This window comes from Gigantopelta aegis, chromosome 7, assembly GCF_016097555.1.
Source record: "Gigantopelta aegis isolate Gae_Host chromosome 7, Gae_host_genome, whole genome shotgun sequence".
Taxonomy (NCBI): Eukaryota; Metazoa; Mollusca; class Gastropoda; order Neomphalida; family Peltospiridae; genus Gigantopelta; species Gigantopelta aegis.
In genome coordinates, this window is record NC_054705.1 from 35,512,838 (window position 1) to 35,567,837 (window position 55,000).

General features: G+C 40.4%; 1 protein-coding gene across 1 annotated transcript; it reads left to right on the forward strand.

Annotated features, from left to right (window-relative positions):
- The first annotated feature begins 35,735 nt into the window (after positions 1 to 35,735).
- LOC121377498 lies at positions 35,736 to 50,182 on the forward strand. Its single transcript, XM_041505509.1, has 3 exons — positions 35,736 to 35,832; positions 48,424 to 49,036; positions 49,502 to 50,182. The coding sequence occupies exons 2-3, from the start codon at positions 48,434 to 48,436 to the stop codon at positions 50,042 to 50,044; spliced, it is 1,146 nt and encodes a 381-aa protein (XP_041361443.1). The 5' UTR covers positions 35,736 to 35,832; positions 48,424 to 48,433; the 3' UTR covers positions 50,045 to 50,182.
- Positions 50,183 to 55,000: the final 4,818 nt, after the last annotated feature.

Genomic DNA, 55,000 nt, shown 5'->3' on the forward strand with positions numbered 1-55,000 from the left:
TCAATACTGTGTTAAAGGCGCAGGTCATAGTTTCAGCCCGTGAAATTGGACACTAAATTTAATTAAAGGGACAGACCCTAGTTTTTTTAAATACTGCAGCATATTTTTCACTATTAGAGCCGTTTATGATCACTGAAATCAAACATTACTTATAGTTTATTGTCTAGATTATCCATTTCCGTACAACCGAAGTGTTTCTGGTCATCCTGGTGTTTAGTCTATGTTTTAAGGGTATTTCAACGTCACTCTGTTGTATCCAAATTTGTTACATGTTTGTAAATTAACCAAACTTAGTATTCATGTTTACGCTTTGAAACTAGGATCTGGGTGACAAATATTCCTTAGTGTTTAAAAACTAGGGTTTGTCCCTTTAATCCACAAACATGCAACACGCATTTGGATAAGGTTATAACAGAGAGAAGCTAAAATATGTGATGTTTAAACAGGGAAATACCGTTTAAAATAACTAGAGCTTTTGTTGATAACCATTATTTCTAAGACGAACGTGCGTTTTTAGAATGTTGAAAAATGCATGTTGGGGGCGTATTGCAAAAGTCTCGATGACCAGAACCACTTCAGGTGTACGTAAATCAATATTCTAAATTAAAAACTGCTTAATAGTGAAAAATACGTCGTAGTGTTTAAAAACTAGGGTCTGTCACTTTAACGGAATTTGTTCATTTTCATTGTATTTTAATTTTAATTTTTTTAAAACTTTTATCCAATTAAAGAGACTTGTCTGAATTTGCTGCTATTGTCACGTTTAATATTCTATTCGTTTACATGTACTTGGATGCCTGTATATCTGTAATAAATATCTGTATTATTATACAATATATTGAAATGTGTGTTTGTATGCGTTTTATGTGTGTGTGTGTGTGTGTGTGTGTGTGTGTGTGTGTGTGTGTGTGTGTGTGTGTATGTATTGTTATTAACGTATTTACTGTCAACCATCTTGTCACGTATTTTGAAGGGGATGGTGCCCAAACTTGAATCAAGTGAATACTTTCTTGTATATAGGTCTAGTCTCGGAACTTTTTGATACCACCTCGTATTTCACTAAATGTTGTATAATAATGACTATGATTACATATTAAATATATAATTTTGTTGTGCATAACATGATGTATACTAAATATGTTTCTGATAGTCCTGATGTTTGAACTTGGTCAAACTTCATTTTATTTTCTAATATATATATATATATATATATATATATATAATATATATATATATATATACGAAATTATTGGGAGACGAAATTAATTTGGGATTCTTACAAATATTACGACGATCAGAAACCCACTGCATATACAGACACTGATATTCCAAACAAGAAAATATATTTAATATGTAATACCAGTCGTTAGGAAAGAAAAAACATGTTATTGTGAAACATGTCCCAAGCAGTTTTTGCTTACAGTCAAATTCTGAAAGTATTTCTGATAATATGGAGAATTCTTGATTTTCAGAAGTGATAAAATTAAATATAAATCTTATCTTTGTTTAACGACACTAACTAGAGAAAATTGATTAATTAATCATCGGCTATTGGATGTCAAAACATTTGGTAATTCTGACACGTAGTCCTGAATGGATCCACCGAGCTGGTTCGATCCTGCGACGCAAGCACCTCAAGCGAGCACTCAACCGACTGAGCTAAATCCCGCCCCTACACATCTAACAGAGAAGCAAACTGAGAACAGTCTTTCTGGGATTCAAGCACGCTGTCCTTGGCACACGCATCAGGCTTATGGTCTGTTAAGAGAGAAGTCGGGTGTAGTGTCCTTGAACTTTCCGCTGAGGAGCCCGCGGTACCGCGACTCGAATCTCGAACCTACCAGCCTCCAATCCGATTATTCAATCACTATATACCACTGAGGCCACTTGTAATGGAACATCGTGAATTCTTGGTACATGTAATGTTTGTTTATTTAACGACGCCACTAGAGCACATTGATTTTTTATCTTATCATCGGCTATTGGACGTTTAACATATGGTCATTCTGACACTGTTTTTTAGAGGAAACCCGCTGTCGCCACATACGCTACTCTTTTACGACAGGCAGCAAGGGATCTTTTAGTTTCGCTTTCCACAGGCAGGATAGTACAAACCATTGCCTTTGTTGAACCAGTTATGGATCACTGGTCGGTGCAAGTGGTTTACACCTACCCATGCCTCAACTGGGTTCCGAACCCAGTACCTACCAGCCTGTAGACCGATGGCCTAACCACGATGCCACCGAGGCCGGTATTGGTACATGTCATGGCTTTCTTGATTAGATGCTTTCATACAGCAGAATGATGATGCTTACAGCTACAACCTGCGTATTTGTATATTATTACATTTCTCGCTCCAGCCAGTGCACCACGATTGGTACACCAAAGGCCGTGGTATGTGCTATCCTCTCTATGGAATGGTGTATATAAAAGATCCCTTGCTGTTAATCGAAATGAGTAGCCCATGAAGTGGCGACAGCGGGTTTCCTCCCTCAATATATGTGTGGTCCTTAGCCATATGTCTGACGACATATAACCGTAAATGCAATGTGCTGAGTGCGTCGTTAAAGAAAACAGTTCTTTTAATCTAATTAAAATTAGCTCCACTATTACATGTGGATCTAACACCAGCCAATTGGAGCTCATGTCCACCAATCAAAACCTACCGGCCTCGGTGGCGCAGTGGTTAAGCCATCGGACTACAGGCTGGTAGGTACAGGGTTCGCAGCCCGGTACCGGCTCCAACCCAGAGCGAGTTCTTAAGGGCTCAATGGGTAGGTGTAAGGCCACTACACCCTCTTCTCTCTCACTAACCACTAACAAACTAACAACTAACCCACTGTCCTGGAGAGGCAGCCCAGATAGCTGAGGTGTGTGCCCAGGACAGCGTGCTTGAACCTTAAATTGAATATAAGCACGAAAATAAGTTGAAATCAATCAATCAATCAAAACCTTACTTGCAGAATCCTGCCAGTGATTTAAAAATAACAACACTGCGTAGTCCCCAATGTCCAGGTAACATTTCGTCTGTAAATAATAATTTAAATATTGACCAATCACACTTCGCCTTTTATAACGTTATTTGGGAGCATACAAATTCTAAAAATATCGGGCGAGACTATTTATGTAATAGGCGAACTTGTTGGTCTATTTCAACATTATAAAACGGGCGGAAAGTGCAGTAATAAACTCTGGATTGTATACTAGTATAAAATTTTATATTGAAATTAGTTTCCGGCATACTTCGCAATTCACCCGAATCATTTCGTATTACCTCGGCATATTCCCGAATGTTTTCATATTCTTTTCAAATCACTGGCATGATTTTGCAAGTAAGGTTTTGATTGGTCGAATGAAAGGTCAACTGGACATGAGGTCCAACTGGATGCTGTTAGATCCACGGATAATAGTAATTAACCAGTGGAGCTAATTTTAATTAGATTGATATCGTTACTACACATCTGGTGGTGCAAACGCGCCTTTAGCGATAAAAAAAACAAAACACCTATCGTAATGCTTCAGACAATATAACATGTTCACATGTCGGTTAATGCTGATTCTATATGTATTCAAACAGGCGCCGGAGCAGTTAAAAGCGTTTAACTATATGCACTAGGGCTATAACGCATTTTCAATACTGTGTTAAAGGCGCAGGTCATAGTTTCAGCCCGTGAAATTGGACACTAAATTTAATTAAAGGGACAGACCCTAGTTTTTAAATACTGCAGCATATTTTTCACTATTAGAGCCGTTTATGATCACTGAAATCAAACATTACTTATAGTTTATTGTCTAGATTATCCATTTCCGTACAACCGAAGTGTTTCTGGTCATCCTGGTGTTTAGTCTATGTTTTAAGGGTATTTCAACGTCACTCTGTTGTATCCAAATTTGTTACATGTTTGTAAATTAACCAAACTTAGTATTCATGTTTACGCTTTGAAACTAGGATCTGGGTGACAAATATTCCTTAGTGTTTAAAAACTAGGGTTTGTCCCTTTAATCCACAAACATGCAACACGCATTTGGATAAGGTTATAACAGAGAGAAGCTAAAATATGTGATGTTTAAACAGGGAAATACCGTTTAAAATAACTAGAGCTTTTGTTGATAACCATTATTTCTAAGACGAACGTGCGTTTTTAGAATGTTGAAAAATGCATGTTGGGGGCGTATTGCAAAAGTCTCGATGACCAGAACCACTTCAGGTGTACGTAAATCAATATTCTAAATTAAAAACTGCTTAATAGTGAAAAATACGTCGTAGTGTTTAAAAACTAGGGTCTGTCACTTTAACGGAATTTGTTCATTTTCATTGTATTTTAATTTTAATTTTTTTTAAACTTTTATCCAATTAAAGAGACTTGTCTGAATTTGCTGCTATTGTCACGTTTAATATTCTATTCGTTTACATGTACTTGGATGCCTGTATATCTGTAATAAATATCTGTATTATTATACAATATATTGAAATGTGTGTTTGTATGCGTTTTATGTGTGTGTGTGTGTGTGTGTGTGTGTGTGTGTGTGTGTATGTATTGTTATTAACGTATTTACTGTCAACCATCTTGTCACGTATTTTGAAGGGGATGGTGCCCAAACTTGAATCAAGTGAATACTTTCTTGTATATAGGTCTAGTCTCGGAACTTTTTGATACCACCTCGTATTTCACTAAATGTTGTATAATAATGACTATGATTACATATTAAATATATAATTTTGTTGTGCATAACATGATGTATACTAAATATGTTTCTGATAGTCCTGATGTTTGAACTTGGTCAAACTTCATTTTATTTTCTAATATATATATATATATATATATATATATATATATATATATATATATATATATATATATATATATATATATATATATACGAAATTATTGGGAGACGAAATTAATTTGGGATTCTTACAAATATTACGACGATCAGAAACCCACTGCATATACAGACACTGATATTCCAAACAAGAAAATATATTTAATATGTAATACCAGTCGTTAGGAAAGAAAAAACATGTTATTGTGAAACATGTCCCAAGCAGTTTTTGCTTACAGTCAAATTCTGAAAGTATTTCTGATAATATGGAGAATTCTTGATTTTCAGAAGTGATAAAATTAAATATAAATCTTATCTTTGTTTAACGACACTAACTAGAGAAAATTGATTAATTAATCATCGGCTATTGGATGTCAAACATTTGGTAATTCTGACACGTAGTCCTGAATGGATCCACCGAGCTGGTTCGATCCTGCGACGCAAGCACCTCAAGCGAGCACTCAACCGACTGAGCTAAATCCCGCCCCTACACATCTAACAGAGAAGCAAACTGAGAACAGTCTTTCTGGGATTCAAGCACGCTGTCCTTGGCACACGCATCAGGCTTATGGTCTGTTAAGAGAGAAGTCGGTGTAGTGTCCTTGAACTTTCCGCTGAGGAGCCGGTACCGCGACTCGAATCTCGAACCTACCAGCCTCCAATCCGATTATTCAATCACTATATACCACTGAGGCCACTTGTAATGGAACATCGTGAATTCTTGGTACATGTAATGTTTGTTTTATTTAACGACGCCACTAGAGCACATTGATTTTTTATCTTATCATCGGCTATTGGACGTTTAACATATGGTCATTCTGACACTGTTTTTTAGAGGAAACCCGCTGTCGCCACATACGCTACTCTTTTACGACAGGCAGCAAGGGATCTTTTAGTTTCGCTTTCCACAGGCAGGATAGTACAAACCATTGCCTTTGTTGAACCAGTTATGGATCACTGGTCGGTGCAAGTGGTTTACACCTACCCATGCCTCAACTGGGTTCCGAACCCAGTACCTACCAGCCTGTAGACCGATGGCCTAACCACGATGCCACCGAGGCCGGTATTGGTACATGTCATGGCTTTCTTGATTAGATGCTTTCATACAGCAGAATGATGATGCTTACAGCTACAACCTGCGTATTTGTATATTATTACATTTCTCGCTCCAGCCAGTGCACCACGATTGGTACACCAAAGGCCGTGGTATGTGCTATCCTCTCTATGGAATGGTGTATATAAAAGATCCCTTGCTGTTAATCGAAATGAGTAGCCCATGAAGTGGCGACAGCGGGTTTCCTCCCTCAATATATGTGTGGTCCTTAGCCATATGTCTGACGACATATAACCGTAAATGCAATGTGCTGAGTGCGTCGTTAAAGAAAACAGTTCTTTTAATCTAATTAAAATTAGCTCCACTATTACATGTGGATCTAACACCAGCCAATTGGAGCTCATGTCCACCAATCAAAACCTACCGGCCTCGGTGGCGCAGTGGTTAAGCCATCGGACTACAGGCTGGTAGGTACAGGGTTCGCAGCCCGGTACCGGCTCCAACCCAGAGCGAGTTCTTAAGGGCTCAATGGGTAGGTGTAAGGCCACTACACCCTCTTCTCTCTCACTAACCACTAACAAACTAACAACTAACCCACTGTCCTGGAGAGGCAGCCCAGATAGCTGAGGTGTGTGCCCAGGACAGCGTGCTTGAACCTTAATTGAATATAAGCACGAAAATAAGTTGAAATCAATCAATCAATCAAAACCTTACTTGCAGAATCCTGCCAGTGATTTAAAAATAACAACACTGCGTAGTCCCCAATGTCCAGGTAACATTTCGTCTGTAAATAATAATTTAAATATTGACCAATCACACTTCGCCTTTTATAACGTTATTTGGGAGCATACAAATTCTAAAAGTATCGGGCGAGTCTATTTTAGTGGCCGCAGTACAGCGAACCATACTAATACGTACGGGATGGGTTATCAGACTTCAATTTTACATTAAAAATTATTTATTTATTTAGATAAAAAAAAAACCTAAATCAATCTTCAGTTTTACTTTACAAATTATTTATTTTATAAAATAAAACATGTTTTAAGGCATTCGTAATTCACACGAAACATGTCGTATACCCTCAGGATAATTCGGAATGTTTTCAAATTATTTTTAAATCACTGGCAGGATTCTGCAAGTAAGGTTTTGATTGGTGGACATGAGATCCAACTGGCTGGTGTTAGATCCACATGTAATAGTGGAGCTAATTTTAATTAGATTGACAGTTCTTTCTTTTGTATATTATTACATGGCGACATCGATTTCGTATCATGGACAATGACATGGTGAAATTTTAGAATATATACGATACAGTCACATACCATTTTTGACATCATTTGGCTGTACTCGTCACTCCAGGTCATTCTAAAACGCGGACACCAGTGGCGTATGTTCATTAAAGAACCTGGCAGCAAAGGTTCAAGACATTGCACACCTCTAATGAAAAATGAGAAAACCAAATTTAAATTAAGCTGTGCTAAGACTGTGTAACTTGCAGTAACGAATTGCAGTATGACTAGTGTTGTTGTTTTTGTTGATGGTGATTATGACAATGATAATGATGATGATGATGACTAGACAATGATGATGATGATGATGATGATGATTGGACAATGATAATGATGATGGCAATGGTGGTGATGACGATTATAATGTTGGGAAAGACGGTAGTTGTTGTGCTGGTGATGATGATGAAGACAACGTCGATGATAATGCTGAAGAAGAAGAAGAAGAAGAAGAAGAAGAAGAAGAAGAAGAAGAAGAAGAAGATGATGATGATGATGATAATGATGGTTATGATTGTGATAGAGATGGTAGTTGATTGGTACTGCTGTTTCTGCTGATTATAATATTGTTGATGATGATGATGATGATGATGATGATGATGATGATGGTGGTGGTGGTGGTGGTGGTGGTGGGTGGTGATGATGATGATGTTGATGATGATGATGCTGGTGATGGTATTGTTGATGATGATGATGGTGATGATGATGATGGTGGTGGTGATGATGATGATGATGGTACTGGTGATATTAATGTTGATGATGATAATAGACACTAAGTTTAGTTAATCTACAAACCTTAACACACCTGGATTAAGTTAAAACAGAGTGAAATAAAAGTCTCTGACGTCGAAACGGGGAACTACCCACTAAAATGGACGGTCTGAACAACAAAACCGTAACACGTGATCAGGGTCCCATTTTACGAAGCGATCTTAGCGCTAAGTGCATAACTACGGTACCTTTTGCACTTAGCGCTAAGATCGCGTTGTAAAACGAGGTCCAGAGCCGTAACTCTGCACAATGCAGTCCAATGGGAATTTGGCAAATAGTGGTTGATTCCATTGCCTCGTCTACAGGAGGACAACCATTATCGAGGAGATCCTTAACTGGAGACTGCATCCCTCTTTGGGTACGGGACTATTTCTCGTTCCAGCCAGTGCTCCACAACTGATGTAACAAAGGTCGTGGTATGTACTGTCCTGTCTGTGGAATGGTGCATATAAAAGATCCCTTGCTGCTAATCGAAAAGAGTAGCCCATGAAGTGGCGACAGCGGGTTTCCTCTCTCAGTATCTGTGTGGGCCTTAGCCATAAGTCCGACGCCATGTAACCGATAATTTTTTTTATTTCGCTGATAACAAATAGCTGACATATTAATCACTAATACACACACTACAGGAAGAAACCCGTCACCACCACCTAAATATTTAACCGGAACATTATTGAAAGGGGGTATAAGTTGACTTAAACATTGTAGGCTGTTTTGGAAATTTAATAACACGTGGATTAATCAAACTTCGATCTCTCATTCTAACAAAATGAAGCGCCCTAACAGACTTCGAACACAGAGCATTCAAAATTTTAAAACCTTGGACTCTAAAACCCATTTATTGTTCCACTGTAACAGATATCAGCTCTCGAAATCTCGCAGTAGTTACTGAGTGAGCAAGCTGTTGGTTCTGGTGGTAATTACAAAAGAAAGAACTGTCAGCAAGGCGGAACGACACGTGCCTATCTTGGCTATCAATTGTAACTTTAGTATTGGAGTTCAGTACGAAATAATAATAAAACTCTCTCATTCACATGAAACATATCGTATACCCTCAGGATAGTTCGGAATGTTTTCAAATTATTTTTAAATCACTGGCATGATTCTGCAAGTAAGGTTTTGATTGGTGGACATGAGCTCCAACTGGCTGCTGTTTGATCCACATGTAATAGTGGGGCTAATTTTAATTAGATTGGGTGGACATGAGCTCCAACTGGCTGCTGTTAGATCCACATTTAATAGTGGAGCTAATTTTAATTAGATTAGGTGGACATGAGCTCCAACTGGCTACTGTTAGATCCACATGTAATAGTGGAGCTAATTTTAATTAGATTGGGTGGACATGAGCTCCAACTGGCTGCTGTTAGATCCACATGTAATAGTGGAGATAATTTTAATTAGATTGGTCATATCTGACTCACCAAGTGTCTTGATATCCAATAGTCGAGGGGGTCGGACGTAACCCAGTGGTAAGGCGTTCGCATGATGCGCGGTCAGTCTAGGATCGATCCCTGTCGGTGGGCCCATTGAGCTATTTCTCGTTCTAGCCAGTGCACCACGACTGGTATATCAAATGCCGTGGAATGTGCTGTCCTGTTTGTGGGATGGTGCATATAAAAGATCCCTTGCTACTAATCGAAAAGAGTAGCCCATGAAGTGGCGACAGCGCGTTTCCTCTCTCAATATCTGTGTGGTCTTTAACCATATGTCCGACGCCATATAACCGTAAATAAAATGTGTTGAGTGCGTCGTTAAATAAAAGAATTTCCTTCCTTCCTTCTTTCAATAGTCGATGATTAATCGGTGTACTCTGGTGGTGTCGTAAAACAAAATAAAATAAACTTACGAAGAGTGAACATAGTGGATTTGAATGTGTCGTTTTTGTAACTTGATAGTATAAAAATCGTTACAACACGTCGTGTCGTGAGAACGTACCTTTACGACTCGAGTTAATCAAATTATACAATTTTCGTCAAATTAAGATAATAAGACCTTGACTTGACCTACAGTGTTTCACACGTCACGTGTCCACCGTCTGATTACTCCTTAATTAAATCAACCTTGGGGTAACCGGCCTCGGTGGTGTCGTGGTTAAGCAATCGGACATACGGCTGGTAGGTACCGGGTTCGCAGCCCGGTACCGGCTCCCACCCAGAGCGAGTTTTAACGACTCGATGGGTAGGTGTAAGACACTCTTCCCTCTCACTAACAACTAAACACTAACCCCCAGTCCTGGACAGACAGCCCAGATAGCTGAGGTGTGTGTGGGGGGGGGGAGGGGGGGGGGGCAGGAAAGCGTGCTTGAACCTTAATTGGATAAAAAAAAACACAAACATAAGTTGAAATTAAGCGAAAACCTAGGGTAAATTAAACTAAAATTTATTTACGGTGCAATACACATACAATCAATATAAATAATAAAATTGTAATGAGCCACTATACAGAAAGAAAGAAATGTTTAATTTAACGACGCACTCAACACATTTTATTTACGGTTATATGGCGTCAGACATATGGTTACGGACCACACAGATTTGGAGAGGAAACCCGCTGTCGCCACATAGGCTACTTTTTTACGACAAGCAGCAAGTGATCTTTTATTTGCGCTTCCCACAGGCAGGATAACACAAACCATGGCCTTTGTTGAACCAGTTATGGATCACTGGTCGGTGCAAGTGGTTTACACCTACCCATTGAGCCTTGCGGAGCACTCGCTCAGGATTTGGAGTCGGTATCTGGAATAAAAACACCATGCCTCGACTGGGATCTGAACCCAGTACCTACCAGCCTGTAGACCGATGGCTAACCACGACGCCACCGAGGCCGGTCCCACTATACAGAGATATCATAGACCGCTCGCTGAAATAAACGTAGTAATTGTACAACATAAAGACAAAAATCTGAAAAAGGGCAGAAATATGACTTACTTATAACTAAGTAACTACGTACAAGAGATCCTATCTACAGTATTGACCAACTTTCGGTAAACAACTCTTGAACTCGGTCTAATTTTAAGATACGGCTTTGGGAGTTCTTTATGGGCAGGGTGTTGAAGAAGTTTGTTTTGTTTAATGACACCACTAGAGCACATTGATTTATTAATCATCGGCTGATGGATGTCAAACATATGGTCATTTTGACACAGTCATAGAGAGGAAACACGCTACATTTGTCCATTAGGTCAGGTCAGGTCATAGGGTTTTACGTGCACATTCAGAACAAGCTGTTGTAGCGCACGCCTGTCGTGGGCACAAGAGCCGACCTTGGCCGGCTCCTCCGTCCATGACAGGAAAGGTGGGGGGGGTGCAAGGAGGGACCGCCTACGCTGGCAGGTGCAAGGGAGCACCAGCAGCCCGATTGAATCGGTAGCAGGCGGGAGGGGTGGTGGTGGTGCTATGGAATTTGAATGGAGCTGTTAATGCCAAAGAGAAAAGGTGCGCATTTTTGTTGAGGACATTTGGCGCAATTTTCAATGGTCGGTCGAAAGGTAAATATGCGACCTAGTATAGGTTTTGAATCGAGAATAGCTCGTTAGTGGGTCGAGAGTAGCTCGTTAATTATAGACCTTCGTGATGCTGGTTGTCTCCTTAGGTTGTCCGTAGGGTCCTTATAAGGACCTGACCTTTTCTGGTCGTGGCATGACAACCCAGAGGAGACTCGTGCAAGTGTGTAGACACTGGTAGGCAAGGCGTTTTGTTCCGGGGTGGTCGACGTGCTGATGTTGGCATGGTCCTCCGCTTCCTCCTTAGTGACACCAAGTACAAGTTTCCAGCAGCAAGTATTTGGGGGTTGGGTGGGGGAGGCTGATATTCTTTTGTTCGGCCTCCCCCGGGTGCATTGCAATTGTGTACTCGGAACCGGTATTCTTTTGTCCGGTTCCTTATTAGAATACGTGCTAGGCCATTGAATGTGGGGCGGATGCATTGTTATCATTAGTCAATGCATCCTGTGTACTGATGCGGTGAGCGTGTAGTCTGTATGTAGTCCTAGTTTGGTGTTAAGGTTGTACTTACTGTCTTACGTCCCTACTCTAGTGATTCCAACGGTCTTCACGACCACCCCTCCCCCATCCGTCCTTGTGTAGCATTTAACACAATGGCGGGGGGGGGGGGGGATTAGACTAATCTAGGTATCTAATTTAAAGGGCAAGCCCTTATAGTGTATGTACTGGTTAAAAAGCCTATTGCTTGCATAGTTATTTTATTACAAATGAACAATCTTTCCGCATTCACACAATCAAACGATACACCCAGTTTAGTTAGGTAAAATAACTTTGAGCGACACCCGCCCCCTGAATTACTTTATAAAAAAGACTAATTGCTGAATTGACTAATATCTATATGTTGGTAATCGTTGTTAGTAAAGGGTAGTTAGTTAGGCTTGATTTCTTATTGGTTTGTTTGTCTTAATTTTTGATTCCCGCCCCCCGAAAGGATGAACTGATTAGTGAGGATGACAATATACACTAGGGTTAGCGTGTGCTGCATACAGTGGTTTGGGTTAACCCTTGATTTCTTATTGGTTTATTGTCTTACTTGGTTTGTCTTCTGTTCTCTGGCGTTCGGTTGTTCTTCTGGTCTCTGGGTGGGTGACTTACCGTGGTCTGCTATTTGTTCATTAATAATAAGTGCATGGTGCGAATATATAATTTGTGCGATATATACATGTGGTTTTTCCTGGATCATGGTTGACAGGTTTGGATGAATGAGCGTGCTGTAAAAAGAGAGAGTGATAATTAGAGTATCCTGGTTGACTTGTTTGGTTATTCAATGTTATTCTTAGGATATTCGCTACCGACCCACCTTTGGCCACCTGCATTAGAGTGCATCGGGTCCGAGTTCAATATTGGTAGCAGCTCTTATGTAGGGGCTTACCAGTGGGTGGTTTTGAGTAGTTCCTATAAATTACTTTGTTAGTACTATAGTAGGTCTTATTTTACCTGTTTTACTTTTGGCCCCCAGGTTGGAAAGCATCGAGTAGAGTTCGAAATTGGTTGCAGTTCCTTCTTGGGGGCGTACTAGTGAAAGGTTATGAGTGCCTGTTGGTCTATTTATAGCTTTGGTTTGGTGGACTGGACGAATAGATATACTGCTTATGTCCATTAGTAGTGAGGGATCTTTTATATGCGCCATCCCATAGACAGGATAGCACATACCACGGCCTTTGATATACCAGTTGTGGTGCGAGAAATAGCCCAATGGGCCCACCGACGGGGATCGATCCCAGACCGACCGCGAATCAGGCGAGCGCTTTACCACTGGGCTACGTCCCGCTCTTGGGCAGGGTGTTGATGTAAACAGGTTGAAATTCGTACATATGCATTTGGTTTACGATTCAACTACGCTGCCTTGGGCATCCAATCTAAACAACAAAACCATTCACATTACACTCAACACGAAAGGAAATACAAATCAAGATTACAATTAATTTGTAATTAGAATGCTTGATTACAAACGCCCATGGGCGAGACGTAGCCCGGTGGTAGAGCGCTCGCCTGATGTGCGGTCGCTCTAGGATAGATCCCCGTCGGTAGGCCCACTGCGCTATTTCTCGTTCCAGCCAGTGCTTCATTAGTGATATATAAACGGTCGTGGTATGTGCTCTCTTGTATGTGGGATGGTGGTGCATATAAAATATTTCTTGCTACTAGTGCACCACGACTGGTATACAGAAGGCCGTGGTATGTGCTATCCTGTATGTGGGATGGTGGTGCATATAAAATATATCTTGCTACTAGTGCACCACGACTGGTATATTGAAGGCCGTGGTATGTGCTATCCTGTATGTGGGATGGTGGTGCATATAAAACATTCCTTGCTACTAGTGCACCACGACTGGTATATTGAAGGCCGTGGTATGTGCTATCCTGTCTGTGGGATGGTGGTGCATGTAAAAGATGTCTGGCATATAAAACATCCTTTGCGTGGTATATCCAGAACTGGTAGGCCGTGTGCTATCCTGTCTGTGGGATGGTGGTGCATATAAAACATTCCTTGCTACTAGTGCACCACGACTGGTATATTGAAGGCCGTGGTATGTGCTATCCTGTATGTGGGATGGTGGTGCATATAAAACATTCCCTGCTACTAATGGAACAATGTAGCTAGGTTTTCTGTGTAAGACTACGTAAAACAATCGTCTTTTGTGTTCCGGTTTGGGGTATAAGACATTTTGGTGTGTGCTTCCATCAAAAACATTTTCTAGCACGCCTGAGGTGGGCACAGCCTCTGACAATTCTGTTCATCATCACTACCACCACCACCACCATCGTCATCACTACCACCATTATATTCATCACAACCATCAACATCATCATCACCACCACCATCATCATTACTACCATCATCATCATCATCACCACTACTACCATCACCATCATCATCGTCATCACTAACAACAACATCATCATCATCATCATCATCACTACACCACTACTACCATCACTGCCACCACCACCATCATCGTCATCACTACCACACCACCAACATCACATCATCATCATCATCATCACTACTACCACCACCATTATCACCATCACTGCCACCACCACCACCATCGTCATCACTACCACCACCACCATCGTCATCACTACTACCACCACCATTATCATCATCACTGCCACCACCACCACCATCGTCATCACTACCACCACCACCACCACCATCACTACCATCACCATCGTCATCACTACCAGCACCATCATCATCACCACTACCACCACCACCACCATCATCATCACTACCACCACCCATTATCATCACCATCATCATCACTACCACCACCATCATTATCATCATCACTACCACCACCACCATTATCATCACCATCATCATCACACACCACCACCACCACCATCATCACCATCACTACCATCACCACCATTTCATCATCATCATCTCATCCTGCCACCACCACCATCATCATCATCACACTACCACCATCACCATCACTGCCACCATCACCATCATCATCACTGCCACCACCACCACCACCATCATCATCACTACCACCACCATCATCATATCACCATCGTCATCACTGCCACCACCACCACCATCGTCATCACTACCACCACCACCACCACCATCGTCATCACTACCACCACCACCATCGTCATCACTACTACCACCACCATCATCATCATCACTGCCACCACCACCACCATCGTCATCACTACCACCACCACCATTATCATCATCACTGCCACCACCACCACCATCATCATCACTACCATCACCATCATTACCACTACCATCACCATCATCATCATCACTACCACCACCACCATTATCATCATCACTACCATCACCATCATTATCATCACCATCATCACTCATCACTGCCACCACCATCATCATCATCATCACTACTACCACCATCATCATCATCACTGCCACCATCACCATCATCATCATCACTGCCACCACCACCACCATCATCATCACTACCATCACCATCATCATCACCACCACCATCACTACCACCACCACCATCATCATCCACTACTACCACCATCATCATCATCACTACCACCACCACCATTATCATCATCACTGCCACCACCACCACCATCATCATCATCACTACTACCACCATCATCATCATCACTGCCACCATCACCATCATCATCATCACTGCCACCATCACCATCATCATTATCACTGCCACCATCACCATCATCATCATCACTGCCACCATCACCATCATCATCATCACTGCCACCATCACCCATCATCATCACTACCTCACCACCACCACCATCATCATCACTGCCACCACCACCACCATCGTCATCATCATCACTGCCACCACCACCACCACCACCATCATCACCATCACTGCCACCACCATCACCATCATCACTGCCACCATCGTCATCACTCACTGCCACCACCATCACCATCGTCATCATCATCACTGCCACCACCACCACCACCATCATCACCATCACTGCCACCACCATCACCACCATCATCACCATCACTGCCACCACCATCACCACCATCATCACTACTACCACCACCATCACCAACGTCATCATTACCACCACCACCATTATCATCATCACTGCCACCACCACCACCACCATCATCACTACCATCACCATCCATCACCATCATCATCATCATCATCATCATCATCACTACCATCACCATCATCATCATCATCACTACCATCACCATCATCACTAGCACTGCCACCACCACTACCATCATCATCACTACCATCGCCACCATCATCATCATCATCATCACTACCACCATCATCATCATCACTACCATCATCATCATCACTGCCACCACCACCATGATCATCATCATCATCACTATTACCACCAGCATCATCATCACTGCCACCATCACCATCATCACTACCATCATCATCATCATCACCACCACCATCACCATCACCATCATCACTTATACCATTATCATCATCATCATCATCACTGCCACCACCACCACCATCATCATCATCACTTCTACCACCACCACCATCATTATCATCAGTAGCATCATCATTATCACTACCACACCAGCACCATCATCATTACCACCACCAACAGTATCATCATTAGCATCATCATCACTATCATCACTACCACCACCATCGTCTTCACTATCATCACCATCATCATCATCACTACCACCACCACCATCATCATCACTACCACCACCATCATCCTCATCACTGCCACCACCACCACCACCATCAGCATCACTACCACCACCACCACCATCATCATCACTACCACCACCACCACCATCATCATCACTACCTTCATCATCATGACTGCCACCACCACCACCATCATCATCATCGCTACCACAACCACCACCACCACCACCACCATCATCACTACCATCATCATCATCACTACCACCACCACCATCATCACCACCATCATCATCAGCATCATCCTGTTGTTGTTGTTTTAAACAATATTTATTTCGGGGGGTGCAGTTTTTCTTGTGGCGCTGGGATTGGTGGACAAGACACTGAACTGGATTTCGAGAGGTATTGACAGGGTTGTTTTATAATGAATTCCAATAAGAAGAAAAAAGAAAGAAGAAAAAGGAAAAAGATAAAAAAGATAAAAAGAAGTACTCGTAACGTGTGAACAGTAACGCACGTTACACCCTAATTAACACTTTAGACTATGTAACCAGTTGCCAGAAGTTGCTTAATTGAACAGATCGTTATCGATAGCCCTCCTTGTCGGATCCAGTGCATGTCCTTCTGGAGATGTTTATGACAAATGAATCGATAAATATGAGCATTTTATAATTTGGCTCAAAACTGCCACAAGCAAATACATCGCGTCAGAGCAGCTGTGTCGGAGTAAAATAGTAGTATAGGTAGCACTAAACCAATTAATTTCCGGCTGGGTCAACCTGTGATTGGTTGTAAAAAAAAAAAGTTTCATCTGGGCTAAAAATGTATGCAATTTTAATTCATCTAGTACCACTGTGTCAAGTAGCCTTTTGCTTGGAACATGTATGGGGTACATGTAAAAACAAAAGTACTCAAATTTTGTGCGAATCTAGGGGTGTTGTAAAAACATCTGGTTATACCGAAAAAGAGCCATGAAAGGTCCCATTTTCTGCAGTTAATATTTTGAGGTAGGGGTTGTAGTACTGATATTTATGGGTCATAGTTTGGTTGATATATTGCATATAGTGTTTTTAAACACAAACGTTAACATGGTCGCCTATGGGATTTTAATTGGTATAGTACAACCTATATAGACTCACAGACGATCTGGTACGTGTGGTTCAGTGTCTTTTTTTTCTGAAGAGTAAAATCAATGTCTAACATTATGTATTGCATCACAGTGGGATGAAAGAATCGTTTTAATATTTATGCCTTTAAACATGTACGAAGAAAACGCTCGTCTACAGACTTTGTGTCGAGTCTTAAAGGCATAGTGTTTGAAAAAAATATAAAAAATTCATTTGTCTTTAAAAGTGGTCGGGAGGTATCCCAGTGGTAAAGCGCTCGCTTGATGGGCGGTCGGTTTAGGATCGATCCCCGTCGGTGGACCTATTTGGCTATTTCTCGGTCTATTCAGTGCACCAAGGCCGTGGTATGTGTTATCCTGTCTGTCGGATGGTGCATATTAAAGATCCCTTGCTACTAATGGAAAAATGTAACGGGTTTCATCTCTATGTGCAGAGGCGGGGAAATGTTGGTAGGTACAGGGTTCGCAGCCCGGTACCAGCTCCCACCCAGAGCGAGTTTTAACGACTCAATGGGTAGGTGTAAGACCACTACACCCTCTTTTCTCTCACTAACTACTAAACAACTAACAACTAACAACTAACAACTAACCCACTGTCCTGGAAGCCGTAGGAAGACCGACGCGCCAGGGGCGGACCGGGGGAGGCCAAAACCGACAGTTCAACTGGCGGCGGCGGCCACTTCCGTTGTTCACCCCAAACACCGATCTACGCCAGCGGGACCAGCCGAACCAGTTCGGCCGGATTCACCATTGGACACAGGGGCGGACCTGAACCAGGCGGTGATGGAATCGCCCCCTACAACACTTACGAAGACTCCGATTCCTGCGACTCCAGCGATGCCACCACCACCCTGGAAGAGTGCCGCCGTTGAGTCCCTGGCCCATCCTGTGGCCGGTGGAAAACGGAAGGCAATCGCTTCTCCAAGCGACCAACTAGACAAGCCAGGCACTCCGTCTCAACCGCCGACTCCGGATATGGAACCAGTTCAAGATTGGTCACTTCAGGCCGGCAAGCTACCACACCGCTACTCGCAGATAGTGAAGACTAACCTCGGGGATGTTCGTCAGCTCCTCACTCAACCAAAGTACGAAGCTTACGAACCACTTCCAGCCAGCCCAACCGAAGGAGATTTCAGTGTTCACAAGGTCACGATGCGGGATTTGTCTCACTGTTTAGTCAGGGCAAAATACAGTTTAACCCCCCAAAAATTGCTACAAAAGATTTTTCAATTGATTCTGTTAGGTTTTAGTGTACTTTTTAACCTACTAAAAGTTTACCAAAACCGAAGTACCGGAAAAGTGTTTTTTTCAAGATGGCGTCCAAGATGGCCGCCAAAACCTCCGAATGACCATAAGTCTGTAACTATCAACTCAATTTTGATGATCTTGGTGTCTATCCCTAGGTTTTCGGGGGCAAGGAACACATTGAGACCATAAAGAATGACACTGGGAATCCAATATGGCGTCGAACATGGCCGCCGGCACCTCCGCATATAGCCAACTGTTCACTCAAAGTTGATGATCTTTGTGTCTATCCCCAGGTTTTCGGGGGCAAGGTTCACATTCAGACCACTTTGGATGTCACTGAGCTATTGCATCATTATGAAATTCAATTCATGACCATTAACCATATACCATCACCTATTACGCAATCATTTCTGTCCACAGAATCAGTTTTAGAGTGTTAAATTTTGAGTGTCATCCTCCTCCTCCTCCTCAATATCAATCTCTTGAGTGTTGTTGGGATTATCACAGTTTTCAGTTTGGCATGGGCCACATGCTGCAGAACAAGGAAGTCTATAACGTCTGCAGCTGCATCGGGAGGATTTGCATCCTGCTGAACAGTTACAATGAATAACTTTGAGAAGTTAGTCAGGAGCAGCGTTCTTCTCCGTCATGTCTGGAATCAACTGATGGCTTTCCTCCCTCCATCCCCAATCTGTGGGGTTCATGTCATTTGCCATGCCCATCCACACCATAATTTGGTAGTACACATGTAGGCTATGGAATGTTGTTGCAGGGGAAGTTGGGGGAAGCCTTTCAGGGGTGACAAATGCTTTAGCAGTTGCCACTTTCTTAGTGAAAATGATATGGCGCAGTGATGATAGTGTATCCTTAGACTTGCCGCCAAAGAGATCAACCATCAGTTCCTTACCCAGTTCTGATATGTCCTCCTGAGATTTATTTTGAAGAGTGAATGCACTAGCACAGGACTTCATGACAGGATAAGATTTCACTAATTTCTGGAAAGCTAACTTTTTTCCGATTCCAAACATCCTTGAAGTTGAATCACAACCCGTGTAGGCATGAATAAAGAGCAACTCATTGCAAACATCGTCTCCTAAGGTTTCTTTCAACAGGGTAATGTTATACACTTTGTTTTCTTTTGACTGCTTGTTGGCGTCAGAACGGAAATAGATGACCTCATTATCTGTTCTGGCGTAGTGTAGGAGCATTATTAGCAAATCTGTATCCTCGCCAACCAACGTTGTGGTGCAATGACGGGAGCGTTCAACAGTGGCCTTAACGATATCAACGTCCGCATCCCCTGGTGACTGAATGACATGGCATCCTCTTTTAGTCAGTGCTGTGCTGATGAGAGCAATCATATCTGCCTTGTTTTTGTCACGAGACAAGAAGTCTTCCTTTTTACCTGAAAACTCTGTTTCTGCAGTGAAACTAACAATGGGGTGCGTGTTTTTTCCCCGTCTCTGATGCGTGTTGTCCTTTATAGAGGGACCTTCATCATAGCCATCAAACACCACTGTCGCTTGTCCGTAATGTCTTAGAGTGAAGTCTGAATAAGACTCCGCTATTGCACTATATGAGTCACCTTTCTTCCATGGTAAACGATGGAGCAAAGAACCACCATCAAGCACGTAACAATCTGTTTTAGGAATAGAGTTCATCACCGCCTCACTTGATAAGTCTGTAGCATGGTCTCGAATTGCCTGAGCAAGTTGAGGTTTGTCCGCTTTTCGTAGAATGTTATCGGTCGCAAAGATGGCTGGAGGGAAGGGGCTTAGTTCATAACTCAAAACCTCATCAAGGGAAAGATCTCCTGACCTTGACACCACAAGGAAACGCTGGAAGAGAAGAGCAGGATCAATGGTGCGATCAGGAGCAATCTTCACAGCAGAGATATTCCTAAGGGTTTTAGCTCGGTCCTTCCGCTTGAATTTGTAGGTAAATGCCGACTTTCCGATCATATTTTCAATGATCTTGTTCCCAACAGATTCGAAGTCATGCACATTCACATTTGGCCCAGCCACTATCCCGTTGACGATATGTCTCAGAGTAGGATCAGAAGTGAACGGTGAGCAGGCAGCAAGCTTTAGCTGAATTTTCTCAAGATCAGATGCATCTCTTTTGATGCGCGCTTCCGATGAGTCCTTGTGTTGTGGACTTGTACTGTAGGTTAGTTCCGTGAAGCCCTGCATTGCACAGTTATATTCTGAGGTGACGGGTGCAGACAGTGTCGAAAGGTTTCTGAGGTCCTCGGTCATCCCACTGCCTCGAGTTAGACCACCAGTGCTCTTAAGAGACCTCATCAGTGTTTGTTCTATAACAAGATCACTACTAAGTCCTGCCCAGCATTGATTGCTCCGACGAACAACGTAAAAACTGTCAAGAAACCTTCTATAAACATCTGGGTGTTTATCCTCGAGGTTGCTCATTTCTTGCAGATAATAATGAGCAGATCGTAAGTAATTAAAATGGCCAGCGGCGGCAAACACAGGCAAGCAATCTGAAACAGCCTGCAAATGCATGAGCCAAGACCCAATGCGATCCGCCTTGATCAACATTATTGCCATTTACACCATACGCTGATAATTCAGCCACAACTGGCTAGTCTTTGAGTTCTGAACAAGTTCAGATTTCTTCTTCTCCATTTCTGTCTCGAGTTGGGTCAAAACCTCAGAACGAGCAGCACTTTCTAGCGTCGTCTCTCCGATAAGAAGGGAGGAGTACAACTCCTCAGCTTGATCCAACAGTGTCACAATCTCAGGATCGTCTTTGGCCATTTCTGATAAAAGCAGGCTGTGCAGGCATTTGTCAATGAGAAGATGGCCGCGTATAGCCCTCTGGACCGCTTTTCCTGACATCATATGCACAACAGCATTCTCTCCATATACAGTCTCAAGGATGTTTTTCAGACCTGTTCTCTCCATGACTGTTCCAATAGCCCCCGGCAAGTTCATGTTGGACCCCATATTGGATTTCCAGTGTCATTCTTTATGGTCTCAATGTGTTCCTTGCCCCCGAAAACCTAGGGATAGACACCAAGATCATCAAAACTGAGTTGATAGTTACAGACTTATGGTCATTCGGAGGTTTCGGTGGCCATCTTGGACGCCATCTTGAAAAAAAACACTTTTCCGGTGCTCCGATTTTGGTAAACTTTTAGTATCTTAAAAAGTACACTAAAACCTAACAGAATCAATTGAAAAACCTTTTGTAGCAATTTTTGGGGATTGAGGAAATGGACAACCTGACCCTCCATCGTGTCATCAAGACAGTCGCCGGGAAAGATTACCGTTCATTAACCAAGCGAATAGCAGCCTCCACATACCGGCAAGCCTTCCCGCATCTTGACGTGACGAACTTTATCGAGTCTCCTTGACGACATCCCCTCTAACCTCCTTTGCCTCCGTGAGTATGGACTTTACTAGACTTTAATCTTTAGGCCGCCATTTCAAAAACTTTGTTTATTTTTTTTGTAAATAGTCTATAACCTTTTATTTTCGGCAGTCCGTCTAAATTGCTCAAATCACCTTAAAACCTTTTCGACCGAGCAGTCAAAACTAATTTTGGGTTTAACTTTGTAGTCCAGACATTTTTGGATGCAGTTATCCTATGTAGACTTAGGTATTTGACAGGTTTTACCAAGGAATCGAACTTTAGCCAATGAGAACACGGCTCCCACTTGGTGTTACTTGATGTCTACTATTTGGTCCGCGCTCTCGCTGGACTTCGCTAAATGGCTATCTTCCAAATTCTGTTCACTTCAAACTCAATCCCCCCCCCCCCCCCCCCCCCTCCTGCCCCGGAATTAGTCACTGGCGAAGTCAGAGGCTAAGTCCGAGGTGGGCGTGCCTGAACCTCTGTGGATATGGGCACGTTAACAGAGTTTCCCGTTCCCGTTCCCGTAATAATAGAGTTTAATGTCTTAAATGACTCCCCATAATCTACGTTAAGGGATAATTAATCACTCCCCTAAAACAAATTCACGTTAAGATCTGTATTTCTGTGTCCTCGTAACAGTTTGCGTCCTGAACCTTTATCAAAGTAAACGTTTGCTTTTGTTTAACGAAACCACTAGACCACATTCAATAATTAATCATCGGCTATTGAATGTCAAACATTTGGTAATTCTGACATACAGTCTTAGAGAGAAAACCCACTATATTTTTTCCATTAACAGCGAGGAATCCTTCATATGCATTTTCCCATCGAGGTGGTTCGATCCTGCGACGCAAGCACCTCAAGCGAGCACTCGACCAACTGAGCCAATTTCATTCATTTCAACTTATTTGATATAATTTATAGATGAAATTCTCGCGATGGGGTATTTTATTTTAAAGAAAGAAAGAAAGAAAAATGTTTTATTTAACGACGCACTCAACACATTTTATTTACGGTTATATGGCGTCGGACATATAGTTAAGGACTACACAGATACTGAGGGGGGAAACCCGCTGTCGCCACTTCATGGGCTACAATTTTCGATTAGCAGCAAGGGATCTTTTATATGAACCATCCCATAGAGAGGATAGCACATACCACGACATTTGATGTACCAGTCGTGGTGCATTGGCTGGAACGAGAAATAGCGCAATGGGCCCACTGACGGAGATTGATCGCAAACCGACCCCGCTTCGAGCGAGCGCGTTACCACTGGGCGACGTAGTGAGAGAGACGAGACTGTAGTGGTCTTATACCTACCCATCGAATCATTAAAACTCGCTCTTGGTAATGCCAACGCAAGACGCATGCGTTAAAAACCGCATCCATACGAACGCAGTGAAAACGCATCGTGTGCGACCCCCTCTGCGTTGCGTTTTTTTTAGCGCTGCGTCGATTTTTCAAATATCAAACATGTTTGAATTTAGACGCACACATTCATCCGTCTCCTGCCGCATCCGTCTAAAAATGCGTGTGTGCGCCTACTTGCGTCTGCGTTGCGTTCACATTTTTATATTGACCAATCATCTGTCTATTCAGTAACATGGCTTTCGAAATGGCCCCTCCAACTGACAATTTAACAATGAACAATTATTGGTTTTAGTGATGAATAGCGCTGTGAAAACAGACCCAACCATTAAAAATTACTAACATGTAAATGTTTCAACACAAATAATTTCCAGCTGCTCATCTTTGAAACAAAGACTAGGCATGTGTAATTAATGACATTTCTAAATAGATGAAATTAAAAAATATAAATTATTGCATTCATTGTACTATGCCTAATAATAATAATTAAAACAAACAATTGTGAAATAAGAAAGATTTATATCGTAATAGTATATTAAATAATGTTTTAAATAAAGTTATTATGTTTTAAAATGTATTAATAAATTACATTTAATCTTTGTTATTTTTCCTACAGTAAAGTATAAATAAATTAATTAATAAAAGAAATCGTCAGTGGATCGCAGGAACGCATGGCAGGTAGACACACACGAGACGCATCCGTCTGCGTTGAGTCTGCGTTTTTTAACGCAGACGAGCGTTTTTTTAAGAGCTGGCACAGGGCTGCGAACCCAATACCTACCAACTTCGTGTCCAATGGCTTAACCACGACACCGCCAAAGCCGGTGACTGAACTAACTTGGAACTTGGAAAAATGTTTAACGTGCACATTCAGAGTAAGCTGTTGTAGCGCACGCCTGCCCTGGGCACAAGTACCAGTCTCAACGGGTTCTTCCGTCCAGGGCAGGGTTGGGGTGGGTGGAGGAGGGACCGCCTGCACTGGCAGGTGCAAGGGAGCACCAGCAGTCCGACCGTAGCCGGTAACAGGCGGAAGGTAGTATGGTGCTATGCAATTTGAAATGTCCCGTAGGATTAAGCCAAAGGGAAGTGGGTGCGCATTTTGATGAAGTAAATTTGGCGCAATTTTGATGGTCGTTCTAAAGAATAAAAGGTAGGGAGCTACGTATAGTTTGGGATTTTAGTAGGCCGAGAGTAGCTCGTTAGTTAAGACCTGCGGATGATGAGGTGTCTCCCTAGGTTGCCCGTAGGACTCTCAGAAAGGGCCTGATCTCTTCTGATCGTGGTATGACAACTCGACGCAGTTGCATATACATGTATATATTGCAATTGAACTAAATCCCGCCCCGAACGTTTATCAAGTCAGTGCGGTAATTGTGAAGGTACACAGTCAGATGTCCATCATTGTTGCGGATTTAATCATTACCGATAACAATACCAATGTTGCACTTAGCGCGACAAGGAATTAACTCACTGCAGTTTCCACAAAACATGGAACAAAGAAGAAATAAAATATTGACATTTAACCAAATGGAACTCATTCCCGCTGAGGATGGAGAACAATGGCAGACGATATGCACGACAATGGCAGACGATATTGACAAAAGCAGACGTCGGCGGTTTGATTACAGAAACAAAACATTCCAGATTTGATACCCAGGGTAACTTCACCTGAATGACAGCATACAAAAGGTTTCCGTCTATTTTCGAGTACCGGCGCCAGACAATGTTAACCCACAGAAAAGTCTTCACAATTAACTTGTAAACATTACTTCCTGTCAATTAACGCAGTGATTAATATGTGATCAGTGTTAGTGGATGTGTGAGATTTAGACCATTGCCAAATTCCCTGCATTAAATATAATATGACGTAATACTATGATTGTTTGCACATTGGGTAATTTCACGTTTATTTCAGTTCAACTTATTTTCGTGCTAATATCCAATTAAGGTTCAAGAACGCTGTTCTGGGCACACACCTCAGCTATCCGGGCTGTCTGTTTCCAGGACAGTTGTTTAGTAGTTAGTGAGAGAGAAGAGGGTGTAGTGATCTTTCACCTACCCATTGAGCCCTTAAGAACTCGCTCTGGGTTGGAGCCGGTACAAGGCTGCGAACCCTGTACCTACCAGCCTGTAGTCCGTTGGCTTAACGGTAGTTTCGTGTTTAAAATGGTTTGTCTATCACTGTCCCTGGTATGTACTTTCTATTATTGTTGTTGATGGAAAAGAAAAAAATGTTTTATTTAACGACGCACTCAACACATTTTATTGTTAAGGACCACACAGATATTGATATAGGAAACCCGCTGTCGCCACCTCATTGGCTACTCTTTTCGATTAGCAGTAAGGGTTCTTTTACATGCATCATCCTACAGACAGGGTAGTACATACCACGGTCTTTGATATACCAGTCGTGGTGCACTGACTGGAACGAGAAATAGCCCAATGGGCCACTCAACGGGAATCGAGCGAGCACTTTACCAATGGGCTATGTCCCGCCTTTTGTTGATGGAGGGGGGAGGGGGAGGGTTGGTCCGTTTAAAATATCTGAGAGGATTTGATGCATCAACCCAAGAATCTCACGTGAACACTCTACCAACAGAGCTAGGTTCTGTCCTTCTCTGGACAGACAGTCCGGAAAACTGAAATGTGTACAGAGGACCTACGTGCTTGAATCGTATTGGTAGGTGGTGCGAGGCGTATCCTCAGTGGTAAAGCGCTCGCTTGGTGCGCGGTTCGTCTAGATCCGATCACCGTCGGTGCTACTTTATGTTCCACTCAGTGCACCACGATTGGTGTGTGTGTGTGTGTGTGTGTGTGTGTGTGTGTGTGTGAGTGTATGTGTGTATGTATATGTATGTGTGTGTTTGTAAGTGTGTATGTGTGTGTGTGTTTGTGTATGTGTGTGTGTGTGTTTGTGTATGTGTGTGTGTGTCTGTGTGTGTGTGTATGTGTGTATGTATATGTATGTGTGTGTGTATGTATGTGTATGTGTGTATGTATATGTATGTGTGTGTAAGTGTGTATGTGTGTAAGTGTGTATGTGTGTGTGTTTGTGTGTATTTGTGTGAATGTGTGTGTATGTGGTATGTGTGTGTGTGCATCTGTGTGTATGTGGTATGTGTGTGTGTGTCTGTGTACATGTGTGTGTATGTGGTCTATGTGTGTGTATGTATGCATGTGTGTATGTGGTCTGTGTGTGTGCGGGTGTGTGTGTGGTCTGTGTGCATGAGTGTGTGTGTCTGTGTGCAAGTGTGTGTATGTAGTCTATGTATGTGTGCATGCGTGTGTTTGTGGTCTATGTGTGTGTATCTGTGCATGTGTGTATGTGGTCTGTGTGTGTGCGGGTGTGTGTGTGTGTGTGGTCTGTGTGTGTGCATGAGTGTGTGTGTATGTGTGCAAGTGTGTGTATGTGGTCTGTGTATGTGTGCATGTGTGTGTATGTGGTCTCTGTGTGTGTGTGTATGTGGTCTGTGTGTGTGTTTCTGTCTGTGTGTGTCTGTGTGTGTGTGTGTGTGTTTACATGTGTTTTACATGTGTGTGTACATGTGTGTGTGTGTGTGTGTGTGTTTGTTGCGGATACGTGTGTGGTGTGTTTTGTGGGGATTTCAGAGGTTTTCTAGTGTCTCCTTTTGTTGTTTTTGTTTTTGTTCTGTATTTTTATTATTATTTTACAATTGTTTTGTTGTTTTTGTTTTTTGTTCTGTATTTTTATTATTATTTTACAATTGTTTTGGCTTTTTTACATTAATTTTCACATTAAATTCTTTTCTATTACTATTAAAAAAAATAATAATAATAAAAAAATAAATAATAACAAAAAAATAAATAAAAACATTCTGTGGACTCTTGCGTGTGAAAACAGCGTAATAAAACAGTCTATGGCATGACTTTTATTGACTATTTGACTTTCCACGCAGCCGAACTTCACAAATTTACGTCAGACGCTATTAGCGAGGTTATGTTTGTGTATTATGTATTTTCGTAAACATCTTTCTGCCGTCTCCCTCATTCAACGGACGGTTGCGGAAAATCGACTTTTCGCTTAAAGTGGCAGCGAAAGCTGCGCCTCTCAACTTGATAACATTACGCGCTTTTGTTATCACCAGAGAAGGGTTAATGGGGGAGTAAAAGTAGGTATGACAAAGTTTGACGTCACTTTGCGCTGCATATCTGCCACCAGCTTAAATGACTCACTTTTCAACACAAATATTACAGCTTCTCAATGAAATACAGTGATATTAAATATCATCGGGGTTTCCTGCAGGAAATACACTCGTGGAATACAGAAATCAGAAAACCACATATATGTAGTTTTGTATTTATTACATACCCTAAATTGGAAAAATTTTTCCAAATAATAATTTAGAAATTGTAACACTGCTAGCTAATGACGGGAATTTCTAAATTTACACAACTAGGACAGCTGTGTTACTACGCGGACCGAAGAACCACCAATTATTACACAAAGGAATATAGTTCTATTTAAACAATAAACAGAAATAAAAAAGAACGAGTGAAAAGTTACCTATAATTTTAATGATATTGTTTGAAATGCCTTTTAAAGACAATGTAATAGCTAAAATTCACGAACAATATAATATTTAATTTGCTAGTAATACGTCAGAAAACCTTCAGCTTGCCAGTTTTAACAACGAAGAAAAATGTCAAGAATTGTTCACTCAGTGTCTGAGTCGTCATCGGTGTGATTTCTTTTATTGATGTTCATGGAATTATTCGTTGCTGAAAAGTTTAAGTTTATAATTAAATGTGCCTCCATAAATCATCGTTCCACTGAATAATCCGGTTGACAGTTCATTCAAGTTTTCTACGTGAGGAGACGGCATTGTTGCCGTAATTTCACTAGAAATCCATATTTCGTAAAAGATGCAATTTTTTAATCACAAGATTTTGTTCAAAGACATCCAGGTGCATTAGTAATGTTAAGAAGAAAAAAAAATCAATAGCAATTTTACATTGGAATTTGTTCAAAAAGGAAACGTCGTGTACCCAGTTTATGGTTATTGTAAGGAGATGCAAAGTGACGTCATTGGAATACTGACGTCATTTAAATTCAAAATTAGTTGTATTATTACAATGCTGCGCCACATTAAAATAAAAACTAGTCTACTAACCTTGACCCCTGTCAAATTCCTATAACAAGCAGACAACGCTGTTTACAGGTCGGTACTTTTTTTATTTTTCATAATTCTGGACAAAATATTAATTTGAAGTTTTGAAAGATGAATGAAATAAAAAGTACCTTTTGTCAAATATATCATATCACAAAATTACGGTTGGAGATGTTTTATTTATTGAAAAAGAATAAGAATTGTGTACGATCTAACGAAGCCAAAAAAAGGGTCCAAAAAGTGACTGTCGTCGACCTTAACTATCGTGGATTAAAAGCTCGTTGGTTAGTAGTGTTCCCGTCTCAAGTTTTGGTATCGCGCTCGTTAAATTGTAAATATTTGTCACCGTTTTCGTCTGTTTTCAGTTCAAATTCAGTTGTTAAATTGAACCTATTTCTATGTTTTCTTTCAAGTGTCAAGTCATTTCACCCTAGCGCATTTGAGCGCAAGGCGTCCTAATTGGGGTTGTCTCAGCACTCATGGCGGCAGCCATTTTATCAATCCCATAATGCATTACTTCAAGGTGGCACTGCTTAGTATGTTACATGTGGTTTATTTTTTAAAAATAAATATTAGGGCCTAAGTTGCTGAAATTGCGTTTTATTATTTCTGACCATGTGTCAAATATCGGAGGTGAATCTAGCCCAAATACACTATGGCTAGCGAGCGCTCACCCACAATTACATTGTTTTGCTTGTTTCTTGCATGGACATTGTCTTCCTTTTTTTTTAAAGCTGCCATCTCAACTCACATTAATTAGCATAACTTCATAGAAACACACCTACAGTTTTTATAAAGAATTGTGTGTGACAGTAACACAATTTTAATAGTTAAATAATTTTTTTTTAGATATTTATAGGTAATATTCCAATCAGCACACATTACCCTCCTCCTCCCAATGCTATATTGTTCTTTTTAAATGTATTTTCCAGGGAAACATGACCCAACCCCGACCCCCACCCCCACCCCAACACACACAAAAACCTTTGCTAGCCACCGTCTAGACCTCTACACAATATCCTGCACAGGCGCCTGTTTTACAAAATATTTCGTTTCAATGCTTCAAATTAATTTTATATGTACATTAAATTGTATTATAAACATGCTAAATTGCAAATTTTGCTGTAATAACAGCAAAAATAATTTATCCTAAAAACATCGACCTAGTAACTGTAACATTAGTATATTACATGTTTATGTTGGTCTTGCATGGGTAGGGCCCAGATGTCCAACATGTTAGAATGAAGACATTGTTGTACACGATTGTAAGCATAACTGGCAGGCAAATCAAGACATAAATAAAACAAAAACAAACAAATAGCCCAATCCACCCCCGCCAAAAAACTACAAAAAAACAACAACAACCCAGTAACAACAACAACCCCACCCCAAAATAAAATACAAAATACCTCTCCTCCTTCGGCAAACACACACACGCGCCCCCCCCCCCCCCCCCCCCCCCCCCCCGGCCCAAAAAAAGAAAAGAATAAGAACAAAAACAAATATAACCCAGCCTTTTATGTTTTGCCAATATATTTTTATTGTTACTCAGCTTAAATCAAGACCTCCCCCACCAAACTACCACCCCCAAAAAGAAGACACGTCACCACCCACCCCAGCAACATTAATATTTCTTCGAAATATTTTCAGTATTATTAATCACATTTGTATTATTATTTAAATATATATATTTTTCAGCCTTTTATATATTTTTTTCCAAATCCATTTTTTGTTACTCAGCTTAAATCAAGAACTGCCCCCCATCCCCACCTCCACCACTACCATCCCAAAAGACCCGTCAACCCCTCCCCCCCCCCCCCCCCCCCCCCACCACCAACTGTATTTTTCTTCAAAATATTTTCACTAATTAAACAGACTGTTTTACCCTATTGTATTACAATGGACTAGTCCCTGTCACTAGCTTTCGTCACGTGCTCATTTCAAACGCCCATGTGCACTGCCTTTATTTTTTTATGTAACATTGTTTCACTATTTATGCATAATAGAAGTTGGAAATGAATGGGGTATTGTTGCATTGTCGTGTCGTGATGGCTAAATAAATATATTAAGTTGTGAAAACAACAACGTCGCTTTGTATTGCTTATTTTCCGATTTTACGTTTATAACGACGTTAGGGTTCATGATAACATTTTAACATTATAATGGTATATGGCTTCAAAAACAATATTACATATTCCAGAATAATATTTGGCGTGTTTCAGTTCCATTTTAAAGTGAAATATACACATGGCGATCAGTAGTTGAGTTTAACTGGCAAGTTTAAAAAAGCGAGTCAAAATTTGGCAAACATATATATTTCACAGCACGCCAAACTTCAAAGGGCTATAACTTTCTAACCACTAAATATTTTTCCGCCCGGTTTTCATTAATTTACATCTTTTGGTTCATATTTTTGTTTAAAATAAAAAAAAACTTGACCACATATTTTATTTTTATTTTTCGTTGTTCTACCTAATAAAAGGCACTAACTGCAGTAAAAAGAAAATGGGAATTCCCCATTTAAAAGTACCGGACCAGAATAAATTTATTACACGGTTTCGAAAGGTCTTTATCACTATAGTAAGATTGAATAGGAACCAACAACAGCAGAGTGGATACCAGAATGCAAGGGACGCAGTGTTAACGCAAGGCACGTAGCACAATGCAGGGGACGCAGTGTAAGGCAAGGGACGCAGAACAACGCAAGAGACGCAGTGTTAACGCAAGGGACGCAGAACAACGCAAGATACGCAGTGTTAACGCAAGGGACGCAGCACAACGCAAGGGACGCAGTGTTAACGCACGGGACGCAGTGTTAACGCACGGGACGCAGTGTTAAAGCAAGAAACGCAGCTTAACGCAGTGCTAACGCAAGGAACGCAGCACAACACAAGGAACGCCAACACAAGGAACGCAGCTTAACGCAATGCTAACGCAAGGGACGCGGAACAACGCAGTGTTAACACAAGGGACGCAGCAACAACGCAGTGTTAACGCATGGGACGCAGCACTGAACGCTTTGTTAACGCATGGGACGCAGAATAACACAGCTTAAGACGCATAGCGTAGTAGATGTTCAACGTGTATATGTGATATTGTTTTGAAATATGTTAGCACCTGGGAACCCCTTACTTTCTTGTACTTTGTAATGTCTCAGTGTCAGTCATCAGCAGCAACGACTACCTCATCACCATTGGTATTCTAGGATTGTGAACTTAGTGTATTCTATAGGGTGTATACTACCAAATCAAATCCCATAGACGACAATAGTAACATATGTGGCTAAACTCCTACCTGCAACGTATCAACCGACATACACGCCACGGATATAAATACTACCACCCCTCACACTTAAAGTGAATCAGAAAAAAATGGGGGTCAAGCTGCTCGTTTCTGAGATAACGGGTAGCGTCTATGACTACCCTAGTTCCGCACAAAATTCGAGTACTTTTTTTTACAGGTACCCCATACATGTTTCAAGCACAAGGCTACTTGACACATTGGTACTAGATGAAATAAAATTACATTTTTTTTTAACCCAGATAAAACTATTATTTTTTACAACCAACACACTCACATTTATAACCAATCACAGGACTTGTGGTGTTCACTTCTCTATCAAAAGTTCGGTGCACCTCCAACTTTGACCCAGCCGGAAGTTATTTGGTCTAGTACTACCTATAATCGTGCTAGTGTATTCCAGAATTGTGGAATTAGTGCATTCTAGGATTGTGAACTTAAGTGTATTCTAGTGTTTTGGATGAGAGATTACAGGATGAGGTTTCCCTGAATTCTCACTACAGCTCGTGGTGAGCTTTGACGGAGGAGCGGGACAGGAACTGGAGGTAGATGCAGGTGTAAGGCGCGGCGACGTATCCATAAGGCATCCAGGGAACTCGCAGTATCGCTGTCACTCATCAGTTGTTGAAGGCCGTCACCACTCTGTTGTTGGATGTTTGACCCAGACCGGTACTTCTGTTGATGTTTAATTCCCACCAGAGAGTCAAGACCTCTTATATTCTCGGAGTGGACTCCTTGTTAGCTTCACTAGGATATTAGACCTTGGACCTCCTGTGGTTCGATAACGTGTCCAGTGTACCAGACCGACGCCCCACCCCAGACGAAATCTGAGTGGATTTCCACATGGCCAGTGCAGTTCCAGTACACTGTAAATGAGCAGTGTATATTACCAGACACAATAACTGGACAATAACACGCGTCGCGAAAATAACGCGATCGATCAATTCAATATCAATAATTTGCTTTATTTGTGTTTTGTGACATAAATGTTTATTCTCCAATTTCTGTGTTGTGTTTTAATTTGAATTTTTAGTGTTATCTAGTATCTTGTTATATCTGGATTTTAACTGGACGTTAACTCTTCTAAGACCCTCCTGCTCAGTTACGTTATTTCAAATTATCACTGGCAGTTCTCGGAAACACAATTGTTCGTGGCACCCGCTACCAATTTAAAGCGCGAGCAATTGTGGACATGAGCCGCCCCGTTACAATATTTTTGAGAGAGTAGCTTGTTACTGGAACCTATTTGTTGTTGTTCAGATGTCTCCCTAGGTTGCCCATAGGGGCCATTAAGAGGCCCTGATCTGTTCAGATCTGGCATGACAACCCAGGGGAGACTCGATAGCAATTTATGCATTTGATAGTCTCTTTAAACAAAGACCCTTTAAATAAATCTGAATGACAAAACCTGTAATGCATGGTCAGGACCGTATCTCTACACAATGCAAAGTCGAATGAGCTTTTGGCAAAACAGTGCTTGATTCTATTTATATCTATCTTGTGCCTCGTCAATAGGAGGACGGCCACTCCCGAGGAGATCCTTTGCCGGGCATTTAATCCCTCCTGCACCGCCACAAAGAGGACTGCCACTCACATAATAGTTTTACTAAATTAAAACCAGCACAGGACAGAGCTAATTAGAATAAGTACATCCGTGATGACATGCACTCATAACGTACCCACAGAACTAATTGTTTGTTTGCTGCCCTTTTCGAATGAGTACACTGAACATACCAACCGGTGGTGAGTCAGTAATGCTTTCACGTGCCTTCAGTAAAGCGAATACCTCATTTATTACGTTGCATTAATTATACCAAAGCAGAAAGTCCCGTGTCAAAGTTCGAGTAACATTTACGCAGTTAAAACAGCTGATAGTAATATGTGACATAAATTATGTGTGCAAATACTATTGTCTATTGCCAATAGAATGCACTTTTATTTGTTATACAGTTGTTATGCAGTATACATAAGAGACTGAAACCAGTGAAGGGCACACACACACACACACACACACACATTTTCTAGTAACGGAGGACATTAGAGTAATGCGGTCTTTGACGCTAACTTAATCCATTATACACTACATGTCTTTTGGTGTCCGGTATCCTTTAAGCAAAAAGTATTGTGCCACAATGTGTTTTGTCTGTGCAGGCACATACCCATCTCCTTGTATAAGGATTTTTAAAAACATAATTTGGTGATACATTTTTCGGGGAACCGCCTCCGTGTAGACTCCCTCCCCATGCTAAAAGCCCTGCACACGCGTCTGCAGTGGTACTGTATACGGAGCTCCGTAAAAAAACAAAAAAAACAACAAACAAACAACAAACAAAGTAAACAACAAAATAACCCTCGCTCCCCCCTCATCCAAAATAAATAAAATAAAATAAATAATAATAATCATCGCTTGCTGAATCCCCTGCTTAAGCAAATTTAGTTTTCTGTGCCCCCCCCCCCCCGATAACTGTCCAGCGGAGCGTGTCACTCCCTATAAACGTTGCTCACCTCGTCTAGACCCCCCCCCGCCCCCGCCCCCCCCCCCGATAACTGTCCAGCGGAGCGTGTCACCCCCTATAAACGTTGCTCACCTCAGTCTAGACCCCCCACCCCCACCCCCCGATAACTGTCCAGCGGAGCCTGTCACCCCCTATAAACGTTGCTCACCTCAGTCTAGACCCCCCACCCCCACCCCCCGATAACTGTCCAGCGGAGCCTGTCACCCCCTATAAACGTTGCTCACCTCAGTCTAGACCCGCCCCCCCCCCCCCCCCCGATAACTGTCCAGCGGAGCGTGTCACCCCCTATAAACGTTGCTCACCTCAGTCTAGACCCCCTTTGCTAAAATTCCTGCACACGCGCCCGCAGTGGTCCTGGGTACGATAGCTGCGTAAAAAAAAAGAGAAAAAAAAAAAAGAGAAAAAAAAAACCCCAGGGCTATCGTATATATAGCCTCATCAATACTCGATTATGTCGTACGTTTGAGACTCCTAATAAAAAGAGTTAATTTTTTTTTAAATGAAGCTGCTCACATGGGATTCCCTCTATCATAGTTCAATTAAAATGTTTTGGGTGATACAATAGCGAGGTTTGGTATTCCAAATTAATGTAATTGTCATTTATAAGCCATATTTAGATAAATAAGGCTGACTAACTCTGTGATAGAGCGCCTTTAAGGCGTTAAAAAAAACAAAAACAAAAAAACTACTTTTTTGAAACCGACTCTACCTACGAAAAAGGGCTTACCCTTATTATTTTTCCCTATGTTTTTTTATGTTTTTTTAATTTTAAGTTAAAAAGAGTACAAATGTAGTTTTTAAATAAAAAAATTTAGACTGTCCCTACCTAATATTTTTTAGTCATGTTCCCAGGAATTTGTTAAACTCTATATTTGACTATTCCTTTGTTAATCTGTCTATAGGGGGCCTACTAGTTGGGTATCTCTTTTGTAAGATGTAATATGTATGTAGGATGCATTTTCTTTTTATACTAAGCATATCTGAAATTACTGATAAAAATACTACCAAAGGATGCTGCGATGGCGGTGTAGTAACGGTCCCACGACCTAATGTTAGTTTTTCTCTATGACGTCATGTAATTGTTCAACACGTCACGGCTTATCTGTATTTTCAGAAGTCAATTTTGCAAACAGAAAAAGTTTCTATTGGTTATTTTCATTTTTATTATTTTTTTTATAATCTGCTGTTTACACGGCCAGCGTTTTAGAGACTAGCAAAGGTAAGTAAAAGCGTTTAACCATTTAGGAAGCGCGTTTCAACTTTGTAGAGGGGAATTTCGGTGGTGGTGGTGGGCAGGGGAGAGGGGAGGTTATGTGTGTGTAAAATTTAAAGGGACATTCCTGAGTTTGCTGCATTGTAAGATATTTCCGACTAATAAAATATTTCTACGATTAAAATTAATCTTAATATATTTTCTTGTTTAGAATATCATTTTCTGTATATTCAATGTGTTTCTGGTCGGCTTGAAACTACATTCCCTGGAATATTTGTATTATTTAAGCATATATAACAGAAACTCCAATTACGTTTGGTGCATATATGACGCCGCACTCCGCATTGGTTTCACTACGCTGGCTTATGCAGGTCAAAAACAAAGCCAGTATTTTGAAAGTGGGACACTTTTGACGGGCTTGTACCGATCTCGGTTTTCATTGGCTTATCACAAGTATAGAAAAAAAAAGTAAAGTTTGTTTTATTTAACGACGCCACTGGAGCACATTGATTTGTTAATCTTATCATCGGCTATTGGACGTCAAACATATGGTCATTCTGACACTGTTTTTAGAGGAAACCCGCTGTCGCCACATAGGCTACTCTTTTTTACGACAGGCAGCAAGGGATCTTTTATTTGCGCTTCCCACAGGCAGGATAGCACAAACCATGGCCTTTGTTGAACCAGTTATGGATCACTGGTCGGTGCAAGTGGTTTACACCTACCCATTGAGCCTTGCGGAGCACTCACTCAGGGTTTGGAGTCGGTATCTGGATTAAAAATCCCATGCCTCGACTGGGATCCGAACCCAGTACCTACCAGCCTGTAGACCGATGGCCTGACACGACGCCACCGAGGCCGGTCACAAGTATAGAATTCCCCAACAAGAGATCACGTGAGATTTCGCAATGTTTGAACAAATTTAACTGTCTTGATTCAGGGGTCGTCTCATATCTCCAAAACATATTTATATCCATAGAGGTATGGTACAACGCCTTTCCAGGGGTCGGTGAGTGGGGGATTTGCCTTGAAAATTTGACAGTGGCCAGCTGTTGGCATACGCGTTACATGTAACGGGCTGTTACTAATTACGTAACGCTCTAGGGGTAGAGGAAGAGGGTACTGTGTTCGATTTACGTAACATTTTTCAAGACTACATGTTATTTTTATTAATTACTTAGACCTAAAAAGATGTTTTTTGGAAATGCTCGGTCAGTCTAGGATCGATCCCCATCGGCGGGTATACAAAAAGACCATGATATGTGATATCCTGTCTGTGGGATGGTACATATAAACGATCCCTTGCTAAAAAAAATTTAGCAGCTTTCAAAGGCGCGTGTGCAGAGATTTCAGCGGGGTTGGGGTTATAGACTGTTGAGCGAAGTTTATATGGGGCCATGCTCCCCCAAAAAATACATTTCATCTTTTTTTAAAGCTTGGGCAAGTAAGGGTTTCGACCTCCAATACCCTCCCCCTGCACATGCACCCGATTCCTCTCTAAGATTATATGTCAAAATTACCAAATGTTAGACATCCAACAGCAGATGGAAGGAAGGATAGGATATGTTTTATTTAACGACGCACTCAACACATTTTATTTACGGTTGTATGGGGTCGGATGATTATTAAACCAATATACTTTATCTTTGATGTCGTTAAATAACCCCCCCCCCCCCACACACACACACACACACACACACACTTTACCCTTTCCAAACGAAATAATATTTATTTGAATTTGTCGATTTTAACACGTAAAATTAAGACGTGAAAACGTTCATTGTCTACTTTAGTATATTTTATTTTAAAAATATATACATGATTAATGTGTTACTAGTATACAAACTAAACTTTGAAAGTTCTACTAACACTTTATAAAATATCAATTCTGAAATAGGAAGGTACGACTGTCGATAATACGTTGTCAAGATCAAACCGGTTTTAACTAAAGACTCTAGTACCGTATCCTCAACCGAACGTTCCTCGTACAGCACAATATTTCTGTTTTAATTTTTTGAGACGAACCCTACAATTTGAAATTGGCAAACGCACGTGTTAACTGAAACTGACAACAGGCTGTCGTTTGTGCTTTGCCGAGCAATGGCGGCACAGGCGACAAATCAAGCGTATACGTTTGACGATATCCGTTCATAGCGAACACACACGACTTTCTTAAAAATGCATTTGAGCTTGTATTTCATATGTGTACATGATGTTATAATATGGTAACCAGAGAATGTAACTTTAATATTTTTAAGAAGTCCAAACGTACGAAAAAACTATATCTTGGGAAATAAAATGAAATTTAACCAAGCACAAATATTAGAACGATCAGAAACACGTTTAATATACAACCACTAATCAGTGGTTGCAAAACGAAGTACTAGTAGGCGTTGGAACTGACAGAGTAGGAGTTGGGAGTTTATCGAGAGCTACAAACACTCAGTAATGGGGGCACACGGTGGGTTCTACGGGCCAGAGTCTGTTACCACAGAAGTGTGCAATGTAGTCCACTTGTAATGTATATAGTTGGTGAAATTGTTGGCCAAGAATAGAACAAGTATGACTCAGTGGTTTTCCGTTTAAAAAACAGCAGAAGCTATTTTCCGTTTCATGTTTTTGTAAATTCCGTTTCATTTCCGTTTCAGACTACAATATGTAATTAACAATTGAACTAACATAAGTTGTGACAAATTAAAGGGTCCGAAAATTGACTCAGTGACTGGTGTCGACATGTGTCGCTATTCCTCATTAAATCAAAGTAAGCCTACATATTAGTAGCGAAAAATCACATCAGGAGCAAAGGCTACAATTATAATAACTACATAAAGCATGATTGTCCAACAATTAAGTGCACTGCTTTATTCAACGAGGCTTAGGGTTCACAAAACGTAAACATTTATTTTATCATCTCTTTGACAGTCTAACGTCGTCTGCAAATTGAAGTGTGTGTATGACACAGCGGAAATAAAGTAACATTCAGTCAGCCGGGTTTTTTTTGCTAAACGTTTGCAAACATATTTTGACTGGTGGTTCCCGAAATGGTCATTCGGTTTAATGTGTAGCGTAAACATCTGTCTTCCAAGACAAGCGTTAACGACAAACCGCTGGCTAAATTTACTCCTGGAAAAAAAAACCTGTCCCATCTGCGCAGGCGCAACAGCCTAAGCAGTAAACCAGCCCCAAGTTCAGCCAGAAAACGTTTCGCTAACGTTCGAGAAGTATTTGATTGGTTCCCAATGTGACCATTTGGTTTACCGTGAAGCGCATAATCCAGTCTAGCGTTTGCCAATAGTACTGCGCATGGGTAAATCGTCAGTTTTAAAGCGTGTGGCAATAGTAAAATAGTATTAAATTTTTTTAACTTCACGGAAAATCGTAATTCGTAATATTTTATGCAGAAAAATATATTCGATATGTAATTACAATCGTTAAAAAGTCTTTGTTAGCCGATAACATCTTTAAAATTGCAGCAAACTCAGGAATGTCCCTTTAATATATTTGTTTTCATATATTTTGCGGGGGAACATGACCCGAACTCCCCTGCAAACACGCCTGTTTGATGTGAACTTACATGCTGAGGTATCAGCTGTTTTAGCTGACCATGCTTTTCTAAAGAACAATATAGGTACGGAGACATTTTAGTCTATATACCTGAAAAATAATTAAGCAAGTCTAGTTTTTTTCCGCGTGACTTATATAGACCTAATTATAACGTAATTGTGAACATTTCGTGAATCGTAAACAAAAACACTGAAAGTAATGTTCTGTGTTTGTATATATAGGATAGTGAAAACGATTGACAGAAAGTGACACTATCGCTACATCAATATACTTAATGTGTTCTAGGGGAAAAGACAAAACCAGTAAATTTGCAAGAACAAGTATGGTAATTAATTATGGATCCACAATCACACTGATGTACTTTTCAAAACAAATTTATTCCTATCTCGCTAAATACCCAGTAGAAACACAATATATAAAAACTATCAATGTCGGCACGGACAACTATTTCTAGATTATTATTTTTTTTTTTGCAGCAATGCAATTCAGGCGGTGCTTAATTAATTTTTCTGTGTATATTTACTGGTTAACGTACATTTTTTATTTATTGTTATATGGCGTCGTATGATGTGGCTCCGTATTAGAGCGCTCGCAATGAGTTCTACGATCACTAGATTCGTGGGGGTTTTTGTGGTTTTTTCCGCATCCCAACTAGTGCCTCATAATGCCTACATCTACTATTGGATCCTATCTATGGGAAAGTGGATATAAAGTTTGTTTAGGTCTAGAGAGAATAATACATGAGTGGCCGTTAGATAAAATTTATCTTACAAGGAGGTGTTTTAAATGTGGCGGAATAAATTACATTAATTTATATCTTTAATACAGCTTAAAATGTACTCGAGTTGAAGATAGAGGCGTAACGATATGGGTGGCTGGCGATATATGTATCCCGATATGTGGCATGCGATACGATATGTATCCCGATATGTGGGATGTGATATGGTATGTATCCCGATATGTGGGATGTGATATGGTATGTATCCCGATATATGGGATGTGTTACGATATGTATCCCGATATGTGGGATGTGATATGGTATGTATCCCGATATGTGAGATGTGATACGATATGTATCCCGATATGTGGGTGTCGATACGGTATATATCCCGATATGTGGGATGTGATACGATATGTATCCCGATATGTGGGTGGCGATACTATACGTATTGTGATATTTAACTTTTTATAATATAACATGCATGGATAAATAATGAAAATACATATATTCATGCTTCAGTAAATTTCATAAAAGATTATATGTAAATTGTGTACATGCCGTCAAAGTAACGCAAAGAGCAATAAGAAGATGTACAAAATAAATGCTAGGGAATAAAATTCTGACTAATTTTGGCGATCGGAAGTTAGTAAATTGTTGCGTGCTCTTTCTATATATGCTGACATAAAAGGCACTGTTGTAGAAAATAATCTGGTGTGTAGAAAACATACCTTGTGTAGAGAGACGTATTGCAATAGATCAATTAGCTTAAGAAATGTTAAATGATTATCCGCCAGTCATAAAACATCTCTTAAGTTTGGGAAAGAAACTAAAACGGATTTGAAAACAAAACAAAATCAGTGTTTCAATGTTTTCAAGACTTGATTTATCATTCTGAACCTTTGTCAACAGACATTTTGGGGCGGGACGTAGCCCAGCTATAAAGCGCTCGCTTGATGGGCGGTCTGTCTAGGATCGATTCCCGTTGGTGGGCCCATTGAGCTATTTCTCGTTCCAGCCAGTGCACCAAGATTGGTATATTAAAGGCCGTGGTATGTGCTATCCTCTCTGTGATGGTGCACATAAAAGATTCCTTGCTGCTAATCGAAAAGGGCTATAACTTTCTAACCACTAAATATTTTTCCGCCCGGTTTTCATTAATTTACATCTTTTGGTTCATATTTTTGTTTAATGACCACATATTCATTTTTTAAACCTGTAATGCATGGTCAGGGCCGTATCTCTACACAATGCAAAGTCGAATGAGCTTTTGGCAAAACAGTGCTTGATTCTATTTATATCTATCTTGTGCCTCGTCAATAGGAGGACGGCCACTCCCGAGGAGATCCTTTGCTGGGCATTTAATCCCTCCTGCACCGCCACAAAGAGGACTGCCACTCACATAATAGTTTTACTAAATTAAAACCAGCACAGGACAGAGCTAATTAGAATAAGTACATCCGTGATGACATGCACTCATAACGTACCCACAGAACTGATTGTTTGTTTGCTGCCCTTTTCGAATGAGTACACTGAACATACCAACCGGTGGTGAGTCAGTAATGCTTTCACGTGGCTACAGTAAAGCGAATACCTCATTTATTAGGTTGCATTAATTATACCAAAGCAGAAAGTTCGAGTAACATTTACGCAGTTAAAACAGCTGATAGTAATATGTGACATAAATTATTTGTGCAAATACTATTGTCTATTGCCAATAGAATGCACTTTTATTTGTTATACAGTTGTTATGCAGTATACATAAGAGATTGAAACAAGTGAAGGGTACACACACACACACACACACACACACACACACACACACACACACATTGTCTAGTAACGGAGGACATTAGAGTAATGCAGTCTTTGACGCTAACTTAATCCATTATACACTACATGTCTTTTGGTGTCCGGTCTCCTTTAAGCAAAAAGTATTGTGCCACAATGTGTTTTGTCTGTGCAGGCACATACCCATCTCCTTGTATAAGGATTTGTTTTTTTTGGTGATACATTTTTCGGGGAACCGCCTCCGTGTAGACTCCCTCCCCATGCTAAAATCCCTGCACACGCGTCTGCAGTAGTACTGTATACGGAGCTCCGTAAAAAAACAAAACAAACAAAAAACCAAAAACCAACAACAAAGTAAACAACAAAATAACCCTCGCTCCCCCCTCATCCCCAAAATAAATAAAATAAAATAAATAATAATAATCATCGCTTGCTGAATCCCCTGCTTAAGCACATTTTGTTTTCTGCCCCCCCCCCCCCCCTCGCCCCCCGATAACTGTCCAGCGGAGCGTGTCACTCCCTATAAACGTTGCTCACCTCAGTCTAGACCCCCTTTGCTAAAATTCCTGCACACGCGCCCACAGTGGTCCTGGGTACGATAGCTCCGTAAAAAAAAAGAAGAAGAAAAAAGAGAGAAAACAAACCAGGGCTATCGTATATATAGCCTCATCAATACTCGGTTTTGTCGTACGTTTGAGACTCCTAATAAAAAGAGTTACAATTTTTAAAAATGAAGCTGCTCACATGGGATTCCCTCTATCATGGTTCAATTAAAATGTTTTGGGTGATACAATAGCGAGGTTTGGTATTCCAAATTAATGTAATTGTCATTTATAATCCATATTTAGATAAATAAGGCCCACTAACTCTGTGATAGAGCGCCTTTAAGGCGTTAAAAAAAGACAAAAAAAAGACAAAAAAAAAAATTAAAACCGACTCTACCTACAAAAAAAGGCTTACCCTCACAACACAGATGTCATCTGCCATTCAAACACATGTTAAACTGCCCAACTTCAAGCGAAGATTGCCCATAGAACGGGTTCTCGTTGGCACTAACAACATACACCATTGCAAACATACATTATATTAGCAATTATTTTCACTCCAAAATTGAGAACATTTCCGTCTCAGTTTTTTGCTATATGACCGCATCTGGCTGTAGTACCGGTCCGAACAGGTGGTTCATTAACCGATTCACTCCGGCTGTCACTTGCGCTATATACCCATGTCCATAAAGGTCGATGCACAATATTACAAAATAACATGGGCAAAATACAGCCAGAAGGCTTACCATTAAATATACATATTGTTTTAATTCTTCACCATTTCCTAGAAGTAAATATGTGAACCATAACATGTGTCCCAATTAGTAACTATAGTGGACCGTGATGAATCAACTCTCACCCGGAAGTGATCTGTGTAGTGAGACCTAATTACGTAACGCTCTAGGGGTAGAGGAAGAGGGTACTGTGTTCGATTTACGTAACATTTTTCAAGACTACATGTTATTTTTATTAATTACTTAGACCTAGAAAGATATTTTTTGGAAATGCGCGGTCAGTCTAGGATCGATCCCCATCGGCGGGTATACAAAAAGACCATGATATGTGATATCCTGTCTGTGGGATGGTACATATAAACGATCCCTTGCTAAAAAAATATGTAGCGGGTTTCCAAGGCGCGTGTGCAGGGATTTCAGCGGGGTTGGGGTTATAGACTGTTGAGCGAAGTTTATATGGGGCCATGCTCCCCAAAAAATACATTTCATTTTTTTTAAAGCTTGGGCAAGTAAGGGTTTCGACCTCCAATACCCTCCCCCTGCACATGCACCCGATTCCTCTCTAAGATTATATGTCAAAATTACCAAATGTTAGACATCCAACAGCAGATGGAAGGAAGGATAGGATATGTTTTATTTAACGACGCACTCAACACATTTTATTTACGGTTGTATGGGGTCGGATGATTATTAAACCAATATGCTTTATCTTGTATGTCGTTAAACAACCCCCCCCCCCCACACACACACACACACACTTTACCCTTTCCAAAAGAAATAATATTTATTTGAATTTGTCGATTTTAACACGTAAAATTAAGACGTGAAAACGTTCATTGTCTACTTTAGTATATTTTATTTTAAAAATATATACATGATTAATGTGTTACTAGTATACAAACTAAACTTTGAAAGTTCTACTAACACTTTATAAAATATCAATTCTGAAATAGGAAGGTACGACTGTCGATAATACGTTGTCAAGATCAAACCGGTTTTAACTAAAGACTCTAGTACCGTATCCTCAACCGAACGTTCCTCGTACAGCACAATATTTCTGTTTTAATTTTTTGAGACGAACCCTACAATTTGAAATCGGCAAACGCATGTGTTAACTGAAACTGACAACAGACTGTCGTTTGTGCTTTGCCGAGCAATGGCGGCACAGGTGACAAATCAAGCGTATACGTTTGACGATATCCGTTCATAGCGAACACACACGACTTTTTTAAAAGTGCATTTGAGCTTGTATTTCATATTTGTACATGATGTTATAATATGGTAACCAGAGAATGTAACTTTAATATTTTTAAGAAGCCCAAACGTACGAAAAAACTATATCTTGGGAAATAAAATGAAATTTAACCAAGCACAAATATTAGAACGATCAGAAACACGTTTAATATACAACCACTAATCAGTGGTTGCAAAACGAAGTACTAGTAGGCGTTGGAACTGACAGAGTAGGAGTTGGGAGTTTATCGAGAGCTACAGACACTCAGTAATGAGTGCACACGGGAGGCTCTACGGGCCAGAGTCTGTTACCACATAAGTGTGCAATGTAGTCCACTTGTAATGTATATAGTTGGTGAAATTGTTGGCCAAGAATAGAACAAGTATGACTCAGTGGTTTTCCGTTTAAAAAAAAGAAGAAGCTATTTTCCGTTTCATGTTTTTGTAAATTCCGTTTCATTTCCGTTTCAGACTACAATATGTAATTAACAATTGAACTAACATAAGTTGTGACAATTTAAAGGGTCCGAAAATTGACTCCGTGACTGGTGTCGACATGTGTCGCTATTCCTCATTAAATCAAAGTAAGCCTACATATTAGTAGCGAAAAATCACATCAGGAGCAAAGGCTACAATTATAATAACTACATAAAGCATGATTGTCCAACAATTAAGTGCACTGCTTTATTCAACGAGGCTTAGGGTCCACAAAACGTAAACATTTATTTTATCATCTCTTTGGCAGTCTAACGTCGTCTGCAAATTGAAGTGTGCGCATGACACAGCGGAAATAAAGTAACATTGCAACATTCAGTCAGCCGTTGTTGTTTTTTTGCTAAACGTTTGCAAACATATTTTGACTGGTCGTTCCCGAAATGGTCATTCGGTTTAATTTGTAGCGTAAAAATCTGTCTTCCAAGACAAGCGTTAGCGACAAACCGCTGGCTAAATTTACTCCTGGAAAAAAAACCCTGTCCCATCTGCGCAGGCGCAACAGGCTAAGCAGTAAACCAGCCCCAAGTTCAGCCAGCAAACGTTTGGCTAACGTTCGATAAGTATTTGATTGGTTCCCAATGTGACCATTTGGTTTACCGTGAAGCGCATAATCCAGTCTAGCGTTTGCCAATAGTACTGCGCACGTCAATCGTCAGTTTTACAGCGTGTGGCAATAGTAAAATAGTATTATGTTTTTTTAACTTCACGGAAAATCGTAATTCGTAATATTTTATGCAGAAAAATATATTCGATATGTAATTACAATCGTTAAAAAGTCTTTGTTAGTCGATAACATCTTAAAAATTGCAGCAAACTCAGGAATGTCCCTTTAATATTTTTTTTCATATATTTTGCGGGGGAGCATGACCCGAACTCCCCCTAGAAAGTTCATCACCAGTTTAGATACCCCCCCCCCCCCCCCCCACCCACCCACACACACTGCGTACACGCCTGTTTGATGTGAACTTACATGCCAGGCCCGTACGCAGGATTTTTAATGGGTCGGTGCGAATTGCTCATGATGGGACCAATCAACATAAAAATAACCCCTCAAAACAACAACGATTACGTAACATTATTTAAATTTAATAGAGAAAAGTGGACCTTTAGTAATTTGGGGGGGTGCGTACACTACCGCCGCCCCCCCCCCCCCCCCCACCCCCGCGTACGGGCCTGCATGCTGAGGTATCAGCTGTTTTAGCTGACCATGCTTTTCTAAAGAACAATATTGGTAAGGAGACATTTTAATCTATATACCTGGAAATTAATTAAGCAGATATAGTTTTTTCCGCGTGGCTTATATAGACCTAATTATAACGTAATTGTGAACATTTCGTGAATCGTAAAGAAAAACACTGAAAGTAATGTTCTGTGTTTGTATATATAGGATAGTGAAAACGATTGACAGAAAGTGACAATATCGCTACATCAATATATTTAATGTGTTCTAGAGGAAAAGACAAAACCAGTAAATATGAAAGAACAAGTATGGTAATTAACTATGGAGCCACAATCACACTGATGTACTTTTCAAAACAAATTTATTCATATCATCTCGCTAAATACCCATTACAAACACAATATATAAAAACTATCAATGTCGGCACGGACAACTATTTCTAGACGGGTGGGTTTTTGTTTGCAGCAATGCAATTCAGGTGGTGCTTAATTAATTTTTGTGTGTATATTTACTGGTTAACGTACATTTTTTATTTATTGTTATATGGCGTCGTGTGATGTGGCTCCGTATTAGAGCGCTCGCAATGAGTTCTACGATCACTAGATTCGTGGGTGTTTTTGTGTTTTTTTCCGCATCCCAACTAGTGCCTCATAACGCCTACACCAAAGGTAGTGATATATTTACTATTGCATCCTATCTATGGGAAAGTGGATATAAAGTTTGTTTAGGTCTAGAGAGAATAATACAATAGTGGCCGTTAGATACAATTTATCTTACAACGATGTTTCAAAATGTATATAACGAGCGAAAGCGAGTTTATACGTTTTTAAACGAGTTGTAAGATAAATGGTATCTAACGGACACGAACGTATTATTCTATTTCTTAAATATCCTCAAAACCCAGGTTTTAAGCAAATTTTGACATCTTTTTCGACTATACTTGTAGGTAACGTACGCGTCACAGATTAACTGTACGTTACAGTTTAATCGATTTCGACCGTGCTGTTTTTTCATTGAATGTATGGCATTGGTGATCTAGCCATCACCTAGGAGCAGCCAGTCGTATGTCTTAAAATTGTTAACACACGTACATGTGTAAACAAGTATGTGTTATCAAAAATAATGAATGATATTCTCACCAACGGGTGTGTAAGAAAAGTAGTTAATGTGGCGGAATAAATTACATTAATTAATATCTTTAATACAGCTTAAAATGTACTCGGGTTGAAGATAGAGGCGTAACGATATGGGTGGCTGGCGATATATGTATCCCGATATGTGGCAAGCGATACGATATGTGGGATGTGATATGGTATGTATCCCGATATGTGGGATGTGATATGGTATGTATCCCGATATGTGGGATGTGTTACGATATGTATCCCGATATGTGGGATGTGATATGGTATGTATCCCGATATGTGGGATGTGATACGATATGTATCCCGATCTGTGGGTGTCGATACGGTATATATCCCGATATGTGGGATGTCATACGATATGTATCCCGATATGTGGGTGGCGATACTATACGTATTGTGATATTTAACTTTTTATAATATAACATGCATGGATAAATAATGAAAATACATATATTCATGCTTCAGTAAATTTCATAAAAGATTATATGTAAATTGTGTACATGCCGTCAAAGTAACGCAAAGAGCAATAAGAAGATGTACAAAATAAATGCTAGGGAATAAAATTCCTGAAATTGAGCGTAGGAATTGTGATTAAATTCCTGGGCTAATTTTGGCGATCGCAAGTTAGTAAATTGTTGCGTGCTCTTTTTATATATGCTGACATAAAGGGCACTGTTGTAGAAAATAATCTGGTGTGTAGAAAACATACCTTGTGTAGAGAGACGTATTGCAATAGATCAATTAGCTTAAGAAATGTTAAATGATTATCCGCCAGTCATAAAATGTCTCTTAAGTTTGGGAAAGAAACTAAAACGGATTTGAAAACAAAACAAAATCAGTGTTTCAATGTTTTCAAGACTTGATTTATCGTTCTGAACGTTTGTCAACAGACATTTTGGGCCGCTTGATGGGCGGTCTGTCTAGGATCGATTCCCGTCGGTGGACCCATTGAGCTATTTCTCGTTCCAGCCAGTGCACCACGATTGGTATATTAAAGGCCGTGGTATGTGCTATCCTCTCTGTGATGGTGCACATAAAATATTCCTTGCTGTAATCGAAAAGAGTAGCCAATGAAGTGGTGACAGCGGGTTTCCTCTCTCAATATCTATGTAGTCCTTAACCATATGTCTGACGCCATATAACCGTAAATAAAATGTGTTGAGTGTGTCATTAAATAAAATATTTTCTTCAACAGACACGAAACAATGTCTTTGAAGAAGAAGTTCCGTAAGAGGATTGGACGCGCCGGGAAAGCACTTCGCTTTTGCATGTCGTGCACTAGCTGGGACGAGTACGACGTCGATGACTTCAGGTTCGACTCTCCCGAGGAGGAAGAGCTCCAAGACACCCTGCAGTCGTCAGACGTCATCGAAATCAGTTATGTCAGCCACCACACCGTACTCCACGGACGGACCCGCTTGCCACTTAACGATTTCGAAGAGGATCTCTGGCAGGACGACTTCGCGGTAGAAGTTCCCATTCTACCCGGCGTGACTTGCCCCGTGTTAAACGTGTGTCTTGGTTTCCAGGACCACGAGAATTACCCCGAGGACCCCATCATCGACGGACTGCCGGCCACCGTCTGGATGGAGAGGTTCGAGCCGACGCTGCGTACGATGCTGTCGCTGTCTCGTCTCCAACACCGGAGGTGTAACATCACGTTGCCCAGGAGGTACGCCGAGTTTCCAGACAGCACCCACAGTCGGCATGGTGATTTCGGGTTTGGCCCGCCAGCCGGCAACAGGAGCGATAACGCGAGGGTGCATTTCCAACTCGGACGAATTGAAGAAGTTGAAGAATCTATTAGGGTTTGTGTTTTATTGATCTATTTAAAGTGCAAACGGAAGTAGATACAGCCAGCCAACCATAAAGTAGATTACTGATAAACATGTAACTGCATTTCAATAAATAAAAATGATCAGTAATATCATCATAGAATTCAAATTGGGCTTCTCAACCGTTGCTGAATCACCATGTACATGGTAAAGAGAACAAGTATAGTAACATGCAATTTACTGGAAATAAATAAACACATGAAATTGCTTTTGTAAAATAAATAGGACAGTAATTAATATAGTAACGACTGAAATCATGATTGATTGATGTTTTTCTTAAGACTATAGAGTATTTTTAAAACTTTGATAATGTAGTGCATTTAGATCAATATTTCTTTATGAAATTATACATCGTCATCGCTATTCTAAACATATCTGACTTTAAACATTAGCAAAGTTCAAGCTTGATAAGTGTTTACAGACTCTTCTTTACTTTAGGATCTAAGGCCACATTGCAATGCGAGACCTCGAAACCGTCGCCGAAGACTCGCTGGAAACCCGTCTGCCAACCCAGACCCTGATATACCAGAATCTGCCAACTCAGAAACTTCAGAACGACCAAGAGTAGAACGTCGAAACCGTCGTCGAAGACTCGCTGGAAACCAATCTATCAACCCAGACCCTGAAATACTACAACTGTCAACCTCAGTACCTTCGACTTTAGAACGACCATCTCCAAACCCAGACCCTGAAATACCACAACCGTCAACCCCAGAACCTTCGACATTAGAACGACCATCTCCAAACCCAGAATCCCCAGCATCTGAACCTTCAGTGTCGGAACCTTTACTAGCAGAACATTATTTAAGAACCGAATCGCAGCAATATCTCCCCGCAGAAAGTGTCCCAGTGACAGAACAAGAGCATGTGCCTTTTCGCAGAAATGTGACCCGAAACATCAGACGAGGCCTCCGACGTCTGCACCACTGGTACCGCATACTGGCATTCTTCGTGCAGAGAGAGGTCATAGGCCAGTTATGACACCGACATGATCACCGCAGCAGTCGTCGTAGTCAAAACCAGGAAGAGGAACAAGTACAAGAATACTGTGAAGAAGATAGGGACTTATGGGACGAAGTTTAATTAAGTAGATAAAAAACGGGTCCCATCGAGTGTTTTTTTAAAAAGTGATTTCTGTCTCATTTGCATATCTGTTGAAACTGTTCTATTATTTCTATCATTCTGTTCTCAATATCAAGATGCAATGTAATTTGTTTAATAGTTTGTCTTCAGAATCTCATTTTCGAAATCTAATCGATGACTCTACATCTATTGGTTCAGTTGCTGAAATACATAAAAACAAACATATTAAGTATTTCACATTCATTTTAAAAAGTATATTAGTCTGTAACTTAATTGCATATCGTTGTATTAATTTAAAGTTTAATTTAATTTCAGGAGAACTTTTTTTTTTAACAGGAAACAAAATTAGTGTGACTAAACAATGTATAAAATTAAAAGTATAGCAGTACAATGTACATTAAGAAAAGTAGTAAACAATGTATTTAACTTTGACGATGTTATTTGATTTCTATTAGAAAATTGCATAAAGCTACATATAAGATGACATGTGGAAGAAGAAAAATGTCTATGCTTTGCTAAAATTTGGGGTATAAAATAATGATGAAAAACAAAACTACTGTCAGTCTCCAAAAGAAAATCATATTTAGGGTAGGTAATAAAAACAAAACAGATGTAAGTGTCTCATCTAGGTGGTTATGGGTTTGAAATGTTTTTAAATTAGGGTTAGGACATTACATTTCAAGCACATGACCATTTGTAAACAGCACTTCTTTTACTATCATTTATCTAAACATTAAAAAAATATATCCATTAATTTCCAAGATTTTAGGGTACATAATTTTAACCTCGGTACCCTCTGGCAGAAGCCATTAAGTTGAAAATTCTACGAATATCAAAGGGCTGGTCAAAGATCACAAATACTTGAACATAATGCGATAATAGAGGAGCATAAAACAAGTCTTACCCATGGATGTCCAACTTTACTTTTGTTCTTTTGGTGTGGGGTTTCCTTACAAATGTTAACAGAATAAGTGTGGGACTCTCTTGGTGACAATACACTGAAATGGAAAAAAAAAACCCATACCAATACAGGTAGTACCTACTTAATTACCATAGTAAACACAAATGTCATTAAGGTTAATAGTATACAATAAACAGAAGGTACATGTAAATATTGCAGAATTTGTTCAAAATAAAATCCATTCTGTACAAATACAAACAATAAAGGAATAATAAAATGTCTTACCAGTATTTATTATAAATCACCCAAGATTGGTAATTGATCTGCTGTTGGGTGAGGAATTGTTTTAATATATATTATGGTAAAATTGTGTTGTTTTAATTGGGGGAGGAGGGGTGAGTGGGACTACTGGATGCAAAACCAGCTAAAGTTTGTTTTGTTTAAAGACATCACTAGAGCACATTGAATTATTAATCATGAGCTATTGGTTGTAAAAATTGTACTTTTGACATGTATAGTCTAGTTCAAACCTGCTACATTTTCCTATTAGTAGGTAGATATTTTTTATATACACCACACAACAGACAGAATAGTACATACCACAGCCTTTGATATACTAGTCGTGGTGCACTGGCTTAAATAGAATCAAACCGAGAAACCGTAACCTGCAGATGTGTTCTTATTGCAAAACATTACAAATCTGGGTTTTTTTCTTTTCTTTTTTCGTTCAAATATTTTCAGGGTCCCTACATAAAATTAGGATACGTCGGGAAACCGGAAACACACACACACACACACATACATACATACATACATACATACATACATACATACATACATATATATATATATATATATACATATTAGACCTAATTTATAACTTTCCAGACAATACTTACTTACCCCCTTAAAGCTCACAACCATATAGGCTACTCCCTCACTCCAACGCACACGCACACACACACACACACACATAAGCACACACACGCACACGCACGAGTCAGTAAATTCCATTACATTGAATGTAATGCTTAAACTCTTACCTTCGTAGAATTTATATAATTTGAATTTTGATGGACTTCACATTCAATAGGATGTGACGTGTTTCGCAGGAAAACACTGATTTTACGTCATTCGTAGGCTCCGCTTACTGCCATCGCTGTTAACACATGTCAGCAGAATCATGTGTACCATGATTATGATTCACACACACACACACAAGCACACACAAGCACACACACACACACACACAAGCACACACACACACACAAGAACACACGAGTCAGTAAATTCCATTACATTGAATGTAATGCTTAAACTCTTACCTTCGTAGAATTTATATCATTTGAATTTTGATGGACTTCGGCAAAACTTCACTTTCAATACGATGTGACGTGTTTCGCTGGAAAACACTGATTTCACGTCAATCGTAGGCTCCGCTTACTGCCATCGCTGTTAATACATGTCAGCAGAAGCATATGTTTACCATGATTATGATTCAATTGGAGGAGACAATTATTTTAACTACTTTTAATCCTAATTATACAAAAACGTTACACATCGAAAACATTATTTTGTCTGACTTAATGGCGCCCAAGCAAAGTTGGGCCCCGTGGTCTTTGAACCGCGAAATATGATTGGTCCATCGCGGTTGTCAATCACGCCGTACGGAGGGGTCTAAATTGGACACAAAAATAGTGGGGTTTTATTCCAAAACACCTTTAGTTCTTACGTCAAAGAAATGTGAAATTATTTACAAAAAACATGTTTGTAGGAAGATGGGACAGACTATAGTTGTGCCTGTATAAAATACAGGGGCCGAATTTCACAACACATCGTAAGCCTAGTTTTGCACGTAAACGTAAATCTACGACTAAACCACAATTGTTATTACTATTATATTACAATAAATATAGTTAGAAGAACACATATTTCATTTTATTTTGTCTTTAAAATACTCCAGCTTCCGTAAGGATGTAATTTTGTGCGTGAAATTGATGCTAAACACGTGTAAACGCACGACCGGTATATCTGCTAGTAGCAGACGTAAACTTGATGCTAAACACCTGGAAACGCACGACCGGTATATCTGCTAGTAGCAGACGTAAACTTGATGCTAAACACGTGGAAACGCACGACCGGTATATCTGCTAGTAGCAGACGTAAACTTGATGCTAAACACGTGAAAACGCACGACCGGTATATCTGCTAGTAGTAGACGTAAACTTGATTCTAAACACGTGAAAACGCACGACCAGTATATCTGCTAGTAGCAGATGTAAACTTGATGTTTAGTGAAATGGACTCAGAGATGTAATGATGGATTGACTGCCGGTATTGTGGAATTGACTGCCGATAATGTGGAACTGACTACCGGTAATGTGGAATTGTCTTGCCAGTATTGTGGAATTGTCTTGCCAATAATGTGGGATTGACTGCAGGTAATGTGGAATTGATTACCGGTATTGTGGGATTGACTGCCGATAATGTGGGATTGACTTCCGGTATCGTGGATTGACTACCGGTATTGTGGAATTGACTACCGATAATGTGGAGTTGAATGCCGGTAATGTGGGATTGACTGCCGGTATTGTGGAATTGACTGCCGGTATTGTGGGATTGACTGCCGGTAATCTGGAACTGACTACCGGTATTGTAGGATTGACTGCCGGTATTGTGGGATTGACTGCCTATAATGTGGGACTGACTGCCGGTAATGTGGTACTGACTGCCGGTATTGTGGGACTGACTGCCGGTAATGTGGAATTGACTACCGGTATTGTGGAATTGACTGCCGATAATGTGGAATTGACTACCGGTATTGTGGAATTGACTGCCGATAATGTGGGATTGACTACCGGTATTGTGGAATTGACTGCCGATAATGTGGAATTGAATGCCGGTAATGTGGGATTTACTGCCGGTATTGTGGAATTGACTGCCGGTATTGTGGGATTGAGTGCCGGTAATCTGGAACTGACTACCGGTATTGTAGCATTGACTGCCGGTAATGTCGAATTGACTACCGGTAATGTGGGATTAACTGCCGGTAATGTGGGATTGACTGCCGGTAATGTGGAATTGACTGCCGGTAATGTGGGATTGACTACCGGTATTGTGGGATTGACTACCGGTAATGTGGGATTAACTGCCGGTAATGTGGGATTGACTGCCAGTAATGTGGAATTGACTACTGGAATTGTCTGCCGGTAATGTGGAATTGACTGCCGGTATTGTGGGATTGACTGCCGGTGACACGTTTAACTCCCAGATACTGTGAATTAGGGTTTTGGTTGGAGTCGGTATTTGTTGTAAAGGGACATACCCTAGTTTTTAAACACTTGGGTATATTTTTGACTATTATTGCCGTTTTTAATAACTGAAATCATACTTTACTTAGATTTTATGGTTTAGATGATCAATTTCCGTACATTCGAAGTGTCTTTGGTAATTCTGGTGTTTTTAATATCACAAAATGCATTTGTCATATTTTTAAAAACGCACATACGTCTGAGAAGTAATAGTTACGGAGTCGAGTTTTAGTCCTTTTTCAGAGGGTATTTCACCATTTCAAAGTCACAGACTCATGTTTCACTCAATTGTAACTTCATCCAAATGTGTTACAGGTTTGTAGATTAACTGAACTTAGTGTTTATGTTCCCGGGTATCTCCCTTTAAGATATATATATATATATGGTTAGAGGCCGGGTCTCAAGGAGTCTAAATTAAACAAGAAAAATAGAGGCCTGCACATGATTGTAAACATAACTGGCAGGCAAATCAAAACATAAATAAAACAAACAATTAGCCACGTCCCCACCCACCATCCCCCCCCCCCAAAAAAAAAACACCAAAAGAAAAAAAGCCCCAGTAACAAGACCAACCCCACCCCAAAATAAAATACAAAATACCCCTCCCCCCTTGACACACACACCCCCCCCCCCCCAAAAAAA

Excerpts from the sequence above, each read along its gene's own strand:
- LOC121377498 (XM_041505509.1), top strand. The coding sequence starts at position 48,434 with ATGTCTTTGAAGAAGAAGTTCCGTAAGAGGATTGGACGCGCCGGGAAA. Across the intron at positions 49,037-49,501 it reads AAGTTGAAGAATCTATTAGG|GATCTAAGGCCACATTGCAA; the intron begins GTTTGTGTTTTA and ends TCTTTACTTTAG.